Source organism: Rhipicephalus sanguineus, chromosome 11 (genome assembly GCF_013339695.2).
Source record: "Rhipicephalus sanguineus isolate Rsan-2018 chromosome 11, BIME_Rsan_1.4, whole genome shotgun sequence".
Classification (NCBI taxonomy): Eukaryota; Metazoa; Arthropoda; class Arachnida; order Ixodida; family Ixodidae; genus Rhipicephalus; species Rhipicephalus sanguineus.
This window is the reverse complement of record NC_051186.1, coordinates 83,650,589-83,722,677: the sequence shown is the minus strand read 5'-3', so window position 1 is coordinate 83,722,677 and position 72,089 is coordinate 83,650,589.

The window sequence follows — 72,089 nt, the reverse complement described above, 5'->3', positions numbered from 1 at the left end:
GGTTAAGCACTCCTGGTTATGGAGCTTTGTCAGGCATTAAAATGCCTTTTTGCCAACCCTGCCCCTTATCTTACATGTGTGATCAATGTACAGTACATTGTACTCTGTAACTAATTGATGATGATTCAATTACATGCATTATCGTCACCGCTACATTCTATTCTGTTGACATCTTTGATATGTCATGTATTTTGCATAATTTTGTGCATTGTTCAGGTTTCGTTCTATTATTTTGCGTCAAGTATTGTTTCCAATTTTGATATGTGACATGCCCCTCCCTCTGTAATGTGCGAACTCTGAGGGCAAAATTAATAAATGAATAAATAAACAAAATCAAGCGCTGTCTTCCACCGCCCTCTTATAGGTCACATATCTCAACTGCATAGGTGCCGGAATCAATTCACCCGCCTAAATCGTTTCGCAATCGAGGAAGGGCACACACAAGCCAATAGATGACGCGAACCTGGCGAGAGACTTCCATCATCTTCCCGCATTGCGGACCACGCAGAACACACGCACACTTCAAGACCAGCCGCTCGCGCTGTTTCGCAACATCCCTATATCATTACAAACAAGCTGCCCACGCGGCTTTGCCCAATGCATCCCCCACTGCGTAAGAAGTTGAAGTTTATAGCGACGACCCACGTGCTATGCATTTCACGTAGATGTGGTAACGACGCACCGGGACGCCATGCAAGGTCAGCGAGTGCGAGCCCATTGTTGGCCGCTTTCGAGCCTCCTTTGTCCCCAAGTAGCGTTAAGCTCTTACGTGACTGTGACGGAACAGCCAGCAGCGACGGTCCTCTTCCCCACCTTTTGTAACCGTCGCGAACTACTACACACGTAATTACTGGAAAGGTCTTTCAGAAGCTCGCACGCGATCTGCATGAGAAAAAAAAAAAAATGGCCGCGTATCTGCGTGCTTCGCTGCAAATGTCGTCGAAGGACGATAGTCTTCTGCCGGCCGTTTCTACGCCGTTTCAGCGCAGCCTAAGAAACACTAGCATTTTCGGCGCAGCCTAAAAATCACCAGGGTCTTCAGAATTACGTGTCTGTATTTTCTAGTAAAGGAACACACCACCTAATACTTACGTAGTGATGCTGCGCCTCAGATAGGCGTAGTATTTGCTTTTTGATCGATAATGTTCAAAAGTATTAACGCAGATACCAGTTCAAGATGGCTGGGCGTTCGGCAAGTGCTTAAACTTTGGCCGCGTGGCTGAATCGTGTGACAGACAGCCAGACAGACAGAGAGACCAAAATTTCTGCGTTTAAGTTCCCCAAGAAAGTCTTCAAAAACTCACAGGGACCATTACGCATTTGCCTCAGACGACTCGAAGGCTAAATTCGCCTTCTTCCTTTTATTCTCAGTCAATGTTTTCATCCTCCCCTGCCCCATTCCGAAAGCTTCACACACGTAACGTGGTTTTGCTCTGCCTCCAGAATGAGAGGCGTTGCAAGCTTTGCGCACGTCACCTAGTTTTACACGGCCTCCCTGACCGGCCCACCGTTGACCAAGTGACGATGTCACGTGATGACGTCACCATATTGCGTCTGGTTATCTGACGTGTTTATTGCGTAATTATGACGTCACAAGTTTTGCCGATCTGTGACGTCGCTTCATCATATGGAGGCGGCGTCCGCGGGACGCGGAGCCGCCGGCGCCGATGGTCAATTTTCGCGTTTGATGAAGCATCTAAGCCTTTCGCCTTAAAAAAAGGAAAATGTTTGTTTGTGCGCTGATTGTATGAGTTATTTAAGCGCGATTACGCAGGGTGTTTTTTTTAGACAATACAGATTTTTAATAACAATTCTATGACGGTCAGGCTCCTGTCGTTTTCACACATGAACTTTACGTCGAGGCGGAATTGCTTTCCTACAGCTAAAGTGACGTTGACGCGACGAATTAACAAAACCTCGTTAATTGGCTTTTTAATCATTGATTTCAGGGCAGGTGTTTGTATTACAAAGTTGTAGTACGTGCCAATTTATGCCATACCTATATTTTTGGAAATCACGAGAGTTGCCTGTACTTCGAGCTACTTATCATAGAATTTCAAGGTCGAAATCGACACTGATTGCGCACGGCGCGCACAAAGCGTGTCGGAGCACCGGACTGGCACGTGATAGGGAAGTGATGAACTTTGAATGAGGCCGTACCAAAGCAGAATCTGGTCAGAAACATCGGCAAGCATTCTAAAATACACAATTAGACAGTTTAACGTTTGCGTGTGGTAGGTGGTGCCTATCGTGAAAAACTATTTCTCCTGTCTGCATCACGAAGTGCCGCAGTTGCCGCCCCTGAGTTTCATGCTACCTAGACACAAGAAAGGTTGATATTGCGGTTTTATTGTGCACAGTTCGAAAGAAACAAATAAGCACAAAACACTACGCGCAAAAGTAAGGCGATGCGTGGGTACCAGTGAGATGACTTGCAGCTTTTGACGAAAATGCACTGCCGCGACGCGCCGTCATTCGAATTTCGTCCCCCCCCACCCGACCCCCAAATGTGACGGGTAGTTTTGGTCTGACGTAGCGGAACGGTCGCGATTCGTGCGCGCTTTGCACGACCAGCTTCCATTTAGCCCATGAAATTCGATGACGAATATCTCGAACTACGTGCAACTTTTGTGATTTCTAAAAAAAATAGGTATGCCATAAATTGACCTGCACTAGAACTTTGCAATATAAACACCTGCCCTCAAGTCAATTATTAAAACAAATCACAGCATATCCACGGAGTGAATGATGATGAGTGGGCGAAGCTGCGGAGGTTCATCGGTAAACCGTGAATCTTCCGTGAATTCCGCCCAGTACATCATCACCGACGTTCGATGAGTTATGACGACTTGCAGCGCACTTTAATTTTACATGTACGCTGTGAATTTTCATTGTTTAGAAAACCATTGCTTAGAAAACATCTGGCGTCTTTCGTTAAGCAGCTGGCGTCTTTTCGTTTTGCTTTAGAAACATCTGGCGTTCTTTCGTTTTGCTTTTACAAAACATCTGGCGTCTTTTGTTGGTTTATTTCATCAATCAACGGCGTTTTGAACAAAATTTTTATTGTTTAATCACGCAAAGGAGAAATCTCACCAGGCACTACCTTGGAGGTAAAGAATGGCTGCTAATGGGAATGAGAGACAGAAGAAGTCGGCTTTTAGCTAACGCTGCGAATTTTTTATTGTTCAACAACGCACAGGAAAAATCTCCCACCGGCACCACCTTGCAGGTCAAAGCGTAAGACTGGTTACATACTACGCTACGAGGGACGAACGGGTGCCGCTATAAGGAGCTTCGCCCCTAAAAGTTAATGAACTAGCTTTTCTAAATAAGTCGCAACAGTGTCATTTTACCTGTGGCAAAGTATTTCCGCCTCGACGTGCAGTTCGTGTGTGAAAACGACAGAAGCCTTACTGCCCTATGATTTTATTAAAAAGTCTGTATTGCCTTAAAAAAAACACCCTGTATAAATAACCAAAAAAGTGGGATGTCGAAAAGTTACGTTCTTCTAACAATGTTGACGCATACAACGCCTGTAATCAGTAAATCAAATAAAATTTTAAAAAATTGGGGGACACTTAGGCTTCGCCTTTAAGAGTTGAACGCGATAGCGATATCCTGCCCCTAGTGCGCACTTCGAACACTACGAGCGTTTAAGAGAATGCGTGCACTAAGGTGTGTGCCTTATGTAATGGGTAGCATGCTTTAAACCAGGAGCAATTATGCGCGAGAAACGTTTTCGAAGTTGCGATGCACCCAATACGTGGTCTTAAGGGAATACGCGCAGTAATGTGTGTGCCTTTTGTAATGGGTGTATGTCTTTACACCACCAAGTCGTTATGATATCGGCATGGTGTGACGCCCGATGGCAATGTACGCTTGTACCACGCAATATTACTGCGATATTACGTCTCCTACTGTGACACCTGTATACAAAACTCTTATTTTTGGGAAGCATGAAAGTTACTTTCAGTGCAGCTGTAACAGCTGTAAGCAGGCGCGTGGCTGTGTGGTAGAACACCTGCTTGCCACGCAGACTTCCTGGGTTTGATTCTCACTCGGACCCAACATTTTTATTATTTATTTTATTTGCAGCTTTTTCGATTTTTCGGTCACGGACAAGATGATGATTTTTCGCTCACAACCAACGGCGCCGACACCGACGCCGACGGCGGGATTTCTGCGATACGAGCTCTTTAACGCTATCGCGTCAAAATTCGGCAGATCCCACGCGTTGTGGGCATCGGCTTCATGCGAAGTAGTCAGCGAGTACTTGCATGCTTTATTTTATGTCTTTGGTCCAAGCGTTACGAGGTTTTCGAGGTGTTCTTGTAAGTGCAGTAGTGTGTGCACATCGTGGGCTTAGCAGGCACGTAGACAACACTGGCGTTTAAAGGGTAACTTATGGGGTGACGCAAAGTCAGTGCTCACGTTAGAGTACATACGTCAGTATTATCGAAACTAAGTGCACTTTACTGTGCAATCATGTGAATATGATGCGTAAATTTTGTTAATGTATTCCTCCGTGGTCCAACAACGCTTCAATATAGCTTGCTGAATCATAGGAGTCATAGGAATGTTTATTAGACGGCTATCCTTGTTTGCTTCTTGCCGCACTATATTTCACGACTACAAGACGGCTGTTATACAGCTACCCTGGATTTGTTCCCAAAGTCGAGGATTAATTTCATCCTGCGTCCCACTTCACCAACTACGGCGAACTTTCTGAAAAAGGCTCGTTACTGAAACGTGTGCGTGCCGTGACACGCCGATAGTAATACTACGGATTATTTTCGCAGGAAACGCAAATGGGTCGGAGAAAAAAGCAATGTTCTTCATACCATACTTTCCGAGAGGCGTACAGTTTTTCTTTTCTTTTTTTTGTCCTTTTTCGTTGTTCTGAAAACGAGTTAGCCATTTACACGAGTGCGAAACCGTGTCCACGCAGGCTTTCGTCAGAACCACCGCCCCATTTTTAATGAATTCTAATCCTACTACGCGACACTCGGCGCTTTCCATGTTTTTAAGCTTCAGCCGAGCAAGCCATCAACTCCGCGCTTTTCGGTCTCCTCTTCCTACGAGTTTCGTGTAAAACTAGATTTTAGTTCTCTTACTGCATTCCAGGATTAAGCCTATACTTCGCTGAAATGAAGTTCTCTTTGGCAGGGAACGCCCCAAACACGTACAGCGCGTGAACAGAACACCGGAGAACACACGGCTTTGCAAGCTGACGACGAGTACACGGCGAGTCATTAGTTCCGAAGACTTGAATTCAGGCGGCTGGTTAAGACAGCAGGCAGATCTTTACCGAAAAATACTGAATTTCAGGAATGAATAAAATGAGACTTGCGCTCCATAGGAAGTCAAAACCAGAAGATTTCGCTTCTTTCATTGTTACAGCCCCCCTCCTCCAACCTCCATGAAAAAAAAAAAAAGGGAGGAGGGGGGTTTCGATTTCCACACCAAGCCTTCCACGCGCTATTGCGGGACAAATTTTTTTGTATACAGACGAGAAGTGATGCATTTCTGTCGGCAGATCCAATCCCGCTTTGTGAACACGCTATTACTCTTCAACAACAACAAAAAGAAATACAGCTCGTAGGTCTCTTTCTTTTCTATTTTTTTTAGTTCTTGCGGTTTACATGTCTGAGCTCGCAGCTACAATGAAAGTAATTTGCGACTGGCTATTGCGCCTCAGTTGTCGTTTAAATATATTATTTTCCATTATGTGGGCCCGTTAGAAAAGGAAAACACGCTAAAGAATGCACGAAATAGACTCCACGCTTCGCTGCAGTAATCAAAAGTGATTTGTCTTGTGTTGGTCGGCCTGCAAGGGAACAGGGTGTAGGCGTCGCAGTGAGTAAGACGCCGCGCGGTGAATAATGGGCGGGAAAAAAACTCCATAACACGCTTTCTGAAAGGATTTAATGATCCGCGCGCTCTTCACAAGCAAGCGAGAGTTCTCTTCTACAAAAGGGCTCGGTTTTGCGGAGCTTGCTTAAGGCCTTCAGTTGAAAGTGACGTTCGGAGTTCGAAGCAGTAACATGATTCTCACATTCAGAGTTTCTTATGCTCTTCAAAACGGTTAGAAAGCTAAACCCTTAAAAAAAATAAAGACTTTTTCGGACTAACGCTTCTTGAGAGGAGAAAGACTGTCCCTCACTAGAGCCCGTAGAGCGAGCTCAATTGAGAATGCACGAAACCATCAAATGTTTCTGTCGCAACTTTTTGTGTCCTGTGTTTCTCCTTCCGGGTTCCCTTTTAGCGTCACGAGCACAAACGCTCCCAAGCATATCCGGTCGAGCATTTACTTCCGGTTTTAAGGGTATTCGTGTCTTCTAAAAAAATAGATGTGGAAGATTGTGGTTCCAGTTAACAGCTATGCTGGATACATACAATATCGGTGCATTTCTTCGTTCAATTAATTGTCACGATAATTATTGAAAATTAACTCATCGAGTTCACTGAATGATTGCGAGCAGATGGGACCGTTGCGGAGCCTGGCGGAACAGATCCCAACCACGGGATTCTTTCTACGTGGTCCCTGCGATCCGCTTCGTCAGCGCGCGCTAAACACAAAGTTGACCCACGATATTCACCATAGAACACGAACCCCATCCTTGACGAGCACCGACGTGTGAGAGCCACTACCAGGCATATATGTGAAGGATTAGGGACGCATCCACATTTTTTTATAAGCAGTAACAAAACAACTGGAGGTTTCACGGTGATGCATTCTATTTGCGCACAGTTAGTCAACCTTTGCGATCGTACATTCGATTTTCCCGAAGAATGCACGCGGACTTGTTTTGACGTTATCGCCGCCTCGGAGGCTCTCGTCCCTATGAGTTTCCATCTTAGCTGAAATAACCTGACCGCTTCCTAAGGACAGTTAAATTTAGCTGGCGAAAACACCCTCTCGAGCTGTTCGGTTTTTCCATCATCACGAGCAAAAAATATTGGGCAGGTCCCACACCTTCTGGGAATCGGTTTCATGCAAAGCAGTCGGCGAGTAATTCTATGCTGCATTTTTTGTCTCTGAGCCAAGCGTTACGAGGTGGATCGGCGTGTTTTTGTAAGTGCAGTAATTCTGTACAAATCGTGGTCTTACCAGACACGTCAACAACACTGGCGTGCAAAGTGTAACTTATGGTCTGAGGTAACGTCAGCGCTCACGTTACAGCACATACGTCAGTATTATCGCAACAGAGTGCACTTTACGGTGCGATGATTCGAACACCATACGTAACATTGGTTAACCTATTCCTCCGGGATCGAACATGCTTGAATATAGATTGCTGAGTCATATAGGAATACAAATGTAACGTCTATTAAACTGCTATAAAAGCAGAGCCAACACTGAACCACAAACATTGACCTGACATGACGCCTGTATCATATGAGCACGTATGTAGTGCTTATTGCTTTGCTATAAAACTAGATAGCCAGCACACAACCACAATTGACGTTGCACCGATATTATGCCTGCATAGGATGTAGTTCCATAGCAGTTTTTATACCTGGCGTGGTTCTGGGGTAGAATTCCTGACTTCCACGCAGAACACTTGGGTTCGATTCCTGCTGGGATCCTAATTTTTGTTATTTGCATTCGTGGGGTGAACGCTGACGCTGTCGGTTTTTCTTAACGCTCTCGCATTTAAACTACCAATGTCTTGTAACGACACCGAGGAATCACGAATCCAATACGGTCGCCGTTACTGTTTATTCCAGTTCTTCTTCTTTTTCGCTCTCTAAGAACTGTCCCCTTGCGTCTTCTTTTCCGTCTTCTTCCTTACACACCCCCCGTTGTTTGTCGTCACCCCTCCTGGGGTGATACCGAAGAACGTTGCTTGTAGCGGCGAATTCAAGGTGTCCGTCATTGAGGTAGCCAATGGTCTTTAGCACACCTTGCTGTACCAATATTTTTACGACTTTAAACGGTCCAAGAATTCTTGTGTCGCTACCGGGCAGACACTTCCGCACGAGCACAAGATCATTCAGTCCAATATCCGGCTTGTGTCCTTGGTGTCGCTTGTCGAATTGGAGTTTCATCGCCTTTCGGTATCTCCTTTGTTCCTGGTTGGTTTTTCGGTGTTCAAACAATTGCAGTTGATCATCGATTTTAAGTTCTTTGTCGGCTGGCAGTATTGGCACTTCGCCATAGGCAGCAAAATGCGGGCTGCAGCCAAGACTTGTAGTGTGTGTTCTGTTGTGGTGAGCCACAGCCGCTTCTAGGCATCACTTCCATCCGCCTTTAAACGTTGGGTACATGGACATGAATTGCTTGTTGTCACGTATAACACTTTCCGCCATTCCATTGGCCTGCGGGTGAAATGGAGCGCAACGGCGTAGTGTAATGCCACGGCTATCTGCCCACTGCTGAAGTTTCTTGCTTAAAAATGCGGGTCCATTGTCAGATATCACGACTTTCAGCTGTGAGAATATCGCTCGGTCAAGCAAGGCGATAACGCTGTTCGTGTCTTCTCGTCCAGGACGTGCCGCTACCATTCTGGTGCACTGATCTATGGCAATCAGGAAAGACTGTGTCTTGCGAACCCCGGAACTCTTTTTTTTCAGTTCCGCAAAGTCCACGTGGACGACTTCAAAGGGTTTGTCCGAATGGTCTGGCAAGACGAGCTCGTCGGGTCGAGGCCGGTACTTCGCTTTATTCACTTGACACAAGTGGCACGACTTGACATAGGCTTCGACATCTTTTTTCATGTTTGTTTATGTGAACCGTTTGAGAAGCTTGTTGTACGTTCGCCAGAAGCCATCATGACCACCTGATTCGGGGCTGTCGTGATATAAATGAAGCACTTTCGGAATCAGTGTGTCTGATACGACGAACTTGCCATCCTTGAAGTGCAGACTTTCATACCCTTCCCATAATCACGTCAAGTTAACTGTTCCATGCGGGATCTCGACCGCCAACCGAGACAGGGCGTCGGCGTCAGTGAGATGGCTACCTTCACGGCGGAAGACGTCAAAATCGTACTGTTGAAGTTATTGACCCATCGGGCCAATTTTCCCCTTGGCTCCGACATATTCAACAGGTGCGTTAATGCTTGGTGATCCGTATATATTGTCGCGACGTCAAGAGAGAGGTCGTAACGCCAAGATAGAGAGAATAACAGCGGGTCGGTCTTTTTAATACCGCGCGCCAGCGAGTTCTTCTTCTTTGTCCTTTCTGGCTCCTGTATAACGCGTATGAGCCTTTGCGCTGTCGTCTTCGTCTTTCTCATAGCACGCACGTGGCATTTGCCTCCCTTCGAAAGAGGCATCGTCCCGATGCACAGCCTAGGCGCTCTACTTAGAAAAGCGCGCACATATGCACTGGAACCCAACCAGAGTTAGCTGGACAGGTACGGTTTCATCCGCACGACATGCACGACTTCGGGTGAATGCTTCCGGCGACTGGAACAGCAATCACTGTCGGGAACGACCTCGTAGTTCACGTCGTTCAAGCGTCGGATGACTCTGTATGGACCAAAGTATCGTCTCAGCAGTTTTTCAGAAAGTCCGCGTCGACGTATTGGGATCCAGACCCATACCTTGTCGCCTGGTGTGTAGGTAACGAATCTGTGTCGCAGGTCGTACCGTTTCGCATCTTTATGTTGCTGATGACCAATGCGTACGCGGGCGAGCTGTCTGGCTTCCTCGGCGCGCTGAGTAAATTCTTCAGCGTCGGTATCAATGTCGTCACCCTCGTGCGGCAGCATAGCGTCCAACGTTGTCGTGACCTCGCGACCATGGATTAAACTGAACGGTGTCATTCCAGTAGTTTCCTGTCGAGCTGTATTATAGGCGAAGGTCACGTAAGGCAAGATTTCGTCCCACGTTTTATGTTCCGTGTCGATGTACATGGAGAGCATGTCTGCGAGGGTCTTATTAAGGCGCTCCGTTAGTCCGTTTGTTTGGGGATGGTACGCAGTTGTTCTCCGGTGAGCTGTACCACTAAGCCTGAGAACCGACTCCAAAAGTTCCGCCGTGAAGGCAGTTCCTCTGTCTGTGATGACCACTGTTGGGGCGCCGTGCCGAAGGACGACGTTTTCGATGAAGAAGTGAGCCGCTTCTGCTGCTGTGCACCTCTGCATAGCTTTAGTCTCCGCGTAGCGAGAGAGGTAATCAGTGGCGACAATGATCCATCGGTTCCCTGCAGTAGAAGTTGGGAATGGGCCCAGGAAATCCATTCCAATTTGGGCGAATGGCCGTGCTGGTACTTCAACAGAATGTAATAGGCCCGCTGGTTTACCGGGTGGCGCTTTGCGTCTTTGGCAGTCAGCACAAGTCTGGACGTGATGTTTCACAGCAGCAGGTAGTTTGGGCCAGTAGTATTTTCGTCGCAGTCGGGACAACGTTCGGGTGTAGCCTAGGTGACCGGAAGTGGCCTCGTCATGGCAGGCTTCTAAAATTTCTTTTCGCAGTGATGAAGGCACGACGAGCAAGTACGCGCTGCCGGTTGGAGAAAAGTTCTTCTTGTAGAGAACGTCGTTCCGTAAACAAAAAGACGGCAGTCCTCTGGCAAAAATTCGCGGCACGTCTTTACGTCGTCCTTCCAAGAAATCGATGAGCGGAAGCAGCTCTAGGTCGCTGCGCTGCTCTTGTGAAATAGTAGCCGTGTTGACGACTCCCAAGAATGCGGGCGTCCATGGATTCGTCATCAACAGCGGCAGGCTCAACGGGCGACCGCGAGAGGCAGTCGGCGTCAGTATGTCTCTTTCCGGATTTATAAGTTATGCTCATATCAAATTCTTGAAGCCGAAGGCTCCAGCGCGCCAAACGGCCAGATGGGTCTTTCAGGTTAGTGAGCCAGCAGAGCGAATGGTGATCGCTGACGACCTTGAATGAGCGCCCGTACAAATATGGTCGAAATTTGATAACTGCCCACACCACAGCGAGACATTCTTTCTCGGTAGTCGAGTAGTTCTCCTCGGTGCGAGAGAGAGCTCTGCTGGCATAGGCTATCACTTTTTCAGTGCCGTCTTGCCACTGTACCAGTACGGCGCCCAGGCCTACATTGCTGGCGTCGGTGTGCAGTGCTGTTGGCGCTTCTTGGTCAAAGTGCGCAAGAACTGGAGGCGTTTGGAGGCGTTGACGTAAGTCGGTAAATGCCATTTGTTCCTTTTCTCCCCAAAGAAAGGGAACATCCTCTCGTGTGAGTCGTGTCAAAGGTGCCGCAATAGACGAAAAGTCCGCGATGAATCGTCGGTAATAGGCACATAGTCCTAAGAAGCGCCTCACTGCTTTTTTGTCGTGTGGTGCAGGAAAGTTTGCAACAGCGTCTATTTTGGCTGGGTCAGGTCGAACACCCTCGTGACTTACGACGTGGCCGAGGAAGGAAAGCTCACTGAAGCCAAAATGACATTTTTCTGGTTTTAACGTGAGGCCAGCCGAACGTATAGCTTGGAGAACTGTGAATAACCGGCTTAGATGTTCTTCAAATGTAGCTGAAAAGACAATAACGTCGTCTAGATATACCAAGCATGTTTGCCATTTCAGGCCTGATAGCACGGTATCCATCAAACGCTGAAAAGTGGCTGGCGCTGAGCATAACCCGAATGGAAGGACTTTAAATTCATAAAGACCGTCGGGCGTCACGAAGGCAGTTTTCTCACGATCGCGCTCGTCGACCTCTATCTGCCAATAGCCGCTTCGTAGGTCCATTGATGAGAAATAGCGTGCATGCCGCAGTCTATCCAGAGAATCGTCTATACGTGGCAGCGGGTAGACGTCTTTCTTCGTGACTTGGTTTAACTTGCGGTAATCTATACAGAAGCGCAAGCTGCCGTCTTTCTTTTTAACCAATACCACGGGGGATGCCCAAGGACTTTTTGAAGGCTGTATGACGTCATCCTGGAGCATCTTCTGTACTTGCTTTTGAATCTCCTCGCGTTCTTTCGGAGCCACACGGTAGGGATTTTGTCGGATCGGTCTCGTGTTATCTTCAACAACTATTCGGTGCTTGGTCAATGGTGTTTGCCTGACCTTCGATGTACACGAAAAACAATCTTCGAACTGGTGTATCAGTTCCAGTAGGCGCTGCCTATCAGAGGGTGACAGAGTAGAGCTGACGTCGACAGACAAAGGCGTCGAGGCAGGCGTGGTCGCGTCGTGAGGTTGCAAAGCGAAACAATCCCTCGTTTGGTCGATGTCGTCGTAGTAGGCAATCGCGGTACCCTTCTGGATGTGACGCCGCTCGTTGCTGAAGTTGGTGAGGAGTACTTCTGCCTGCCCACCAGCTAGTGCCAGAACGCCTCTCGCGACGGAAACACCTTGCGTAAGCAATAGCGTAGCTATTTGCTCCGCTATCACATCCTTATGACACGGCTGCTCACATGATACGGACACAAGGCAGCAGGACCTCGGCGGGAGCGTCACATCGTCGGATACTCGCAAACGCACGTGTCGGTCGTCAGTGGTGTCCGTGGTGGTGTCGACATACGGATGTGCGGAAAACGTCACCATACGGTCCGGAATGTTGATGACAGCGTCGTACTCTCGCAGAAAATCCATACCCAAAATGAGCTCTCTACAGCATTCTGGTAGAAGGACAAAAGTGGCGACGAAGCTGGAATCGCCGATTATGAGCCGAGCGGTGCATTTACCCGTTGGAGTCATTAGCTGACCCCCAGCACTTCTTATGTGCGGCCCTGTCCACGGCGTCTTGACCTTCCGAAGGCGGTTGGCGAGCTCTTGCCGCATAATCGAGAAGTCAGCGCCTGTGTCAACCAGTGCTGTCACGTGGTGTCCGTCTATGAGAACACTGAGATCGGCCCGTACGACGTCATCGGCATTAGTATTCGTCGTCGTCGTCATATCGTCTTCTTGCGGCGGTAGGGGGGACTTTTCGGCGTCTCGACGATTGGCAACCTTGCCCCCGGAGGTCGCAGCAGTTAGTTTCCCCGGCGTGGGCTCGGGGAACGGCCTCTGGTAACGTCAGCGTAGCTCTGGCGGTTCGGGGAAGTGTGACGCACAGGTGACGGAGATTGCCAACGACGACTCGGTGAAGGTACTTGGCTGGTCGACAAGCGGTCACCATCGTGGGCGCGACGGTCTTCAAAGCGAAAAGAAGCGGGGCGTGAAAAGTTGCCAAATCCAGCATCTCGATGACGGCAGTAGCGTGAAATGTGGCCTGGTTCCCCGCAGTGGAAGCAAAGGGGTCGACGGTCAGCCGTGCGCCACAAGTCGGTTCTGCGAACTGGTGGTCTTCTCGCAGAATCCCGTTGCCACCAAGGCACGGGAGCGGGCGGTGGCTGGAAGGGCGTTGCCTCAGGTGAAGGTGGAGGACGACGGACCACATCAGCATAGCTGAACGGACGCGGCTCAGGACATGGCGCGGGCGATGTAAAGGCTTGCCGCAACTCCTGGCGCACGATTTCAGCGACAGAAGCAACTGGCGGCTCGGTAGAAGGAACGCCGAGGGCCCGAAGCTCCTCACGCAGTATTTCCCGGATCATTTGTCGCAGGGAACTTTCGCCAACGGCAGCGTTCTGAGCCGCAGCACTCATTGGCGTGTGGTTGGGCAGGCGGTCCAAGTGGCGGCATCGTTGCTGCAGTGCCCGCTCAATAACAGTCGCCTCCTTTATAAATTCGTCGACTGTTGTCGGCGGATTTCGTACAAGGCCCGCGAACAGCTGTTCCTTGACGCCCCGCATCAGATGACGCACCTTCTTCGACTCGGGCATGTCAGGGTCAGCTCGGCGAAACAGACGCGTCATGTCCTCTGCGAACATGGCAACGGTTTCGTTGGGTTTTTGCACGCGGGCTTCGATCAGCTGCTGTGCGTGATCCCGCCGATCCGAGCTCTGGAACGTTTCGAGGAGCTTGTGGCGGAAATTGGCCCAAGTTTGGAAAGTAGGCTCCCGGTTCTCGTACCATGTGCGAGCGCTATTTTCCATCGCGAAATAGGCACGGCCAAGCTTCTGTTGTTCGCTCCAGCGATTCACCACAGTGACCCGTTCGAACTGTTCGAGCCAGTCCTCGACATCCTCATACGCTTCCCCACGGAAGATTTCAGGCACGTGAGGATGCTCAAGAGTCACCTGGGAAGGAAGGAGATCCGCTGATGTTGTAGGAGCGGCCATGCTGGGAAGATGAGGAACAGTCGAGAACTCCGGACTTAGGCCTAGGAGGCGCCGGCTGAATCGGTGTACTGGAGTCGTGACGAGAGGCTGAGTCTCCGGACTGGGGGTACGTGTCCGAATAAGGCTTTCCTGCATCGGGTTGCAGGCTCCAGCACCTCCACCAGTGTCGCGACGTCAAGAGAGAGGTCGTAACGCCAAGATAGAGAGAATAACAGCGGGTCGGTCTTTTTAATACCGCGCGCCAGCGAGTTCTTCTTCTTTGTCCTTTCTGGCTCCTGTATAACGCGTATGAGCCTTTGCGCTGTCGTCTTCGTCTTTCTCATAGCACGCACGTGGCAATATGAAAACTTTCTTCCGTCGATGTATGATCGGAAGTAGCGCACAGCCATTAAAACAGCAAGAGCCTCCTTCTCAGTTGTAGAATAATTCTGCTGGGTAGGGTTGAAGGTGTAGGAGTAGTATCCTATAACCCTAAGCTGTTGAGTTGGAGGTGAACTTAAGTCTCTTTGGTACAGAACTGCCCCTGTACCATAATTGGAAGCGTCCGTATTCATCTCGAAAGGTAAACTATAGTCCGGTAGAGTAAGAATAGGGTCCGATGATATACGACGTACAAGTTCTTGATAAACCCTTTCGCAATCTTCGGTCCAAACCAAAGGCACTTGTTTCTTTGTGAGCTCCGTCAAGCACTTCGTCATCTTGGAGAAATTAATAAAACTCCTGAAGTGGCCTGCGAGTCCAAGAAAAACTCGAAGTGAGTGACTGTCATGTGGCTTCGTGAGCTTTGCGATCCTTTGAACGGACTCCTGTTTGGTGCTCTTGGTGGTTCCGCCGAACACTCTTCCAAGGAAAACCACTTTCGACTTAAAGAACTCGCTCTTCTTCTCATTGATCTTGAGATCCGCGTCACTGAGTGCTTGTAACACTTTCCCGAAATGTCCAGAGTGCTCCTCTTTTGATCTTGAGTACACTATAATGTCGTCAATATAAACGTTGCAGAAGACTCCCAAGTGTGGCTTCAAAACACTGTTCATCATCTTCTGAAACCAGGCTGGAGAGTTTTTCCAGCCAAATGGCAGCCGGTTGTACTCATACACGTCAAATGGCGTAATGAATGCCGAGAACTTCTTCGTTTCTTCTTGCAGAGGTACTTGCCAGAAGCCTTTGCAAAGGTCGAGACGAGAAAACACTTTGCAGCCTCCGGTTTTATTGATTCTTTCGTCAATATGTGGCATTGGAAAGGGAAAAAGGTCAGTCTGCTTGTTTATCTGCCTGTAATCGGTGCAGAGACGAAATGTTCCGTCCTCCTTTGGTGCAATAGTTATCGGTGAAGCAAAAGGAGACGTAGAAGGGCGTATGACACCGGCATCAAGCATTTTCTGTAGCTCTGCCTTCAGCCACAACTTCTTTTCTCTGGACATGTTGTAAGCCTTCCGCTTCACTATGGTCGTATGTCGGAGCTCAAATGGTGCTTCAAACTTAGTGGTCGCCTTCGGGTATCCGCCTACACAAAGTAACTCAGGATACATGCGAGTGACGTCTTCTGCGGCAGTGGGCTTGCGGGGGTTTTGGGCAACGGCTGTAAAGGTAGTCCGCAGGCGGTCATCATGTGTGGTAACTTGTCCATCCCAATAAAGATTCAAACGCAATTCTTGCATTACGGGGCGGGACAAAAGAAGTTGATACTTCACTCCGTGAAGGGCCAGTGCTTTTACAGTCGTACTCTTGCCCTGACACGTAATCAAGATCTCTGTCCATTCATCATACAGTTGTTTCCTGCCATCATAGCCGTACACGATGACGGGACAATCTTTTCTTATAGTTAGCTGAGGAATCGCCTCCTTGTTAATGACAGTGATTGACGCTCCACTGTCAACTAGAGCATTCACATCCTTCCCATTTACTTGCGCAGGCACGTATATTAGCTTGGCGCGGTCCGTGAGAAAATCTTTTCGTATGCTTGGGACGAAGGGTCGTCAGAACATCCTTTAGTAAATTTCCTTTTCTTCGTCTGCCTTGTGTTTTTCGTAGACGGCTCGGGTTCGCTGAATGAGTCTGGCCATCCAGGTGCTGGAAACATTTCAGCGGTGGTCACTTCTCTTGCCGAAGACTGTCGCTGTTGAACGAACAACAGCTTCATAATCTGCAGTAGCTCCTCAGGCGTTCGTGGTGTTCCAAGCTGAACATGGCGCTGCATGCATTCAGGAAGTCCCAACGTGATGAGGCACACAAGTGACGAGTCGGAGAGTGCAGAGTCCGCCGCATGCAATAGCCTCCACTTCTCAAAAAAGTAGTTCGTAACAGGACCAGAGAGGTACCTCAAGGCTATTGCACGGTCCCAACTTCGAAACTTGCTTTCACAGAATGTCGCTAGAAAGCTCTGCCTCCAGTACGCCCAAGGATGTCCTGCCTTCTCTGTTGCTCGGATGTGATGTCAGGTCTTCGCAACGCTTCCCAGGTAGAATTGCATGTGCATTATTTTGTCGTGATCGTGACTCCAAAAATTTTGATCGCATGCGTATTCGTAGAAGTCAAGCCAGGCCTGAGCACTCATTGATGATGATGATGCATCGTAGATCTCTGGCTTAGTTACTTCCAAAGGTGGTTTCCGAGATCGGTCAACTCTTGTGTGCATTATAAGCTCCAACAGATGTTGTTGCCGCTTGCTATTTTCTTCCTGCAACTTGATTATATCTTGGAAAAGGCTGTCTGTTTCAGCAATCTCCGCTTTTGTCAGTCCGGCTTCGTGTAGTCTGTCTTCACCATGGAGCCGACGAGTATGCGCGATGGCCGCTTTAAGTTCCTCGCGATTCATATCTTCTTTCGAGAATTGGCGATATGTCGCCGAACAGTCAGAGCTCACGCGAACAGATTGACTTTCCACCATAGACGCAGCATGCAACGCTCACCGTCTTGACACATCTTGCAGCGACGTCGACGCACATGGTCGTCGGAAAATCGAAGCTGTTCAGGCACGCCCAGGATCCTGCAGTAGACTGCGCCAAAATTGTAACGACACCGAGGAATCACGAATCCAATACGGTCGCCATTACTGTTTATGATGATGATGATGATTTCCTTGATGCATGGCTCACACCCACTCTGGGGGATTGACCAAGAAACGATTAATTTTAGGTAGAAGTGACCACATATGATTTCTATGACTAATGAATTATAGAGTAGTTAGAAAAAATGCATAATGCTAATTTAAAATTCCGAATTAAAACCGCCCTGATTCAATTCCAGTTCTTCTTCTTTTTCGCTCTCTAAGAACTGTCCCCTTGCGTCTTCTTTTCCGTCTTCTTCCTTACATGTCTGTTTCGCCTTTCCTGAGGAGATATAAACTGTCAATCACCTGTGGCGCATACCCGTACGGCGCGGCCCGTTGTAAACGGGTGTGCGCCACACGTGTCTGGAGCAAAGGGTTTGATGTCGTACGCGACGGGATTTTCAGGTTATTCATGTCATGACTAGACAGTCATATTCGTCGAATCCTCTTACCCGCCCATGCCAATTTCGGTATACGCCAAGTTAAGGAGGCGATCACGAGAGCATCCAAGACGTAGGCTGCTAGATAGATAGAGAGATACGTAAACAGAAACGCTCAAAGTGCCTAGGATTCGCCAAGAAATGCTTTGCATTTAAAACGCGCACGCTTCATGACGACGGACACAAAGAACGACACGTTTCTTGCTTCATTTTCTGTCGCTACAACACCTGTGGCTTGTCTTTCTTTAGTCCGCATACGTGAAATGCGCGCTGTGTTTGCTTTTAAATGGCGTTAATACGCAATTGTGCATGATGTTCAGAAATACAATATACGTAAAACGAGCCAATATTCTTTCCATATGCGAGTATATAGACAAGCTTTCTTCATGCGCGTTTTTTTAGGCGGGAAACAATGCCTGCATTCTTCTACAACCCATTCAGCACATGTGCAAGGACTCTTCGTAAGGTCCCAAAATGAGTTCCAAAGAAATAGTTGGCGATGTAGTTTGCCGACGCGTCACGTAACCAAGCGTCAAAAGCGTGCGCCTTTCTTCCAATATTACGGTTACCTTTCGACTTCAGGTATTACGTAAGTCTCGGAGAGCTAACGATACGGGAAATGCCCCAAATCTTGACACCCTGAGGAGTTTTAGAGAACCGAGAGATCAAGGCAAACGGGTTAATCAACTTCTTGTCCACGGCGCGCGCGTTAAGGAACACCTCGCCGATCATGTTCTTAAAGTGTACTTCACGTCATCACCAAGCGATTGGTATCGTTGCTAGCTTTCTTCCTCGTGGGTGTACGTCGTTACAAAAGCAGGCGAGGCACGCGTGTGCCTTCAGAAAGCACCAGCGCAATTACGAAATGCGCCTGTTTCCGTTTATAACTAAAGAACCACCGGTACTACCCGGCGAGTGTGCGTGACGCCCGGTCGAAGCGAACAGTTCCCTAAACGAAGGCACGCGGCGGGCGACAAAGCGTCAGCTGCGTGCGATGGTGTACTTACGCCCTCGACGGTGTAACGCTCGGAGCCTCTGAGGAGAGACACGCGCTGATCAGAAAAAGAAATAGAGATAGACGTCAAAGATAGAAAAAAAAAAACGACGTCTTTCGGGGGACAGTGTTTGTCGAGTAGAAGCAAGAGCTGGGGAATCAAAATAGAACACGACTCCAGCAATCGAGGACAGGGCTCGGCAACGAACGACATGGGATGCATTCGTGGCACGTCGCGATGAATACATGACTATGCGGCCGAAATGGAAATCAAGCATGGACACAGAAGCAAAAAGAGGTATATGAAAGTGAAGAACGAAACGCTGAAGTCAGAACCTTGTACGACAAGACGTTAGGCCTGGAATGTAAAATGAAATGCCTAGAATGTAATGGAGAGCGAAGCTTTAATGATGATGATGATGGATTTCGGCACAATAGGTCATCATTATCATCGTCTCAAGCGTCATCATCATCAGCATTTCGTTTTACTTCTTCTTTGTTCAGCCCGTCTGGTCACGTGACCTGCATGATGATGACTACTACTACTACTACTACTACTACTACTACTACTACTACTACTACTACTACTACTACTACTACTACTACTACTACTACTACTACGAAGACGACGACGACGGTACAAGGTAGACTAAGACAGCTGCGTTGTAAAGGAAAAGAAACAGAAGGAACAAAAACCAACGCAGATATGCCGAGGCAAGAATGACAATTCTTCAGCCCGGGCAATGCAAGACTGCGCCACAGTAGGGACACGAACCAAAAATAGGGACAAAGCAAAAGGTGTCGTGTCAAAGGGAGGATTGTGTGTGTAGAGACGGGGAGAGGGGGGAGGAGGGAGGGGAAGGAACGTCGGCCACATATTCCTTGCGGTGTCGGCTGGTGTTCCCGCCGCGGACATGAATGCCCGCTTGCGCGCCACTGCCGTTTGTTCCAACGGGGAGAAAAAATAAGGGGGGGGGGGAAAGCGAGGCGAAGGCAAGGGCGTCGTCCTGGAAACGCGTCGGCAATGGAATTACGCGCACGCCGGACCCGTTTACCCACTACGCGGCTCACTTGCTCACTTGCCGCGGCGAAGCCTCCTGGGGGAGGGAGAGGAGAACGAAAGGGGAAGTAGGGAAGAAGGAGGAGGGAAGTGATGGCGTCGACGCGCAGAGCAAACGAGTGACACCTCGCGCTGTGCCTTTGTGCTTCGCATTCTCTTTTCCTGCTTTACCGCATTAGGGAAGCGATAGGCGGGAAATGGGGAAGGATAGCGACGAAATGCGGGATGGTGCGAGGTGGCTTGCGGTTGACACAAAAAAAAGAAATTAAAGCGAGGCAAGGAAGGTGGGTGAAACAGAATGTACGAGAAGTACTGTTCTGTTCATCTCTCTTGTAGTATTTCTGCAGAAAGAGGAGTGGGAAGGATACCTTGGGGGAAATTAGGCAAATAAAATACCGACCAATGTTTCTGTCTCGGCTTAAGAACTAGTGGACAGTTGGGGAAATGGGGCTCAAACTTCGATGCGAATGGAGAAAACGGATCTTCTGCCCGCAGAGAAATAGAATGTTGTCCCAGAAGCTAAGGTTTTCATGGAGAAAGCCAAAACTAAAAGATGTTCAACAAGCAAAACAAAAAAAGGGACTGCGATTGAAGGTACTGTGACGTAAAGTGGAAGCTTCTTTCAGCTCGCGAATAGCCGTTTCTGATTAGATCGTGGAACATACGATGGCAGGACTGGAGCTGTACTATAAGTATTCCATAATGCGCATGCGCCTGTGTCGTTGATGATGATGGTGACGATTATTATGATGCACGATATAAACCTCGCCAGTTCACTCACAAGAATATTTCCGAAGGTTATCCTTGCACTTCGCACCTACCGAAAGTTATGCCACTATTATCGAATCTGTCCGTCCAAACGCCGCCATATTTGCCAAGTAGATAATTAGCAGAATTAAGAACCTCAATTGTGAAAAGAATACATTGACACAGAAGTGAAACGCTGCTCGAAAAGGGATGGCCGGTAAGAATACCCCAATATTACATCAACTGACGCGAACTTGCTCAAACATTCATGATTAGAGAGATTCCATAGCGCTCACATGTGCACGAGAGGTAACCTCGATTCGAAGGAAGGGCAATTTTCATGGCTCGTCTTTCTTTGCTAGACGCAATATTAAATCGACGACGTAAGGGACAAAAAAGCCAAAAGTTTACGTCGTTTGTCTACAAAATATCATCCCTTATACTTTCCTTAGATTTCCTGCCTGTTAGTTCTAGTTAACCTCGATTCGAGTAATAAAACAATATAAAATGCCAGGTATATAAGGTCACGTCGCTCTGCTAATAAAATTCGTTGACAGTGCGCGCTTCGTGTGTGTCTTTTTGTGTTCCCCCGTCTACGTCTTTCACGCGCAACAGTTTACGAGAATGACAAACCAACGAGCCCAAGTCGACACCCTTCTCAAATATGTGGGGTTTTACAGTGCAAAGTCCACGATATGATTATGAGGCGCGCCGTGGTCCATGGAGGTCTCCGGAAATTTCGACCGTTCGGTGCTCTTCAACGTGCATTGACAACTGCCTCTGCACATAATGCCTCTTGTAATTCGCTTCCATCGAAATGCGACCGCCACAGCCGGGATCGAACCCACGCCCTTCGAGTCGGTAGTCGAGCACCGTAATCAGTGTACCGCCGAGCTGAACTCCTCCAATCTGCCGTCTATTATCGAGGCCTCGTCTTACCCGCCACGGTGGTTTAATGGTTATGGTGCTCGACTGCTGACCCGCAGGTCGCGATATCGAAACCCGAGCCGCAGCAGCCGCATTTTCGACTGGAGGCGAAAATGCTTGAGGCCCGTGTGCTTAGGTTTAGATGCAAGTTAAAGAAGCCCATGCGGTCGGAATTTCCGGAGACCTCCACTAAGGCGTCTCTCATAATCATATCGTGGTTTTGGGACGGTAAACCCTAACAATTAATTATTAATTAGGTCTCGTCTTCTTCGTATAACTTTTGAGAGCGACCATAAGGGGTGTCTTATCCCTTACTCAGTATTCATTATAATAAAAATCTTCAGTTTTCTTTCCGTTTTTTTTTCGTTATTTATTATTTCATATTTTCTAGGCCCCGTCTTAGGAGCTGTACCTCTAAACATGCGCCTCTGCGGCAACGCACTCGAAAGCCCACCCGTTATTCTACTGTGAATAGTGGAGGGAGAGTTAAAGAACACCGAAAACAAAGATAAAGGAATATAAATCCTCGCGTTTGCCCGATCACTGCAGGGAAGCCGATTTATTTGGCCCCGGGATTTTCGCGACTCTGCTTTCTCGCTATCGCATTCTGAGCAGGAGGAGAATTTCTTGCACTTTCATCTTAGTGTCTCCACACTTCTCTTGTCGACATTTTTTTTTCCTTTCTTCTTTTTTTCCGCGGCACGCCTTATAGTGCGACACTCACCCTATACATGGCACATTCGTTTCTTTTTTTTTTTTATTGTATTTTTTGCCCTCGCGGGTCAGTCGTTCACGCGCCGACTTTGCGCCTTCCTACTTCCCCGACCTCCCCATAACGCTGCGAATGGAAGCTCTCTTTTTCCCGTCCTATATCGGATTGCTTGCCAGAGATGGAGAAGTAGCTTATCGCACTTTGGCCGGCACTGATTTTGCGTCTTGGCAACCTTGTGCACGTGCTTGCCACCCCTACTGAACTTCGTTGCTTTCTTTCGTGCCTTCCAAAAAGACGCTGAGATGGCATATTTTTCTACGAGGTGAACCTGACAGTGAAAACCTGTCTTTCCGGCAATCGTCGCCTTCTCATTCGTTGACACAACGTCGTTTCTTTCCTCTGCATTCTTTGGTTCAGCCTGGCCATTCTCGTGCGCGTTAAACACTGTGCACAGAGATAGAGAGAGGTGAGAGAGAGAATGAGATGGAGAGTTAAGAAGATGTCGAGTCACTCTAGCTTAGAATGTTTCCAGTGCAGAAACCATGGCTGCTTATCGACGAAGTATAAGAATACCTTACAATGAAATATCCTTGATACGATCTGCACAGGAACCGGAACATCAAAATTGTATCAACCGATGAGAAGAGAGAAGAAATAATAGAAAAGGAAAGGTAGGGAGGTTAACCAGTGTAGGACAACCGGTTTGCTTCCCTACACATGGGGACAGGGTGGGGGAGATTTAAAGATGGAGAGGAAAGAGAGAGAGATAGATAGAAGAGGGCACATGACACCGCACACACAGAATCAGTCGATCACTCTTTCGTGTCGTCAACAGAAGACGTCACAGCTGAAGGCGACGAAGGCACTGTTGAGGTTTTTAAGAGAGACGAACTTGGACAAGCGGCTGTGATGTATCAACCGAAAATATCATTATCTAAAGCAAGCCCAGAAAATTGCCAACATAATTGTAGTCAGTGACAGTGACGCTATAGGAAAGGTTCGTGTGACGTCGAAACTCGATTGACACTGCTCAGCATACCAGTAAGTAAATCGCCACCACTCTCTCCCTTTAGCGGTTTTCTCCTCGCTGTGGTCTCAAAATTTGCATGGCTGCGAATGTATGACACGTTATATGTGTGTCACTAAGGTTTTATGAAATACGAGTGACTCCTAAACTTCCAGTAGAAGTCTGTTTATGCACTCGTGTTATTCAAGTTCAGTTTAAAATGTGATCGCATTGACCGTGTTAAACTTCGTTGCTCCATTAGGATGTTCGACGAGGAAATTATAAACAAAAGACTATATTATCCAGAAGATCATACTACGCGGAAGCGTATCAACGAGATTAAGTCGCACACTACGCTTATCTTCAGATATCCGAGCGTTTTTTTTTTTTTCTTGTCAGTGTGATAAGCGAGAAGGGGGAAATAGCCATACACCAGTTTCCTTACCCAGAGCTATGACGTGCAAGAAGCCCCAGGCCTGACCCGCCACCCGACCTTGATAGTGGTTTCGCGGACCGTTCCGCCGCTCAAAGGGAACAAATTTTCATGTTTATCTATGACACCGCGTTGCTTTATGCATAAGGGCAGGCTTTCGAAATTAAGAAAAAAATGACGACGTTGCGCTAGAACCTCGTGTAAGTTCATGTATTTACTTCATTGCCGTGATTTTTGCGCTTACCTATTTTCCTCAAGTACCGAACCAACTAGCTCAGCAAGAAGCGCTGTCGAATTGTCTTACTCAAGACTGTGTCTTTACATTGTTGCTCCCTTTTTGCTCTCCCACGCTATATTGCAGGAGAGGCCAATGGGCAAAACATTTCGAAAACTTGAACTCCGGGCTACGCCCACGTGTTCCAGACTTAATAAAAGAAGCGCACCCGTTTTTAGCGGGAAAGGAAAGGGGGAGAAGGGAACATTTAAAGAAGGAACAGAGAACATACAGCCAATTTAAAAACACACACAAATCGAAGCAAACTACCCGTAATTTCCATTCTGCCGTTGTAGCCTTCGACAGCAGGGCGAAATGGAGGTTCATCAAGGCAATCTGTCGGCCATAGTGGGGAAACGTCTCCCTTCTTTCCCTTACGATCTTTAGGCTTTTTCCCTATTTATTTTTCGCTCGATTTGCCGCTCGATTCCTTCCCTTACATACCCAATTGAAACAAGGCAAATCCCGCTGGACCTAGTGGCCTCGCTTCAGTTTTTCTTATTTCAACTTAGGAATATTTTTTAAAGAATTTTCTTTACCTTACCCTCGTTTGTATTTCTTCAGATTCCCAAGAACGACTTCTCGCGCCGGTTGCGGACCTCGGTACGTTGGGGAGAAGTAAGGAGATAGTTTGGTACGAATAGGGATAAGGAGAGGGAAAAGAGGAAGGGGCGTACAAGAATAGGGACGGAGGAGAGGGAAGAAGCGAGCGAGCACGGGGATAAGAGGAAGAGGGAGGAAAATGGCGGGCCGGTTTGGGGATCGGAAAAGATCACTGATGACCGCCGGCCGCCAGCGGTCATCCGGGTACTCGTTCCGGCAGCCGATCTCATTTCTCGGCAGGCTTTTGTGTTGTACGTTTGTACTGCCGGAAAAGAGAGGAACTGAAAGAGAGTGTCCCCGAGGGCGTTTCGTTGCAAGCGTTACGGTGATCCCTCTTTTTCTTTTTTTTTCTTTTCTGTCCTTATTTCTTCCATGATTTCTAATCGCACATCATTGACCGGCCTTTCTTTGTTCGCGCACTTGTCACTTGTTTTCTTTATTTTGTTTTCTTTATTTTGCTATCTTTTTTTGACAGCTGCTGGAAGTCCTGATACGGTTGAAGCCTGACAAGATATATATATATAAACGAACACATTGTGGCTGCGGTTGTGATACGAAAATCTCTTTGTACTGTGGGACTCATTATTTTTTCTACTCCTACCCTTCAGTGTAATGTCTGTGTTGTTTTGACTGGGATTTCATTGTTTAATTCTTTCCACTTCTTCTTCTTCTTGCTACGCAGCGACCGATTGCACGGTTTGTAATTGTGGCGCGCGCCGTGGTGACCCGCTTCAGTTGTGGTTTTGCGGAAAAGATGAACAAAAGGGGCAGGAGACAACGCTTCAGCTTTAGAATGTCGACCTCACTTATTGCGTTATCGGGCTATTATGTAGCCAATACACCCTACGGTCTGCAAAGATGGGAAATCGCGCCTTGCTTTAAGTTTTATCGGATGTCCTTTTGTACAAGATAGCTCTCCTTCCTTACAGGCGGTGCCTTCCTGATGCGTCGTAAATGAAAAATGAAACATCCATTTGCAATGGCTTGGTTGCAACGATGAGTAGGGTTGCATGCGTAGTGAGCTGTCAGCATATCTCGTCGTGTAGGGATTCAAAGACTGTGGTACATGCGCCTTTTCTTGCACCGTTTTTAGCTTGACTAAAGAGAAGCAAACACATTTTTGTGAATAACTGGATAAACAAATATATATAACAAAACAGAAATGATGTTAAGTATGGACGGAAGGACGGACAGATAGTTAGACTGATGGACGGACGGATAGTTGGATTGCTGGATTGCTGGATGGATGGATGGATGGATGGATGGATGAATAGTTTACGCTCGGTTGTTCTCTTTTATGCCGCATGTAAAAGCGGCAGGTAACGGGAAAGACCATCAAACACATAAACACATGCCGCCAAATTACGTGTCGGCAAATTATGACTACGTTACAGGAAGGCACAACAACGAAACATCAAAGCATTTTAGTTTCGCAGAATTAAGAAAAGTTTCGATGCTGTTGTCGTATAAGAATCGGTTTCATTACGCCTTTTGTCAGCCGACACATCATTTGTCAATCAGCTAATCTTTTTAATACTTCTCTGGGGCAATAAAATCGAGCAATATTTCTTTACTCTTGCTGGATAAACAGGAGACCGCTGAACTAATGAGTTACTCACTCTAAGTTATATTGTGTAATTTTGTGTAATTACTCTTTTAATGGCATAAATGGCAAACTATAAATGACACATTTTGTTCTGTTTGTCAGTGACAGCAGAAAACGAATTTCGGAAGGATACACAACTGGACTGGTCGTTGCATAATGAAAGGGAACAAAACAAGGAAACTACGGTGTGTAGAAAAGCGCGAACTCACAGCGATGATCAAGTTGGCTAACCAGTAAAATATCGCTACGCCGCCCAACAGAGAAGGCAAACGCACATGGGGGAGACAGAAAGCTAGGTGTTAGATGAGGTTGAGAAGTCTGCCGGGGTAACGTTGCCGCAGCAAGCAGAGTACCGGGGTTTGGGCGAACGATGGCCGGCGGGCGTTTAGCCCACAGAGCTACCGCTAAACAAATAACGGAGGCTATATGAACGCGCGTTTTATCTTTCGCACATTCCTCTCACAGTGCTCTTGGATGAACGGATGGATGCTATGAGCTTCCCCTTTATAACGGGGCGGTCACATGTCTGCCACCAGGCTCAAAAAAAAAATCACAGCATATCCACGGAGTGAATGATGATGAGTGGGCGAAGCTGCGGAGGTTCATCGGTAAACCGTGAATCTTCCGTGAATTCTGCCCAGTACATCGTGAGATCGGGCGCGTTTATACTAAAGGTTCGATGAGAGTTATGACGACTTGCAGCTCACTTTAATTTTACATGTACGCTGTGAATTTTCATTGTTTAGAGAACCATTGCTTTAGAAAACATCTGGCGTCTTTCGTTTTGCTTTTAGAAAACATCTGGCGTCTTTCGTTGGTTTATTTCATCAATCAACGTCGTTTTGAACAAAATTTTTATTGTTTAATCACGCACAGGAGAAATCTCACCAGGCACTACCTTAGAGGTAAACAATGGCTGCTAATGGGGAATTAGAGACAGAAGAAGTCGGCTTTTAGCTAACACTTACACTTCTACTTCTACTAACGTTTCCTACTGGAACATGCCAATGGCTGCTAATGGGGAATGAGAGAAAGAAGAATTCGGCTTTTACTTAACGCGCACGCTGCGAATTTTTTATTGTTCAACAACGCACAGGAAAAATCTCCCACCGGCACCACCTTGGAGGTCAAAGCGTAAGACTGGTTACGCACTACGACTACTACGACTACGACTACGAGGGACGAACGGGTGCCGCCTTAAGGAGCTTCGCCCCTAAAAGGCAAGGCTTAGCCATCAGACAAGCCTAAAAGTTTTAAATGTCCGAGTAGTGCCTTCATGATGTCTGGGGAAGAGTCCGCCAGCCACTCCTCCAGGGTCGCAGGTCTTAGATTGATAGGTATGTGTTTAAGGCTCTCGCCCATGGCTGCACGGCCCCCCGGACAATCCCACAGAACGTGAGCGTTATCCGGGTAGCCACCGCATGCCACACAGGCAGGAGACCCGTCCTTGCCTTGTATGTAGTGTTGAATGTGGGGTGTCATCAAAGTGTGAGGTTGGGCACGCCTCACCAGGGCTGCCTCGCGTCTCGTCATGGAGTGAGGTGGATCGGGATAAACCCTGCGGTTGTTGCGCATCTCGTCTAATCGTTCGCGCCTGTCTAAACGCGCCATAGCAAGTAATTCGGTTCGCTTCAGGGAATCCGGCCACCACAGGGGAGGGCCCGGGAGACTTACACGGGACATGGCGTGTGCCACTTCATTCCCTCTGATCCCCGAGTCACCAGGTATCCACTGTATTCGAACACGTAACGAAGGGTGGGCATCTAAATGCTTCGTTAATGTGCTGTAATGCGCGTCTGGAATGTCACCTGTCGTGAAGGCTCGACAGGCTGCTTGGCTATCTGTGCGTATCAGTAAACAACGGGCATTTGGGTTGGGTATGGTGACTGCCTCTACTATGGCCGTGATTTCTGCCATGCATTGCGTACTAATGTTATGATGAAAGCCCCATGACAGTCGTAGTCCCTCGTAAGCTATTCCCGTTCGAAAGCCCTCGCCGGTCTGAGACGGAGATGCGCCCGTGTACAAGATCCACTCTCCTGTGGTTTCTTGGAGATGTTGGACTCGTGCTTCGCGTCGTCCTGTTTGTGTTTCTCGGTCCATGTGCCGCGGTACAGGTTCGACGGTGATCTGGTCAAACGTCGCCCATGGGGGCCGGGTTGCTTCAAATGCGACAGGCGACGATATATCGTAGCCTAATTCCCGAAGCAGAGCGTATCCTTGTGCGGATAGTTTGAGGCGCGTGAATTGCGCTTCCCGGTGAATTTGAGCCAACTCTTCGAGGTTTGGAAGGATAGCCGTTCCCCGGACCCTATCAGACTTGGCGTATTGAGGGGTACCCAATATAGTGCGACAAATCTGACGAAGTAGGGTCTCGAGCTTGGAGTTTTGGGTCTTAGTAATTTCAATATATGGATATTGATACATGATGCGGGGAATGGCCAGGACCAGGGTCATGCGCCTGAGTTGGTGTTCTTTGATGCCTCTAAGCTTGCGCGTTGTGCGTTTCATGAGATGGTGAACTTGCTGCAACTGTTGTGTTGTGTGTAGAAACCACTCCTTTGACTTGCCGTCGTCTTGCAACCAGAAGCCTAGAACCTTTATGCAGGGCTTCCTCGGAATGGGGACATTCTTTATGGAGAGAGTAACGAGTTGCCGGTCCTCTTGGGCGCTTGGAAGTTTCCTGTTTGTGACGACGATATACTCGGATTTGGCACTAGATAGAGTGAGCCCTCTTTCTTCAAGGTATTGAGCGGTTATGTCAATGGCCGACTGTAGCGTGTGTTGTATTTCTGATGGGGGACCTTTTTTGGCCCAGAGGGTGATGTCATCCGCATATATTGTAAAATGAAGGTCTGGTACAGATCTGAGATCACGCGCCAGACCGTTGAGAGCGAGGGAAAAGAGTGTCGGTGACAAAATTGACCCTTGCGGCATACCTCGTTGGAGGTACCGCGTGCGTGCTTTGACTTCGTTTACCTGCACGGCAACCGTGCGGTCGGTAAGAAAATTTTTGACGTAGTTGTATAGCTTCTGTCCCGGTCGAATCGCTCTGAGTCCCTCAAGAACCGCTGCGTGAGTTACGTGATCAAAAGCCCCCTTGATATCAAGGCCAACTATGGTGCGCAGTTGAGAGGTGCTGTATTCGGTGTACACATCCTGCAAAGCAAGCATCGCATCTTGCGTAGACATGTGTTTTCGGAAACTGATGACGCGTAGGTCAACCGGACAAGTTCTGTCCTGCTGCCAGAGTAGTCGCGTTAGCGCCATGCGCTCCATTAGTTTACCTGGACACGACGTCAGCGAAATCGGGCGAAGATTCGCAATTTCATTTAGTGCCTTATTGGGCTTGGGAATAGGAATGACCGTGGCCATTTTCCACTCTGTGGGTATATTGCCTGTTTCCCAAACTTGGTTGATGGTGTCCAGGAGAAATAGCAGTTGACTTTCGGGCAAATTTCTTAACATCTTATTGCTTATCCCGTCCCGGCCTGGCGCTGTCTTCCGTTTGCAGGCGTCGATGGCCATTCGTAGCTCCCCCATTGAGAAGGGGCGGTCGAGATCGGAAGGAGTGTGGTCTGCTAATATCGGAAGAGGATGAGTGCCACGGATGGTCGTAGCTGTTGGAAAGAAGTGCTCAGCGATTTGTTCAGCCAAGGTTTCCGAGTCAAACCCTTTCTTGAGTTGCATTACTTCTAAGTGGTTCTTTCGTTTCGGTTGCCCAAGCAAGGTCCGAAAAAGGGACCACGCTCTGCTTGTGTGTAAGTTGTTGCCTGCGTGCTCACAGATATCCAGCCAATTGTCGGTGGCCAACTTGTCCGCATACTCTTGCGCTTCTCGCGTGATCCCTTCTATGCGGGATTTGAGACGTTTGTTTAGTTTGTTCCGTTTCCATCTCCTAATTAACGCATGCCTTTTGTCCCAGAGCGCTACAAGGTGTCGGTCGATTTGTGGGTTGCCATCGAGCTGTACCACGTCTGTGCGTATTTGCTGCGTTTCTGAGGAGCTCAAGCGATTGCGCGACCGATGCTAGTTGCTTGAGGATCTCTAAACTTGTTGCGTCTGTATCTCATCTTGTTGCTTCTGCAGAAGGTTAAGCTGTCTTTCTATGGTTTCTAGCCGCGTATCTGTCACGGCCTTATATGCGAGAGAATAATGCGGTGGTGCTGGCAGCTGTGGGCCAGCGTAAGAAGGAGTCGAGGTGGGTGAAAGTGTAGGGGTGTTATGTTTGCTGGCACTGCGACCCAGTGGAGTGAAGGACGGACTGACCTTGTCCGATGGAGACTGCCTTGGCTGCTTGTGCGGGGGTTCTTCGGAAGACGCAGGCGGCTTCTGGGAGAGGAGTGCCCGAACATAACTTGGTGTTTTCGGCTTGGGTAGCGGTGGCGGTGGCGCCGGTCGTTTCGTTGTGTAGCCTGGCAGACTGCCAGACCGGGGTCGGGGTTCCGGTTGTGGGTCCGGTGTGGTATCTTGTAAAGCTGAAAACTGGTTCTGGAGTGGCAGAAAGGGATAGTTTTGGTCGTTCTTCTTTGTTGGTTTGGTTGGTCGACTCTGGCTTGTTTGGCTTATCTGAGGCTCAGTAGAGTCCGTTGGTGTACTCCTGAGTCGTCTTTTTTCCGCGGCGATGCGGGCGAGCTTGTCGGCTTGCTGTTTCTTGGGGCACCGTGGGTCGCGAGCCCCATGCGGTCCTTCGCAGTTGAAGCACTTAAGTTCACATTCGTGCGCTGTACGTTCGGGTTGTTGGCCGGCAGGGAACTGTTGACCACATGTCTCGCAACGAGTGAATTCATGTGCCGTGGGACATACATCGGCGCGGTGGCCTATGATTAAACAATTGCTGCATTGTACCGCGCGAGGGCGAAAAGGTTGTGTTTTTGTGAGCCACAGGCCCATCTTGACTTCCTTGGGCACCGTGGCGCCCTTCACTGTGAGGAGTATAGTCTCTGACTGGCCTATTCGACGTGCTGCCAGAATCTGCCGGTCTTCGATGCTGATGATGCTGAGAAGCTCGTCGTCAGGAATATCCTTGGGAAGGCCATGAACAACGCAGCGTGTGTGGTGTGCTTCGGCTGCCACATAGGCGGTCACATCATGGCGTTTTCCGTTAAGTGTCAGTGAGCGCAAGCCAGCGAGTTTCTGCGTCGCTGATTCTCGCCCGCTTGTCGCCGCGACAAGGTTCTGTAGCGTTCTTACTTGTATGGTGACGTCGCGCAACTCAGACGCCGTGAGTCCAGCAGCGACGCCGATGGCGTTGGTGACTTGATAGGTCGGATACTTCGCAAGGTTGAGCTGTGTGCCCAGTCTCAGGATGATGGTCTGGGGCTAACGTGGCGTCTCACAACATGCACAGGAATGGCTTGATGATCGTCTAGCTGGTGTTCCATACTTGTTTCGTCTTCCATCACGTCGGAACGCAGGGTCGCGTTTCCCCCTGCCGCCGGTGAGGCTCCGGTGATGAGGGTTAGCGAGGCTGCCGTGTCGCAGGTGCGGGAAAAAGAATCCAAAACAAGAGTATACTGCTCCGACGTACCCTACATGATGTCCATGTGGTGCCGGAACACTGGTCGTATCCTTGAGAAAATTAGAACGTCGTAAACCCAGTAACTCGGGTATTTCGGGCGAAAATCGCAGAGCCGTAGCGAGGTGTCTTGTCGCCTCAAGCCCCCTAGCGGCCAGCCTTACACTTTACTATGGTATTCAAACAAAATAAAAGAGGAGCCGTTGTGTGTACCCACTCGCGATGTGGAATGCCGCGTAAACAATTCGTCGAACGCCATCGCGCAGCAGTAGACGCGGATGGGTGACTCCACGCGCCGCAGTTTTCAAGAAAAAAAAATCACAGCATATCCACGGAGTGAATGATGATGAGTGGGCGAAGCTGCGGAGGTTCATCGGTAAACCGTGAATCTTCCGTGAATTCTGCCCAGTACATCATCACCGACGTGAGATCGGGCGCGTTTATACTAAAGGTTCGATGAGTTATGACGACTTGCAGCTCACATTAATTTTACATGTACGCTGTGAATTTTCATTGTTTAGAAAACCATTGCTTTAGAAAACATTTGGCGTCTTTCGTTAAGCAGCTGGCGTCTTTTCGTTTTGCTTTAGAAACATCTGGCGTTCTTTCGTTTTGCTTTTACAAATTATCTGGCGTCTTTCGTTGGTTTATTTCATCAATCAACGGCTTTTTGAACAAAATTTTTATTGTTTAATCACGCACAGGAGAAATCTCACCAGGCACTACCTTGGAGGTAAACAATGGCTGCTAATGGGAATGAGAGACAGAAGAAGTCGGCTTTTAGCTAACACTTACACTTCTACTTCTACTAACGTTTCCTATTGGAACATGCCAATGGCTGCTAATAGGGAATGAGAGACAGAAGAATTCGGCTTTTAGTTAACGCGCACGCTGCGAATTTTTTATTGTTCAACAACGCACAGGAAAAAAATCCCACCGGCACCACCTTGGAGGTCAAAGCGTAAGACTGGTTACGCACTACGACTACTACGACTACGACTACGAGGGACGAACGGGTGCCGCCTTAAGGAGCTTCGCCCCTAAATATCACAGCATATCCACGGAGTGAATGATGATGAGTGGGCGAAGCTGCGCAGGTTGATCGGTAAACCGTGAATCTTCCCTGAATTCTGCCCAGTACATCATCACCGACGTGAGATCGGGCGCGTTTATACTAAAGGCTCGATGAGTTATGACGACTTGCAGCTCACTTTAATTGTACATGTACGCTGTGAATTTTCATTGTTTAGAAAACCATTGCTTTAGAAAACATCTGGCGTCTTTCGTTAAGCAGCTGGCGTCTTTTCGTTTTGCTTTAGAAACATCTGGCGTTCTTTCGTTTTGCTTTTAGAAAACATCTGGCGTCTTTCGTTGGTTTATTTCATCAATCAACGACGTTTTGAACAAAATTTTTATTGTTTATTCACGCACAGGAGAAATCTCACCAGGCACTTCCTTGGAGGTAAACAATGGCTGCTAATGGGAATTAGAGACAGAAGAAGTCGGCTTTTAGCTAACACTTACACTTCTACTTCTACTAACGTTTCCTACTGGAACATGCCAATGGCTGCTAATGGGGAATGAGAGACAGAAGAATTCGGCTTTTAGTTAACGCGCGCGCTGCGAATTTTTTATTGTTCAACAACGCACAGGAAAAATCTCCCACCGGCACCACTTTGGAGGTCAAGATCTGGTACTAGCGTTACGACTGGTTACGCACTACTACGACTACGAGGGACGAACGGGTGCCGCCTTAAGGAGCTTCGCCCCTAAAAGAAGGGTACCTAAGAGCATTGGGTTGTAGCGCGCTGCTTAAACCCAAACAAGTAACAACTGCGACCGTTGTTAGTTCACGCTCGTCCGGTGTGTGTTCTTTTCGTGCGTCCTTTCCGCTTCGGCGGCGCGCTGCAAGTATCGAGCTGCTTGCGTTCTTCATGTGGCGTTTTGATTTGTTGCTTTTGCTTTCAGTGCTTCGCTCTTGCGGCAAAACTGTGACTGTTTTATATCGTGACCGCAATGAAGCGCTCTGCGGACACAACTCGCACAGCGCAAGTAAATATCTTTGAAGACCTTTCTTATGGGGTGAATTGGTGCATATCTACGTTGGGAACCGTTACGCTTGCAGACGGACGAGTGCAGTAAACACTTAGTGGAGAGAAAGAGCGTTCTGAATTGCGTTCTTTCTGTCCACTTCGTTTTTCCTTGCGTTCTTCGGTCTGTATGCGCAACGATTCGCAACAAATAAATATACTTCACGCATATAATATTAACGCGATAGCGTTAAAGAGCTCGTATCGCAGGAATTCCGGCGTCGGTGTCGGCACCGTTGGTTGTGAGCGAAAAATCATCATCTTGTCCGTGACCGAAAAATCGAAAAAGCTGCAAATAAAATAAAAATGTTGGGTTCGAGTGAGAATCGAACCCAGGCCGTCTGCGTGGCAAGCAGGTGTTCTACCACACAGCCACGCACCTGCTTACAGCTGTTACAGCTGCACTGAAAGTAACTTTCATGCTTCCCAAAAATAAGCGTTTTGTATACAAGTGTCACAGTACGAGATGTAATAGCGCAGTAATATTGCGTGGTTCAAGCGTACATTGCCATCGGGCGTCACACCATGTCAATATCATAACGACTTGGTGGTTTAAAGACAGCCACCCATTACAAAAGGCACACACATTACCGCGCGTATTCCGTTACGACCACGTAGTGGGTGCATCGCAACTTCGAATCGCGCATAATTGCTCCTGGTTTAAAGCATGCTACCCATTACATAAGGCACACACCTTAGTGCGCGCATTCTCTTAAACACTCGTAGTGTTCGATGTGCGCACTAGGGGCAGGATATCGCTGCCGCGTTCAACTCTTAAAGGCGAAGCTTAAGTGTCCCCCAATTTTTTTTATTTTATTTGATTTACTGATTACGTGCGTTGTACGCGTCAACATTGTTAGAAGCACGTAACTTTTCGACCGCCCACTTTTTTGGTTATTTATATAGGGTGTTTTTTTTTTAAGGCAATACAGAGTTTTTAATAAAATAATAGGGCAGTAAGGCTTCTGTCGTTTTCACACACGAACTGCACGTCGAGGCGGAAATACTTTGCCACAGGTAAAATGACACTGTTGCGACTTACTTAGAAAAGCTAGTTCATTACCTTTTTAATAATTGACTTGAATAATTGAATTGACTTAATAATTGACAATCTATCTATCTATCTATCTATCTATCTATCTATCTATCTATCTATCTATCTATCTATCTATCTATCTATCTATCTATCTATCTATCTATCTATCTATCTATCTATCTATCTATCTATCTATCTATCTATCTATCTATCTATCTATCTATCTATCTATTTCTGCAGTGTTACGTGCCGCAATCATCGTATCATGCGGGCGCAAGCTCGCGAAACCTGCGACATCGAGCATTGCAGCGCTACACCTCTGCCACTGATATGGTGATGCTTTATATCGCGCTTGTGTGAAGTCACGACATAGAAATCTTAACAGTCATTCGTACCAAAGGCCAATAACGTGGTCTCTATGAAACAAAATTACTGTCGTCTCATATGTGGTTTCACTTTTGGACGTGACATTCTAAAATGCATCTGTTGCTCACAGGCTTCTTACGTGTTTACTGCGTCTGACTTTCCCTTAAACAAAGCCATAACAAATACATATGTCACAAATCACTGCACCAGAGATAAATGCCTTGTCGAGAAAGAAGCAACGTCGGCTGAGCGAAGCAGGCGCAACAAGCAAATACTGGGCGTTCTGTTTGTTTCTTTCATCGCAGGATATCAACCAGTAATGCGAGATGGAGAACTGGCGCTAACGTCCACATTCAAGTAAGAAATAAAGAAAGGAGGGGGGAGAGGAGGAAGCTTTAGCGATACTCAGGCACTACGAAAAACGCCGCTAGCTCCCCATTAATCGCAGCCCACGCTATAAGGGCGGAGTGTATACAAACATCTACACAGCGAGCCTCTCGGGAAAAAAAAATATAAGCAAGAAACTCTGGAAAAACTAGAGTCTCAGGAAAAAAAGACGGAAAGAGGAAGAAACTGTCTATGTGACGAGAAATGAACGAGGCTGAAGGGTGATTGGCAATGTTGGGGATTGCGAGGGAGGACACATTTGAAGCGAGAAAAAAAAAATAAAAAGAAGAACGCTTCCGGGGAAAAAAAATGAATATAGATATATCGATTCTTCGAGAAGCTCCTTCGCGTTAGCTCGATCTTCACTCGCCTCGTTCGGTAATTTTCTGTTTCGTCTTTTTTTTTATTGTTTTGCTTTCTTGACGTTTACGAACGCAACTTTCTCCCCATCTCGCGACGTTTCATTTTTTGTTTATTTTATTTCTTTCGCGCCTGGTCGCACTCCCCTCTCCGCGTATTTCGCTTATAGCTGCTAACGTAGCACGACTATCTTCTCGTCGTGGTCGTTTTTTTTCTTTTTTTGTTCCGTTTGTGATGCGTAGAAAGATTCCGCATTTGTTTCTTTCTTTTACGTTTATTACTTTTTTTGGCCACGGCGATGTGGCAATCTTCGATTTTGCGCGCGAGTTTGCGCACTGCTCGCTAACGTGACGCTCCGCTGAGTTCGCGCCAGCGCCGAGATATTGGGAAAGTAAAAGAAAATAACAACCATCAGACAAAGAAAATCTTAATAATAACGCGAAAGAGGTACCCGCATCGTCATCACCACAGCAGCCCGTCGCTTGATATCGATTATTTGTACATATATGTTAGTTGTTTTTTTAACGGAACTCTTTCTTTTTGTTTTGCGCCTATTACTCGAAGAGTTATGAGCACCACGAAATAAAAATAAGCAAGTGAGCCCACTGCCGACTAGTGGTATCGTTTCTGTTCTGCTGTCTTTGTTTTCTTTTTTTTCCCCCTTCATTTATAGACGTCTAAGAACTCAATCGAGTGGATATTGGACAGTATCACAGAGCCGTAACGCTTCCTTTTTAGCTGTGATTTTGTACTTACTCTTTTCGCTTCATCGATTGCCTGTAACCTTGGCCGAAAGAAGGGATTCCTACGATTGTTACCGTTAATGTTAATACAATATTAGCAGTAGCACTTGTAGTAGTGGTGGTGGTAGTTGTCGTAGCACTAAATGACGTATGCGCGTTCAATAAAAACGTTCGAGGCTCACACACAAATGACAAGAAGGAGGAATAAATTTGATTAAGAACCAGCAATTTAAGTGCCTTGGCCTAGGCCACCCGCGTGGGGACGTCGAGGTCTTGCCTCTTCGCCGCCTCGCGGGCTTCCTAGATGGCCGATAGCTGATCGTCGAAGTGGGAGATGCGCAGGGCAGCGCACCATCTCGACAAGAGGGTCTGAGTATTAACATTCTGGTTCCTTGACGTGGCATTCGCACAACATGTGAGGGAGTGTTTTTTTTTTTTTTCTCCAAATCTCCATTCTCTGCACCCTGTTAAAAGTTTTGTCCCTGGAACCACACACTGTCATTTAACACATCTATGGAGTGTTTTCGCGCGCACTACAGTATAATTCGCAGCGATCGTCATTACTCTTTCTCAAACCATGAAGAAAGTGACATCATATCACTGTTATTGTTCTATACATTATATCCGTCGCAACGTCATAATCAGCTGAAGATTGACTTGGAGATCCTGTAATATATTCTCCAAAGTGATCACGAAACTGCTTGTATGGACATGTGCAGTGTCGGACGTAACAAACGCAGCATTTCGTCACATCCATGGCATCGAATGAACCAGCATGCTTTGCTTTATGATAAACAGAAAGTGTTCATAATCGGCAGCCTAATTGCACCAGACGTCTAGAGTATATGTGGGAGACGACGGTTAGAAGCGCATTGTTCTATAGAGGTTGCGTGAGCTGGAGTAATGCGCCTCAGACGAGGTTAACCGACTTGTTGATAGGTGCACAAATATCGTTGTCAAAGGCGTCCACGTCGTCAAGGTAGCAACGTGAGCGAGTTGGTTATGCACCTTCAAATAGCATTGCGGAAATGACGACACGGACGCAGAAAAACTCGCAGGACCCATTATGCATTCATTTAAGACGACTCGAAGGCGGAAGCCAACTTCTATTTCCTCTCAGTAGACGTATTCAAGTTGCTCCTACACCCTTCGAAGGCTTTCTCCACCCAACGTGGTTTTGCACTGCCTCCAAGATCGGAGGCACCGCACCTGGTTTTGCATTGCATCCGTGATCGGACCACCTTTGAACAAGCTACGACGTCATGTGATCACGTCATCATGTGATGATACGCCGCATGACTTCACAGTGACGTCATGATGAGGTCGCAATTTTTCCGATCTGTGACGTCATATGGTGGCCCCACCAAGCGCTTATGGTTTTCTGCATCACTCGTCCCCGACACCGCGGAACGCCGACGCCGACGGTCAAATTTCTTGTTTGATGAGGTATCCGAGGTTTTCCACTTAACAAGAGACCAGGACACCAGCGCATTGTGCGTCCTAGTCTCTTATTCTGGGTCTGTGCCGTCATTTGCAAAATACTGTTTCCGCAATGCGTTTTAAGTCGCCGCCTCACAAGTGTTGAGGATGTGTCCGTCACAAGTGGTACCGTTTCTTTGGTGGAGCCACGAGACATGTTACGCCCTACTTTTATCTGTGCGCTGAGTTCTGGTAGCACACGAAAATGCGCATCATTCGGCTCCACCGATTAGACGAAGCTACGGAGCAGTAACCTTTCCATAAGAGAATACGTAGGATCGTACCATTTTCTAAAGAAGGTGGACCGGTCATTCGCGGACGGGAAAGCAGGTGCAGATGAAGAGGTGATAATATTTATTGGGGTTTTACGCGCCAGACCCACGATATGCTCATGAGGCACGCCGCAGTGAAGGGCTCCGGAAATTTAGACCAGCTGGGATTCTTTAACGAGCACCTAAATCTAAGTGCACGGGCCTCTAGCATTTCCGCCTCCATTGGAAAAGCGACCGCCGCGGCTGGGGTCGAACTCCGTGGGTCGAACCCGCGGCCTTTTTTGCCACGAGGTTACGTAAGCCTCCCGCTTACGACACGAATGGTGGTCGTACGTGCTAGCCTAGACCGATTACATGAGGCGAAAATCTTTCCACTTGCTGAGGCCGCCACTACTGAGCAGGGCCTTCGTAATGGTACACCCTCCTACATACAATAAAGATTTCCAAAACATGATCAGATAAGTAGATCCAGCGCTATCTGATGCTGGCACTGCAGCAATAAACTAGCGATATTGCTATATTTCATCAATCTGCTAAACTTATCAGCAACCAATTGGTTTAGAGCTGTCTACCTTAGTACCCTGTTCCAACAGCTTACGTTAGCCCGTGCACTTACTCACTATTACTCGGGTACTTAATCAACACGAATCCAATTACTCATACAACTTGATTGGCTAGCCGTCTCTTGCCGATCGCGAAATCATTCGTTTTTGTAGTTTTAGCTGTGCCGCTTCTAATACGGCGATCAACTTTTGACCTCAACCAATAAAACAGTGGATGCAATCTGCTCCGTTTTAAGCAAGTTCAGAGCCATCGGTCGATAAGAACGGGGAAGCTGCCTTGAAATTTGGCCATCAAAACGGTGTTGCTGGAGCTTCAGTACACGACTGAGTTGTTGCTGCATAGGGTCAATCCCCAGGTTCTGATGCAACGTGCCTTTACATATGAGGCTACGCGAGCTAACACAAATTCTCAAAGCTCGGTGATGTACCCGATCGATCTCTGTTTGTCTGCGCGGTAGCTGGTGACGCACTGAAGCAGTTTATCCTCATTATACGCCACGGGCTATAGGGATGTCGTATAGACGCGAGCGCCATGGGCTGTGCGAAGGAAAGCCCGCAGAATGGGTATACGTGCATGAACAGGTCTAAATGAGAAGTGATGATCTTCGGATCTTGCCCACATGGGGCGACGGCGATGAATGCGAGGGGAGGTTATTAGCTGTGTGTGGTTTGTGACGTTTGCGGCTGCTAGGCTGCATTGTAGAGTTACATACATACATACATACATACATACATACATACATACATACATACATACATACATACATACATACACACACACACACACACACACACACACACACATATATATATATATATATTATAGGCTCTTGTTTAGTGTAAACTACGTTTGTTTATAAGTCCATGTGGTGCTACTATTACTGAATATTATATAAATTATGGGGTAGCCTTATCGTTGGGTGAACCTAACTGGTTATCTGTCACAGTTTATTGTTAAATAATAATGGACACTTGCCAGGTGCAGCACTAAGAAAGCAACAAAAAGGTAACCAGGAATTATCGGACTGCTTATCTTTTAGGGACCGGGTTAACAATGCTCATCTTTCAATAGTGTCCTTTAACATTGGCCGGCAGCATTCCCAAATATCCCGCCCATTATTAGTGAATTTGGGCCTAACACTGACATAAATTCATTAACAATCGCGACCTGTGTTTGTTTCGTAGATTCTTTATTGACTAATGCGTACCATCCTTAGAAAACGCGCGTTAAGGACATCTTAGACGAAATCGAGAAGGCAAGAAAATCGTTAGTCATTAAGAGTCCCAGAATGGATTCCAGGACAAGGCAAGATCACCAAGAGGGGACAGGAAGTTAGGTGGGCAGATGAGATTATGAAGTTTGCAGGTATCGTGTGGCCACAGCATGCACAGGACCGGGTTTATTGGCGGAACATGGCAAAGGCCTTCGCCTCGCTGTGATCGTAGACAGGCTTACAATGAGTAAGATCCACAGATTTTTTTTCATCTGCGACCCTCATGCGCCAAAACTAGCTTCTGTGTTCTTGTTTTTGTTTGCATCTTTGAGCTGATAGCTGCTTATCGTTTCTTAGTGTGTTGTTATACACGCATCCGTTTCACTGTTGCCTTTGCCTTTTTTGGTGTACGATGAACTGTGGCAGTTTTCTGAAAATATACGTTAGTTTAAAGTGAACGCTCGTCTTGTCTAGTCCTCCTTTTCTCGTGTACCTCGCGTGTTTTGCGCTTCCAAGTACCATCATGGATCTTTACAAACCGGCCAAGTATCTCTTCTTATAAAACGTACGCCCAAACATTTCTTTTCTGTGAAGTCGATGCTGCCCGTGAAAGTGATCTTGCTATAAGGATCAATTTCGTGATTGATTTTACTTTGAACAGTACAGTAAATAAATTCAAATCGAGTGCCTGTGTTCCTACAGCACCTGTCGTTGTTGTTGTTGTTGTTGTTGTTGTTGTTGTTTTCGTTCTTGAAATGCGTTCGATCAAGTAAGTTCTCTTGTTTCTTGTCTTGATTTTCTTTCTTTCTTGCAGAAGCGATGTTGGCAAAATCGACAAATATTGTAGACAATGTTTGTTTGAATAAATTGAAGTTGAAATTGATAAAAGAAATGAGCAGCAACTCAGAGTTTCTGCACTTTGTCTTGTCGTCTAGATCGGTCTCAACTTTCCTGGGATACGGTCCCGTAACTATACGAGACGACAAAGACGATTCGCCCTGCATTGCGCTCCTCTCGGTTTCGATTCTCCCTGACTACCAGGATTATTTTTTTCCCTTAAACTTAAAACCGGACTCCCCGAGGAAGCGGCACAGGAAGGAAGTTTCCTTCGGATGATGCAGCTTTGGGTAGAATTGTAAGGGTGGACAAAAAACTCGTCCCTCGATGCCTCTCCTTTTCTTTTTTTTTTTTTTTGCGAAACTGGAACTATCATTCTGCAAAGTGGGTCCGCTTTTTTTTTCTTTTTATCAGCTTCCTCTTCTCAGTTTCCTGATAGCAAATCAAACGCTCAACGTGAGAGGAACGAGTGCTTTCTGTTCATCAATCGGTCAACGTGAGCAAAAAATGATCAATTTCGATTTGTTTGTATTTCTTTTTTTTTGCACAACGAATGGTTAAGAAGACACCTCATTCTTCGAGTCAAGGATAACAGATGGCACGCGCGGGAAAAAGAATGAGGACGGATGCCCGCACAGGATAAATAGAACAAGCCTTCGCGAAGACGTGTACCCAGAAAAAAAGAAAAGAAAATAAAGCAAAGAACACAAGGAAGAGGGTCCCTCTGAAACCACGCCGCAGACGCCTCAGGGGAAATAGGACACCGCGACGATATTTGTGAGTACGCTGTGAAAAAAAAATAAAAAGTTTGTCAGAATTTTAGGTTATCCTTTCAACACGGGTCCGATATTTCTCTCTAGGCCAACAAAGGAGCTTATGCTGCGCCCCCTGGGTGCACTCCTCTCCATTCTTTTAGCCTTCGTTGTTTGACTCCAATGGTAATTTTGTTTGTCCTTCTTCTCTTTCTCATCACAAGTCTTTACGAAGATGCGCCAGCTGCAGTCGATCCGGGTCGCCTTGGGCGTTTCCAGCGCAATGTTGAAACGCTGACAAAGCAATTTCTTTTGTGCCACAGCCAGACCAAATGTGTTTTCCAGCGTGTATTTCCGCTACTCCCGGCAACGTTTTGCTTTTCCAAGGCTCAGCGATACCTTTAGCTCCAGTACAGCCTATATATTCCGAACAAGGAGGAAAACTATAGCCTTTATTAAGGCAAAAGCTAAACGCGCCTCTTGCGAACGCGGCACAGAACGAAAAGCCGGCGTTGGATCATACAAAAAAGTCACAGTTTCGCCGCAAGGGCGAAGCAATGAATGCGATAGCAAGGAACTAATGCTATACGAAGTGAGGCTCGCCAATGGATACTCTCAGTTTGAACAGCGCTTCTGTTGCAAAGGCGGCCGAAGCAGCGAAGGAAACTAGCGTGCTTCAAGTGTCGAGCTGTGACACTTGATAGTTCGCGCTCATCTTCTGTTTGTTCGTTTGGCGGCGTCCTGAGCTCGAGTGACATTCGTACGCGCCGTAACATGAGCGCGGACATCACGGTGAAAGCGTGAAACATTCCTCTACCCCTCGCCACGAGAAAACCGTGCGAGCAGACAGCGGAAGGGCAAGCTTCTCCCATGCGCAAATATAAGAAGAAGCGAGCGAGCTCGCCGACGACTTTTAAATGCGCCCGTCGGGCTCCTAGCGCCACCTCGCTGGTAATGAAGAAACGCTTATTATCGCCTGCTGTCTCTGAGTCCGTCCAGCGCTAAATGGTGTGTATATAACGCTCGCCGTTAGCTACGTGGAGGATCTGCGTTTCGTGGCGTAGTGGATAGCGCCGCTCGCTGCGGAGCAACAGGTCCCTGGTTCGATTCCGCGCTTCGGAAGCACTTTTCTGAGTTATTTTTCTTTGGGGCCTTTATATATATATATATACATACTAATACATATACGGTGCATGACGGCGGCGACGGCGACGGCAAAATCCAGCCGAGACTGTCCATATAATTGCTATCGCAATAAAAGTCGCATGACCACCAACCGCGCGTCTCGCGGATCGAGACGCCATCACTTCGTCGTAATTGTGAGGGTTTTACGTCCCAAAAACACGAAACGCCGTAGAGGAGGGCTCTGGAAATTTTGACCATCTGCGTCCTTTGACGTGCACCCAAAATCTATACTCCGTTTCATACGTCAGGTGCGACGCTGTGGATGTTAGCCAGACTTCTTGCAGTATTTGCGTTCGCACCAAGAAATAGTTCAAGGATTTAAGCAGCCATAACAAGATTGGTTTGTTTTTATAGGCTGAGTAATAAAGAAAGATACTTTTTGCCTTAGAAGCAAAACGAGCCTATACCTGGCGACAACTTCCTGTGGCAGCACAGCCAAAGCTACGTGGGCGGAGCTTCTGCGCTTGTGTTACTACGCCAAGTAAGTCCGTTTGCGGGTGATTTCGGTTTTGGTTTCGCAAGCGCATCCAACATGCGCGTTTTCATACGAATATTCACGGCTTATGATAGTATTTGGGAATTCATGCAGATAGTTTATACACAGATGTAATCCGAATCTACCACAAGCCTTGATATACTAAGGGATGCAGCACAAATACCTGGAACCATTGGTGAGCTCTTCTGCAAATGAAATTATATAACGCTAATGTGCTAGCTGTTCAAGCCCGCTTGCAAAACGAGCACCATTTAGTATTGTTTACACTTTTATTGAGGAAAGCGACAAAATATTTTGTATTGCAAGGAACGCAGGAATCAGCTTTATTGAAGAAGTAGGTTTTACTTTTTAAAGAAGAAAAAAGGACACGGCCCAGCAATAACTGCGAAATTAGAAATGTTACGCAAAGGCAACAAGCCATTTCAATTTCGGTGCATACAGGGTCGACATCGTCGCTTTCCTACATTTGGTGACGCAATAAATTTCTGGAGACGCTCACATTATTTTGTCAGGGGATGCGGATGCATCGAGAGGCAGCATATATCTTGGCCACGACAGGTCAGGGGCGGCCGTCTCGCGTTTGCAATTACCAGCGGGTGAAACGCGCTCCTTACTTCCGTGGTCGAGAATGCTTTTTTTTGCACATTGAAAATCACACTGTCAGTCACGTAATAGACATGAACGCGTCTGTTGTCGCGGCGAAGCTGTGCACGCGTGTTATCACCGTAAATCGCTCTCATCGCAAAGCGCCAGTACACCTCCCGCCGTAGACGCCGACGGGCACGGTGTTACAGTACGCAATCTACAGCGTTATTGTATCGGAAATGGGAGCCAACCGAAATACCGACCATATATCCAACGCAATTTATGAAATGGGCCAGTTATTTTACGTACTGTTTCCAATCGCAGTTTTGCTTTCAAGCGGCTGTTCTTGCTGAAGATTTGCATGTCGCCGGCGTCAACGTCAAGGTAGCTATCGCGGTGAGAGACCCACTTGCGACGGTGGTATCACTTGGACACTTCTTTCTCGGTGATAGTAAGGGCAAATCAACCAAATATTTCACAACGCATTGCTGTCTTCGTTTCTTTCTGGTCCACGAACACAGATCACCTAACGAACACGCGCTTATGCTCACTTGCAAGCTTCGACGTGTACCTGTCGCAACCGAGCGACGCCATAGTTGTTTAGTGGGGTCGGAAAACGTGAAATGGACACCACAAAACCTCACAACTCGAAAGAGCAATAATCGCAAATTCTTTGCAGGATAATCATTCTTACTCTCCATGCGAGCAATCTAGAACGTAATGCTTATTTCCTTTCCTTTTATGTTTTCTGTTATGCTACGTAGTCTAGGAAAGCCAGCGTTCGCGGACTACATGCAGAAGCGGAGTAAAAAAGTGCGTGATTCGGTTGCGTAGCCTTGGCTGCGCTGCCAGAGAAAGTTGTCGCCAGGTATAGTTACATGGTTGCCAATACGTTGTTCTGGATCGCTTAGCGTCTCTTTGTTCTGGTTTTCTGTTGCTTGATTTGCAGCCCGTCGCGACGCCTCACGCGCACGCTCTTTCTCGGCTCGCACGAGCGTTTACAACGACAAAAGTCAAGCGCTAAACACGCGGACTGAGACATTTCCTGGGCCGAACTTCTCGCATAGCTTTAACAGCATTGCACCTGATGCATGAAACGGAGTGCAAGTACACGGGCGTCTAGCATTTTACTTCCAATGAAATGCGGCCGCCGCGGCCGGCATTCCATCCCGCGACCTTCGGTTGAGCAGTCGAGCACTGTAACCACTTGACCACCGTGGCGGTTCGCGTTCATTTCGTCCTTGCGGCGTTCCCGTGATTAAAATAGACAGCCGGCGTTAGCGTGATTCAGCCTATAGTCACGTGACCACCCACGCGCCTCGAGGCGCTCGAGGGATGTCGTGTGGGGACGTCACAAGATGACGTCAGCACACGGCATCGTCACTATATCAAAGGTGGGCCGATCCCGAAGGCATTGCAAAACGCCCAGAAAGCTTTCGGGAGGAGGGGGGCGGGGGTCGAGGGGGATTGCTACATCGACTAAGAAAAAGAGGATGAATTTCGCCTTCGAGTCGTCCTAAACGAATTCATAAAGCCCTTTGTGAGGTTTTGATGCAGGGTGCTGTCTCCGGTCGTTCCGAGTTCAAATATAGATGAAGCATACTAATTCAAAAGATCAACGTAGCGAACCGCGTGGAAGATTGGACGAAGAGATGTGCGACCGAACAGGTGCGTTTTAATACATCCTTTCTTCGCAGTGTTGTGTGAGAGCGCTCGTGTCCATCTGATTTGATTTGTCCCGATGATGTGCACAGAACAAATATAACAAGAAATATCACTGAACACATTCTATTCAACCTTTGCGCAGCTACATCAAGATGTTCAACGTAATTTTGCTTTCTTTATATGGCATGTTCGCGCTGCCAGGAACTGGACTTATTGACGCAGAAAAAGACAAACACGGGGTGAAGCGCGTACTAACAACTGTTTATTCTTGTGCCACACACTTCCTTATGTATGACCCGGGGAAAGAAAAGAAAGTGAGCCACACGAACAGTGAAAAACAAAAATGCACACGTTGTGCATAAGTGAAAACGTCACCGTCCATTAAAAGCACTTCCAAAGCATCATATCTAAGTTTCATACCTGTTTGTAAGAACTCTGTTTCTTGTTGAGATAGAATGACCGATGGTGCGCTATCGGAACCTTCACTTGTGTGAATAAAAAAGCCTCGATGATTTCTGTTTATGTTCTTTTTTCTTCGAAAGTCTGCCCTTAGGCATATTAATTATTCATTAAAAAGACACATGCAAATTTCGCTTCGTGTATGAAGTCAAGTAATGAGTGGTGGTGAAGTCCACGAATCCAGTGGTCAAGGTCCGGTGGTCGGCCAGGCATGAGTCCTGTTGCACGGAGGTGACGACGACGCCTTAATTGTAGACCCGTGCAAGTCCACAATAAGTGTGTGGCAGGTATGCACGTCGCGGACCGGGGCGCCGCAAAATGGGCACGATTGATCGGATGGTCGCTTCAACACTTTTGTGCCGGAAAAAGATGGCTTACATTTGCACACAGCGCAGTGCGCGGCCTGGTTACCAAGATACGCTATGTGAGCGAGCATCTGATCAAACAGAAAGAGAAACCATCCAGGTTTTTTTTTTATTCACACAATTGAAGTTTGCGTTCGATCATCCTATCTCAAAAAGAAATAGATTTCTTAAAAACAGGTATGATAACTTAGATATGATGCCTTGCCAGTGGTTTTCGTGGACGGTGACGTTTTCACTTATGCACAGCGTGTGCTTTTTTAGTTTTTCACTGTTCCGTGTGGCTTGCTTTCTTTTCTTTCTCTGGGTCATACATAAGGAAGTGTGTGGACCGAAAATACACGGTTGTTAGTACGCTCATCTACTTGTGTGTGTTCTTTTCGCGTGTCAATTCGTCCAGTTCCTGGCAGCGCAAGCAAGCCATGAATTCGCACCAACTAGCCCCCGTAGCAGCTTTACTTGTTTCTTTAGAATGTTCTTGCAAACGAGTGCGGTCTGGCAACCACACCGCAGCCACCAGTGGAAGCAAATCTCTTTTGGCAAAATGTTTGTTCAAGGTTGAGGTCTTTCACTGTTAGGCCAGTGTTCCCTACTTTGGCCTGCCTGGTACACTTCGCGCACTGTGGGCTCGTCACTCCTCCTTTATTCGGTTGACTTGTGTATTCGTTTGTTTTGTATGCGTTATCATGACCCCAAGGAAAATATTTGTTGGGGCTTTTATACGTCCAAAAACAACGTTGTGCCGCAAGAGACGCCATAGTGGAGGGCTCCGGAAATTTTTGACCATCTGGTGTTCTTTAACGTGCACCTAAATCTCAGTACACGGGCCTCAAGCGTTTTGCTTCCACCGTAATGTGGCCATCGCCGTCGGGATTCGATCCTGTGACCTTCGGGTTAGCAGTCGAGCGCCATAACCACTACAGCACCGCGGCGGCTGTGGCCACAAGGAAGCACAACCTCCGATATACATGTCCGTCCTTCACACACAAGCACGCACGCGCGCACGTCAGTTTTCTTAGTTCCGTGCGTAGCTTCCCGCGCGCATGAGCTTTTGTCTCGCAATAATCACGAAACCAACTATTTTCTTTCTCTGCGAAGGTCGTGGGAATTGAATTCCGGCCGCGGTGATCGCATTTCGAAGCAAGGGGGCCCGTGTGCTTAGATTTAGGTGCACGTTAAAGAACCCCAGGTGGTCGAAATTTCCGAAATTTCTTCGCTACACTAATAATCAGGTCCTGGTTAAATGCTGGCTATATCCAGGAAAGCAGACGAAAAATGTCCGGTTTCCTGGCAATATCTAGCACTTTACGCGGGAGACCTCGGCGTCCCTCATAATCATATTGTGGTTTTGGCACGTAAAACCCAAACAGTCATTATTTATTTATTTATTTTGCCCTCCCTCTCTTATCCCCTCATAAAAACAGACGAATCCCGTTGTTTTCTTCTCTTTATGTTTCTTCTTGCTTTCACTGGAAGACAGTGATGAAAGATTTAAAGACTACGGAGAGCGAGAGATAATAGAAGGAGAGGAAGGCAGGGAGGTCAGCCAGAATTGTAGCATCCGGTTTGCTACCCTACACTAAGGGGAGGGGGAAAAGGAAAGCAGAGAGAAGAGCAGGCGCGCGATAAAAACTACGGAGTTGCGCAAGCGGCTCCAGCCTAATTGTGTTTATCGCCACTGACGAGTGACGTCGGATACCGACGTCAACGTCGCATGCTCAGTCACACGAATGACTGACCATGACGTTGTGTGCTTTATCTCTCGTACTCTCTCTCTCTCTCTCTGCATCTTTACATTTCGAGCTCCCCCACCCATTTCTCCATTCTAGTGTAGCATGCTTGTTACTTTGAAGTGGCTAGCATCCCTTCCTTTTCACCTTCTCCTTTTTCCTATAATGGTTTTCTTTGCATTTCTGTATAGCTTCAGCTCTGAAGACTTGAGCGACGTTAACCAGAAGCAAGTCTTCTGTTAACCCGAAGCAAGACTTCTGGTTAACCTCGCCATCTTTCTGCTCCCCCTTCCCACCTCTCTATGACAATACTGCCGAAACCCTCAAAAAACGGAGACGTTCACATGAAGCACTAGCACTCAACGCAAAAAAAAAGGAAATCAATATAGTGTATTTCTTGCGTAAGTAGAGGAAGCTTTCACTCACGCGAATGTCTCGTTCTTTCTCCTTTATCTTTTTTTTTCGCTGTTTTCGAATGAAGTACTTCTAAAGGTTCTCGCACCTTTGCACTTTCTGCAGGCCGCCGGCGTCCTTTAACACCGGGCACATTCTTGCAACGGCGCCGGCGATCAATCTGTTTCCTTGCTTTTCCATCACGCTTTTCCATTAACGCTTTTCCATCAAAGCCTCCCCGCCAAGTCTACGTCTTACGATCTTTGCCGTTTCGTTATTTTTATCACTGCCGTGCCTGCTTGAAAAACTCTACTTAAAGAACTTGGTCAAACGCTCTGCTTTTCATGCCGCGAGGAAATATTTTAAAAAAAGCCTCTTTTTAATGTGTCCTGCTATTATTCGGGGCACGTTTTTTCGTACGCCATTAAATCTTGACTCTCTATCTATCGCCCACGCTCAAAATTTCTTCCATTTTCTCGTATTCCTCCTCATTGAAAATTGTGGAAAACTTCTACTGGTAGGCACATTAAACAGCATAGGCTACACATAAGTAGAACCACTTGCTAACGGTCAGTCGGGTCCCCTGTCGTCGTAGTTTTGCAGTTCTTTCTCGGCCTCTCCTCTATAACCTGAAGGCACCCGGTGATGCTTGCCACTTCTTCTTGTTCTTATTTGTTATTTTTTTTATTATGAGCGTTAGCCCGCGGTAAATTTCTCTCCTTTGAAACACGCTCACGTCCTTAACTCCAGAGGGACATTTCTAGCGCTTCTGTCTCACTTCTTTACTGATTTTGCTCTCACCCACCGCATCAATCACAGCCACCGTCATTGTTATAAGCTCTCAAAGGTAGCAACGAAGGTTTCTTTGTGTGACGCCCCCTCGCTTTCCTCAATTTGACGCTTAACATTCTATTCTATATATCCTTATTGGGCTGGAAACGTCGAGCGGGACTGTCAAAGGGAGTTGATCGACAACACGATGGCGTCCGAAACGCTGGTAATCACTCAGTAAAAGATTTCAGTCTTTGACAAATTTCACTGCAGATTTTTTTTTTTGTTTCTTAGCTTTTTTTTCATTTCATCGTTTCACCGCTGTGCATGCTTTTGTCACTGAACCACTTCAGATTTTCACATTGCGATAGTTTTCTCGCAATTATCTGTTGTATCGTTTAGAAAAACCCACTGGTAGTGCCAGATCGCGTATTTTTACAACGAAGGTGTATACGGCACACCTCCTTAATTTCTTGGTGTCCTCCGTATGCAGAAACCCCTGGTGCCCTCTAGGTAGCAGTGGACGAACTAAGTTTAATCCATTAGTTATTGGACCACTCTCTAGAGGGCACAAGATGTTTTATCACTGTAATGCTTCAGATGTGCATCTGAAGCATAGTTGTTATTGTGAAGTGCACTAGAGGGACAAAGGAATCCGAGAGAGATGGGACAAGTGACACCATCAGCAAATGGCCCAAAAATCCTACTCTTTTAAAGTGTTCTCGAAGCATCAATCTGATACAAGCCCTAGTGCCCTGTAGGGAGCGGTGGAAGAACTAACGCATTAACGTCATAAAAAAATGTTGCAGTGGCCTAGCTCGGCTATGCCAGGATATACGTAGCGTTAGCAAATGCTCAGCTGATAATTCTTAGCTTTCCTGATTGTCTAGGATTAGCTTGACTATCATGCTTACCGCTGCTCCAATGACACACACACGGAATACGTATTATGGGGCGCATGTATATTTATTTTGTCAGGCAACTACTTCGGGATCCGATGAGTTAAGCTTCTCCGCTCTTCTGCGCCGTTGAGCAGCATTTGCGCTCTCTCTCTTCATGGCTATACCGCAATGGCAAACGCCAGTCAGAGGCGCTATCAAGCGGCTCCAGCGCAGTGTCAGACGGCGACTGCACAGCGAAGGCGAGTAGCTGCGCGCGCGCCGGCGCCACCCTTACAGAAATGTTGTGGACCGTCTATAGGCTGTCTAAACCCATTTTTAGAAAGTATATAGACTGTCTACACATATTTTTGTAAGGGCAGTGCGTCTGCCACAGCTACGACGTCACTCCTCTGCAATGCGCAGACCATTGGCGGCGAATCGCGCGCGGCGGCGGCGGAGTGCGCGGGAGGTACCGGCTCCGGTGCGCCAGCTGTGTAACATCACTGATCCTCGAGCATGCGTAGCACGGCTCTTGAGGAGGCGCGCGAAACGGGCTCGGCTAGGCCAGTGTCGGTAACGCTACCGAATCAGTCAGTGTGTGTTTCCCCACGTATGTCGAGTTGGGGCACTGCGTTGTCACGGTCGTGCCTAACAACAAGTATGAGGCGGCTGCGCATTGTTACAAAGCCTGAGGATCAGCGCGCCTATGGAGAACGGCAACGAGAGTATACAGGTGGGAGTGCGCTCGTCAGCTGCGCTGGTCGCACAACTTCACCGAGTTGAATGGTCTCGATTGGAATAGTGTCAAGACATACCAGCTTTGACTACTAGGGATACAACTGAGTCACTTCCGCTCTGAACTCCACTTCCGGTCAAATCTGAGGCGGTGCATAACATTTCTCCCAATGCCCCTTTAATCGAAACAGCCCACTTTAACCCGTTCGGCTCTGGTAGTGTCAATTGAAACGATCAGAAACATTTACCCCAGCAATTCGTAAACGAAACCAAAACTGCTAGTTCTTGGGGAGTATTTGTTCAATGATCCCTACTGCGATCGACACCACCATTGTAGCATTTTTGTGGAGCTTGGAGTCAAGAAGTAGATCACTGACCGAAGTTATGGGTGATGCCGAGGCCCGTAAGCCGAGGCGGGTGAACAGCATTTTCGGGATGAAGTCCCGAATTTGTTTCAAGGACTTCTACACTGCTGAATAAGACGTTGGTTCAGATTTTGTGTACTTTAGGGATTAGCAGGAATAAAGAAGCCATTTTTCTCATTTTACAACCACTGCGCAATGATGAACTAATTTGACACCATGTCCGTAAATCCACAAATAAGTGCTGCACTGGCACATTCTCTTGTTTGTGGTCTCCCGAGGTCCTAAACCTTAGGTAAACACACACACACAAAATATTCTCCTGCCAAAATTTAAAAAATCCAGAGCTGAAAGGGTTAAATGTTTGGAAATTACGGTTCAGTTAACTCCGGGGACAGATCTTTGACACTTAATAACTCCTGCAATTCGCATTATATTACTGTCACGGCCGCTTGATTTAAAAAAATCTGCGGCCCGTTGCGTGCCCACAGAACCGCGGGAGCTGCCTAGTTGAACTTATTGCCGCTGTAGCGCCTGTGGACAGGTCGCACCAGGGTGGTTTAAAGAACGCACGGGAGTCTGTGTTGCGCGTTTATTTGAGGAGCCTCGAACTTTTGCCAAATATTATTTCGGATCATGCCATCAATACTCCTTTGGAAGAACTATTTTCTTCGGAAACAACGATGTCTTCTATCATAAGCACTTTCAACGCCATTCAGTGTCACATGAAAATCCGTGGTATCCGATGTTGAAATCATTTATTGTCGTTCAAGCGCGCCATGAAGCGCCGCGACTCCTCGGCATGCCCATATATGGCGCGATAAAACGTATCGCGCACGCCACAACCCTGTTTTAAGTGCGGAGCACTTTAGGGGGCCGGGCTGTCGTTGGCTGTGGTCGTTTGCTGCCGTCGTAGCTTCTAGTAACGCAGGCAGAACCGCATGCATATAGCATAGCCATCTTATCGCGCGCTCGCGCCAAAGAGAAGTATTCTTCCTCTTGTTCTTCGAGCGTCTTGTTGATGATATTAACGCAGGCAAAACCACATATAGCATAGCCAACTGTAGCCTATTCAGTGCGCTCACACGCTACATTGAAGTCTTCTTGCTCTTGTTCTTGACTCTGCTGAGTCAGAATGTCTGTAGTGCGCGCGCACACACACACACACACACACACACACACACACACACACACACACACACACACGTGTGTGTGTGTGTGTGTGTGTGTGTGTGTGTGTGTGTGTGTGTGTGTGTGTGTGTGTGTGTGTGTGTGTGTGTGTGTGTGTGTCAACCCTACAGGTCAGCTAATCGCGGCCTCCGTTTCTATTCACCACTTTCAAGTGTCCTGTACAGATTGTAATTTTTCAAACTCGGACCGCGAATTTTCGTCTGAAGTTTCTTTATCCGTTCAAATTTTCGAATTAGTAGAATAGGCGTCTGCGGTGAGATTGTGGCATAGTAGCGGTAGCGGCTCTTGCTTTGGAGTTCTGCTCTTGTGTAAGGGTAAAATAATTACGCAAATTCTCTGCATCGACCAGAGGAGAGTTTAAGGTTTTGTAGCATAAATGTTACCTAGTGTTTGTTGTCGAAGTTCGGCTCCTGTGACGATTAATACGCCAAGATGGCGTAGAGTCATTCGTGTTGATGCGAGACCAAACTCGCCAGCAGCATACAGCTCCCTCACGATAGAGTACTCAGCACTCTGTATTGTTGACCTTTTAAGCGAAGCTTCTGTGAGTTACAGATTCCGGTGGCGGCGGCATAGTTTCGCTAAAAACCCGGTGGCGACAAGTGTATAGACACGGCAGCTCGACAAAAAAAAAAGAACAGGTGCGGCCTGTTGCGCCGTGCTGAAACACAGGGGCACAAGTAGGAACGCTGTGTCGACAGCTCCGTCCACGTTGGCGCTGGTAGACGTACAGCCACGTGCGTTTAGAATAAAAATAGACAATAGAGGAAAAAAAGGGTTATGGCGTGCGGGAGACGTTGTATACCCCCATATATGGACATGCCGAGGAGTCACGGCGTTTCATGGTGTTCTTGAACGACAAAAAAGATGTCAACATCGGGTACCACGAATTTTCATGTGACGCTGAATGGCGTTAAATGTGCTTATGATAATAAGAAGACATGGTTGTTTCCGAGGAAAATGGTGCATCCAGAGGAGTGTTGATGAATGATCCCAAATAATATTTTCCAAGAGTTCGAGGCTCCTCAAGAAAACCCGCAACACAAAGACACTCGTGCGTTCTTTAAACCACTTTGGCGCGACCTGTCTTGTGGCGCCACAGCGGCAATTAGTTCAACTAGGTAGCTCCCGCGGATTTCTGGATACGCAATGGGCCGCACATTTTTTTTTTTTTTTTTTGATCGAGCGGCCTTGGTACAGAAATGAGGCCCTCGAAGATGCACCGATAACGTGCGTATTTGTGTGCGCCGTTTTCGAATAATCGATAATCTCTCGATCGTGGACATGACGGCGAGCAGTGGTTCCTGATACGGTAGTCTGATCTTTCATTGAGGTCGCTTGTCATTTCACGTGGCAGCACATCGTGGTTGCATGTCATTGTTTCCGGCATGACCGTCCTTATTAAATGTAGCAAAAGAAGTGTCGGGCTTCTAAGAACGTGGGTGAAGGTCCAATTACCGGAATAGAGGAGGGAAACAGTCAGGGAAAGAGCATTGCGAAATGCGATAGAAAGAAACAAAAGGAAAAAAAATAGTAGGTCATGCCGACACGCGCCAAGCTTTGCTCGCCCAATTAAGAGCCCTTCCGCCACATGGGAAGGGCTCCTAATTTCTTAACAGCGAAGCTGTTCTTAGTCGAGGCTTGCCCGTCCGACGGCGTAACGCTGATCACGTGGCATCGCAGTGGCGAGGGTGAAGCTTAACGGGTGAACCAATGAGTGGCGCGCCAGGAAGGCGGAGAGTGAGGCCTTGCGGAAAAAGTGAACCAATGAAAGGCGCCTCAAGAGGAGCGAGAGTGAGGCTCAGCGGAGGAATGCAATCGTTTTGCGAGAAGTAAATGAGTGAGTGTCTCGGAGGGCGTCGGTTCTTTGCGAGTTTGCACATTCATAAAGGCCCACACTGCTCTCGAGGAAGAAGCTGGCGGACGTGAGCCTCAGCGAGGACTGACGCAGTTACGGGCATGTCACCGCCGAGCCAACCGCGATTTTCGCGCACGAGAGGCCGAAGCTATAGCGCCAACGAAGGGAAGACTTGAAAAAACATATAAGTTCGATATAGCCGGATGAAGGAGGAGGGGCTTCAGCTGGACTGTTTCGGCAGTGTTCCCGAAGTGGAGCTGGTTGGATTGTTTTCTTTTCTAAACGCACATTACGTAGTAATCAGAAATGTTTAGCTCTTTTTTAACACCATTTTGTTTGATGATATGCTATCCTAATTAGTGCAGGAGAGCCTTCTTGGAGCATCCAGTGGGGTAACGCATTTATCGTAACGCTGACGCATTTATCTTGCATTTGCGCCTAAATCGATACCAAAAATTTTCCCACCTTCCCATACTGCATACCATCTTCCGCAAGATTCGTTTAGGACGGGCACACAAACAGTAATAATCCGTATTTAGGACTACGTTATAAAACAGCCATCCCTGTGAATGAGGCTATTGAATACATTGAGTTACTTCATCAGGTCTGTACGCTTTGCACGCGTCCATGAACCGGCTCTTTATGTTATGGCTTAACGCGGGCATTTCTTATCGTGAGTGACGTACCATATCACTGTTCACTGCGGCCGTCATTACTGTGAAGCGATAAGCCGTAGGGTTGGTGTATCGTCCACTTACTCGCCAGCGCATGCGCTATAGAGTAGATAACGGCCCTCGACTCGTGGCGCACCCCCTTTATGGCAGTAAGCCAGGCTGGAGAAGGGCCCGCTTGTGCTCATAACATCTGTAGCGTATAGAAGGCGTTACAATGTACACACTCTCAGTAGTGGCAAAACAGAAAAGAAAAGAAAAGAAGTGACAGCCCGGCTTTCAAATTTTACGACACTGCCTCCAGGCACAGGATTCATGCTACTCCATAAAAGGCAGCCATTGATGAAAATGGCAGCTGGCTCTTTCAATCAACAGCCAGATGCCGCTCACGTACTCGCGATAGCGTGGGTAGGGACGTCCACTGTTAAAAGAACGCACACGCCCGTGAAGGTATTCGCAAAAAAAACCTCTTACACTTAAGTTATTTGTGAGATGAAATTCTAGATAGTCTCGATGCTTCGCATGTTATTAGCTAAAGAGGATGGTCAATTACAAAGAGGTCACTTACGAAAGATATGTTTTGTAAATATCGGGGCTTATTATAAAGGCGAAAGCCTTAGATGCCTCATGAAACGCGACACTCGACAGGCGTCCCGTGTCGGCACCCCCCGTCGGTGACGTCAGCACGAGTAGTGCAAAAAAAATCATCGCGTGATGACGTCACTGTGACTTCACACAACCTGACGCCATCGCACGGCATCCTTGCTTGGTCAAAGGTGGGCCGATCACAGAGGCAGTGCGAAACTAGCCGAGGCGCCTCTGATCCTGGAGTCAGTGCAAAACCACGTTAGGTGGAGAAACGTGTCGGAGGGTAACGGCGGGGCAGGAATCGGCGGAGAAGAAAAACAAGATGGTTTTCGCCTTCGAGTCGTCTTAAGTCGGCGAATAAGGTACCCTGTGAGTTTTTATCAAGGCTAAAGCCTCATATGCCTCGTCAAACGGGGATAGTAACCGTCTGCGTAGTCATTGACGTCAACACGAATGGTACCAAAATCATCTTCAATCTCGATGCAGATTGTTTATATTGTAGTATTCCCGAACGGGATGCTGGAACCACAAGAGTGCTCGCAGGATACCTTTCAATTTGTGTTCCACACACACGGGTGCTCTCTGTTTAAAGTAAAACGTACACATAGAGGGTTCTGCTTGGAGTTGTTCCTGCTGCGTCTGTACATATCTTTCGGTCAACTTCGACTGCGACGATACATTAGACTGTTAATCGCTTTTGATTGAGCAGCCCCAACTAATCTAGATTGAAAATGCTTTAACGCTCATAAGGTTAGAATTAGCAGTTAACAAATAAGAAAGGTTCGTGTTGTAGAAATTTATTCGATTTGAGTTTCTCTTCGACGAGGTGAAATTAAAGCGGAACAAATCTCAAAGTCCCATCGCAAAAAAAAAAAAAAAGCAATATTATCTCAACAGCGTGAGCTTCCCATTCGGGGCGGATACAAAAAAAAAAAACAACAACAAACATTTCATATGTCGGCTGAAAAACAGGAGTCTTTTCTATTACAATTCCGTGGACTCAGCACAAAAGTCGGGCCGTGTGCCTCACCGGTCTTCTGTGCTTTTTTTTCTTGTTTTTTTTTCTCCTTCGGACATATAATCTGCCAACCCAACGTTTCGTTAAAACGACCGTTATTTAATTCCTCCCTCTCTATTTTTTTTTTCTGTGAATGTTGTTCGAGGAAGCGAACCAGCACTCTGTACCGTCTTAAAAAAAAGACGTTTCCATTTCCGAAAACGTCAGCGCTTTCTGCAGTAGTTCGAATGACCACGAATCTCTTTTGTGTTTTGATTTACTTTCTTCAAAAAAAAAAAAGAAATTAGATACCCTTTTTTCGGGTCTAGTGAAAAACAATAAACAAAGATTTAATTCCCGCATAGCGAGTTTCCTTACATTCTTTTTGCTCTGTCTACTTCCTCATGCTGGTAGCCCCGAGAATCATTCAGAACGTCACACGGTCCCTTAAGCATTCGCCAAAGACGACTCGAAGGCAAAAACAATCTTCTTCTTGTTCTTTGTAATCTTCATTTTTACTAGTCTAGTGGTTGAATATCCTCCTTCCCCCACACCGAAGATTTCTGCACCTCAGGTGCTGTTGCATTGCCTATGGAATCGGTCCACGTTTCACCAAGCGACGACGTATACGCGTGCGTCATGACACCACGTCATGTCATCAGATGACGTCATGACAACAGCACAAATTTTGTCGATTTACGTCATCATTGATGACATCATGGGGCAATGAGATGAAGTGACCTTTGCCACGTCGACGGGCACACACGCATTCACTTGGGGGTACGCTTCCACAGTGGGGGTATGCTGACCATGGGGTATGCTTCAAGAAAGTTCATATATATATATATGATGATTACTGTCTTTTATTGCGATAGCAATTATATGGACAGTCTCGGCTGATTCTTGCCGTCGCCGTCGCCGCCGTCATGCACCGTATATGTATATGTCTATATATATATATATATATATATATATATATATATATATATATATAGATATATAGATATATATATATATATATGAAAGCCACAAAGAAAAATAATTCAGAAAAACTTCGCGACGCGCGGAATCGAACGGGTGACCTCCCGCATTCCAGCGCGCGGCGTTGACGGTTAGGCCACGAACAGCTCCGTTTTTCAGCCTGCTAACGGCGAGCTATTTATAACACCACTTACATCAGCATGCTTTCTGAGTTACCACATAGATGGCGCGATGTCCACGCGTGGCGCGCTTTAAAGATCGTCGCCCCGTTCCTGCGAACGCCGTTGCTCTTCGCCTACAGGGCGTGGTCGCCTTCGTGCGCTTATCTCGAGGAAAGAAGGGGGCGCCTCGCGGGGGGGGGGGGGGGGACAAGGGGTTGTATGTCTTGTGCTTTCCCCGCGATGTCTGCGCTGAAGTCAAAGAGCGTACGAAGGTCGCTTGGACGCTGCAGCGGCCGCGTTTGCGAAAGGGGCGCGTTTCAAACATAAATAAGTAACGACTGGGACAGTTCGCGCTCGTCCTGTATGTACATACCTGTTCGTTCTTTTCGTGCGTCCTGCTTTATGTTTGAGCAGTGCGCTTCCAATGTCGAGCTGTGACGCATAATAGTTCGCGCTGGTGCTGCGTGCGTTTTTTTCGTGCGTCCTTTGGGCTCGAGCAACGCGCTGGCAATTTCGAGCTGCTTTCCGTTCTTCGCGTTACATTCCAATTTATTGCTATCGCATTCATTGCTTCGCCGTTGCGGCGAAACTGTGACTTTTTTTTGTGAATAGCCTCTAAAAGCGCGAAAGCCTTCTGCTCAATCGTGTCACATGGTTAAACACAACCATGTTTCCACTCTGCATTTCCTAACTATAGCCCAATCACAGTGTCTGGTCTGCGCAACCAGATGCTAATATCTGGTTAACCTCCCGGTCTTCATTTTTCATCTCTCTCTCTCTGGTCTGCGCAACTAACTTGTCATTATATTTGAACGTGTAAGCAAACAAACTACGCAGTGCTAACCCGCGTCAACCAAGACATACCGCAGTGACGTGGACTTTGCGACAGCACCTTACAGAGACACTTGAGTTGCTGTCACGTTCACACCCTACGTTAGTCGCCGTATTGAGTTAGGCCTAACACACAGAACGACGAAATGTCCTCAGGCGGTCGACCTACGCATGAGCCATCAGCAAACTAATTGCCAACCCCAATACGACCTTCGTCCCAGCAAGTACAACGGCTTCACTGTCCTGAAGGAGACGCGGCCATCTATGGCGTTGAGAGCTGGGGCTAACGCAATATCTACTCTTGTCCTTTCTCTTATACTGCTACAGTTCGGTTCTTACGCTACCTGAAGTTGGGCAGGAGCTTGGGAGCGAGGGCAAACACTCAAGCTGCCAACAAGGGGGCGAAGATGCATTAAGGCCTCTTGGGAGCGCAACAAAAAACACCTTGCCGAGGCGTCCCTCAAGAACGCCTCGGCTCGCTAAAGACGTGCAGCGGCGTGCAAGGAATAGATTGCAGCGTCATCTTGAGTAAGCGACGCTTCGCTAACCAGCGCGCTACCTTATAAACCTGGTCCGGGCGTCGTCTGCCGTCAGTACAGGTAAAGCAGACGAGCCACAAACCAAAAGGGCGAACGAGGCACGGCCCTGTACGCTGGCGCGCCCGCTCGCGCGTACATCACACACCGCCGAACATAACGAGGCCTGACGGGCCTCGGAAACTTGGCGCAGTTTTTTGTTCTTTTTCGTTTTATGAGTACTGAACAACAAACAACGCCGCCACGGTAAAGATCAGAGCGTGCGTGCCTCCATATTAATGCATGGTGGAATGCCGGTGAAGCGAATATGCATCCCTTACTTTCACAGGCCGGAAAGGATGTTACGCGTCTGCGGTAGACGTGCCACGCAGGCGTGATATGATGGTCCGCGTCGTCTCTGCCACACACATAAAAAAGCGCTACTGATAAACACGGTAAAAGATGAAAACAGCGTGGTTTTTTAGGCTGCCTGCATCAAGTTTGGGCGAGGAAAATTTCATCGCAGGAAATTGCGAGGAAATTAACAGCCAACGAGCTATACGGAAGGAAACAATGCGGGGCAGTTGAACGTTATAATCGCCCACGTTTTTAGGGGCGAAGCTCCTTAAAGCGGCACCCGTTCGTCCCTCGTAGTCGTAGTGCGTAACCAGTCGTAACGCTAGTACCAGATCTTGACCTCCAAGGTGGTGCCGGTGGGAGATTTTTCCTGTGCGTTGTTGAACAATAAAAAATTGGCAGCGTGCGCGTAACTAAAAGCCGAATTCTTCTGTCTCTCATTCCCCATTAGCAGCCATTGGCATGTTCCAGTAGGAAATGTTAGTAGAAGTAGAAGTGTAAGTGTTAGCTAAAAGCCGACTTCTTCTGTCTCTCATTCCTATTAGCAGCCATTGTTTACCTCCAAGGTAGTGCCTGGTGAGATTTCTCCTGTGCGTGATTAACCAATAAAAATTTTGTTCAAAACGCCGTTGATTGATGAAATAAACCAACGAAAGACGCCAGATGTTTTCAAAAAGCAAAACGAAAGAAGGCCAGATGTTTCTAAAGCAAAACGAAAAGACGCCAGCTGCTTAACAAAAGACACCAGATGTTTTCGAAAGCAATGGTTTCCTAAACAATGAAAATTCACAGCGTACATGTAAAATTAAAGTGAGCTGCAAGTCGTCATAACTCTCATCGAACCTTTAGTATAAACGCGCCCGATCTCACGTCGGTGATGATGTACTGGGCAGAATTCACGGAAGATTCACGGTTTACCGATGAACCTCCGCAGCTTCGCCCACTCATCATCATTCACTCCGTGGATATGCTGTGATTTTTTTCAAGGACTATATGAACTTACACAGTTTACGTAGGCTATTTACTTGGAGGAACCGGAGGGGTGGAGTAAATGGCCACTTCACCGCTTTTCCGTCCACCCCACACACAAGCTGGGAAAAGTAGGAGGGCAAGGAACTACGCCTAGTATATAAATTCGTAGTCATTTATAAACTTACAGCTATACACAACCAGCTCAATGCGCCTTGCTTAAGTATTCATCGACTAAACTTGGTCTTCTTCTTAAGAAGGACTTTATATTAGAGGGCTCTAACAGTAAAGAAATTGGCACTCGTCTTATCTTGAAGACTTCTGCGAGGTACCTTGCTTTGTCAGCCACATGTTTCGTTCAATAAGTGAAAATTTAAGGTACTAGAGTGCATAGCAGGTTCTTCATACTCATCCTATCTACAACGCCAAACTAAGACTGGGAAGTTTGCTGATGGAATGCTCAGATGATCAGGTTACATTTGGGTGTACTTTTTAAACTTCACGGTAATACTTCCAAAATGTTATTAAACACTGCTGTCTTGTCGCGGTATAGGGCGGCACAGCCTGCATAATGTGTTCGTGAAGATTCTTCCTTATTTAAAAAAAAAATTTTTCAAAAGCAAGTCATCTGATCGGCTCTATGAATATAAAAAAACGCCTCAAATCTAACACATATATATATATATATATATATATATATATATATATATATATATATATATATATATATATATATATATATATATATATATATATATATATATATATACAGCCGACAGAGTGAGTGACGCCAGTCCCCCCACTCGCGAACGAGTTGGTAGGCCACTGTCTAATCGTTTCTGTCATTGCCGGTTACACCGGTCTCGTAACTTTGTCAAATACTGAAGCTAACAGCTAAACCTTTCAGCGTTTGAGAAATCTTTCCAAATATCTACGTGACTAGAATGTTTTTCCGGATAGGTAGTGGGACAGAAGGTTCTATTTTTAACACCATACTCAAAAGTGTTTGCACATTCCAAGGAGCAGACAAATGTTTGCACACATCTCCCGTGATTGCATGAGTGCAAGAGCAGAAAATTTCGGCGGCATGTAACACCCTGTAACACTTGAAGGCGAAAGCCTGCTACACGCTTGGTAATAAATTAAATTTTATAAGTGTGGCCAAGACTTCTTTCAAGGCATAAGCAGCATTGGGAGAGACACGCGTTAAATTACTTGCGCGCTCCACACCTGAAGCTTACTGCTACTCACGTGGTGTATATAGCACGACCTCCGGGATCGGCACATCTTTGACCGAGCCACGTAATGACGTTATCAGGTGACGTCAGGATGACGTTATGATGAAGTGACACATTTATACGGACTGTGACGTCATTATTAAGTCACAGATATACATTTGCATGACGTAACGAGACATTTTGCATGACATTATGCATTTGCATGAAGTCACTATAAATTTGTGACGTCGTTATGACGTGACATGGTGACGTTGTATCATGACGTCATCAGTAACGTAGGTCATGTGGGTTTTATTACCACTTCATTCGCCTGTCGTATATCGGGCTCAACGGGCTGCTAAATAAGACAAGGCTTCCTCCCTAATAACGACGCCATCTACACGCAGCACTATATGGGAATACAATTTAAATACTTTATGTTGTTAGTGGGTCTAATCTACAGCGAAGGAGTAGCAGCGACAACAAAAACGGAGTAGAAAGAAAGCTGATATTGTTGAAGAACTTCTACCTCTGTGTGCCTCAAGCCTGCGACATTCAACGCTCTATCAGCCTCAGAACAATGGCTTGACTGAGCGCACGAATAGACCTCTTGTGAACATGATGTCCATGTACGTTAGCTCGAACCACAAGAACCGGGACGAAGTGCTGCCGTTCGTCACGTACACATATAATACTTCGCAGCATGAGACCACTGGATACATCTCTTTCTTCCTCCTTTACGGTCGTCCACCGAGGTACACTTTAGACACTATCTTTGCTTTCTGTAGTCACAACAACGCTTGTATCGCGGAAACTAGAGGTGTGCACGGGCTCCGGGTAGCCCGAAAGCCCGAGCCCGACCCGGCCCGCGGGCCGGGCTCGGGCGGGCCGACGTACTTTCACCTCGGGCCCGGGCCGGGCTCGGGCTCCTTGGAGCTTTATCGGGCCGGGCTCGGGCTCGGCGCAAAGCCTGACTCAAGCCCGAAATATAGAGAATGAGCGGGAATGGTTTTCCAGCACGCATACAGTGCCTCTTCCGCGACCGCCCTTTACCGCTTTTCCTTTCCATTCGCCACTTTAAACAAAAGGGGAGCAGGTAAAGCACTGCCTCTGTTGCACTCCGACAAACAGAGAAATAGCACCGCCTGAGCTAGTGACGGCGCCACGCGACTGTTCCACGTTAGATTTAAGGCCAAATCCCATATGAGTGATAATGCCCGCGACAGCGACGAGCGACCCGACATAGATCGCCTTCGTGCAAGCTTACGCTTGCACTGGCATACCCCATACACGTGACGGCTTTGGCGAGCGAACTCCATTGTTGCTGGAATGATGCCGTCTACTTGTATAGCAAAAGTGCCGCGAACAGTCTCTATTAGAGACTGTTCGTCGTGTGTCGTTTGATCATATTCGATATGCTCAATAAAATGCCAAATTACCGGAAAACGATGTTTTGTTTTCGCAGCGAACCTTCAAAAAGCCGGGCCGGGCCGGGCCCGGGATTGTGTTTTCGTACGTCGGGCCGGGCCGGGCGGGCTCGAAGCCCTTTGCCGTCGGGCTCGGGCGGGCCTTCGACAAAGTCAGCGGGCCCGGGCCGGGCTCGGGCTTGGAAATACGGCCCGTGCACAGCTCTAGCGGAAACCCTCTGCCGGGCGGAGGAGGCTCGGCGCCTCGCCCGATTGCGTACTCTAGCCCCACAGGAGCACTATAAATCCCGGTATCATAGTCGACACCGTCATGTCACCTACAATCCCGGTGACCTGGTGTGGTTATGGACTCCAGTGCGGAAACGTGGACTGTGTCAAAAACTCCTCGCTCAATATATGTTGGACCGTTTGTTGTGATAGAGCGCCTTAGTGACTTGAATTATAGGATTGCACGCCTAACTGACAGTGGAAGACGGTCATCTAAGACCGAAGTCACGCATATAGCACGCCTGAAACCCTTTACTCAGCGACCCTCCAACTGACTTCTCGCCCGGAGGGCTTCGTCTGCAAGAGGAGCAATGTTAGCGGGTCTAATCTGCAGCGAAGGAGTAGCGGCGACAACAGCAACGGAGTAGAAAGAAAAATAAGAACGACGTGCAGTACTGGATGACACTCGCCGTCCAGTTCCTTACGAATGAAGCTCTCTTACAAACCTCGTAACAATATTAACTTACATATATGGTATTCAAATCCAGCATGAAGGAGGTGTCATACATAACGTGCGTTAGAAGGTGGTTCCGATCAACAAAATAGAGCGGGCATGTGCATAGACTGTACCATAAGTTCACCTGCAGCAGTTCAGCCGGCTGCTCTTTGGGTAACACCAAATGTCGACGTAGCACAACACCTTATTCAACGCAGTCAGATAGGTACAACGTAGACTAATCGAAGTGAGGCACAACGCTGTCATCCTAATCATAATCGCTAGGTTGGTGGCTTCTCAGTTTATATTCGTAACTATAAATCTCACTGACTGTGGTGGTCCTATATTTGAATCAAGCGTCACAATACAGAAGCGGGCACGCTGACTATAGACTGTGATTCCCAATTGCTTGTTTGCTGCGTGACGCAACTTTAATCTCTCAGACGATCATGGTACTATATATATTCTTCGAGAACTATAATCGAGGAAGAAAAAAGCTAAACTAAGGAATATTGGAATAACGAATATAACGCAAAATTATTGCAAAAGGAAAACATAATCGCAGCAAAATTTTCACGATAAGCGCTTGGGTAGTACGAGCTCTTCTATCTATTCACTATCTCACTGCTTTCCGCAATGATTAATATCGTAGGCAAGCGGCGCTTGAATAGCGGAAGGAGCGCAAAATTCAATTAGCCCCTGAAAGGACGGCAAGCGAAGATCAGCGCGAGAACGCACATTCATGGCCGGAATATTGCGAAACAGCCGCGCACGAACGAATGAAAAGAAGTGAGCGGTCTGTTAGGGTGATGAAATGCAGAAGACGTTCTTTAGTTTGTGCTGCAGACGACGCGTGATTAAATGACCGAAGTGCCGACAAGTATTAAGCGTTTAGAAACTATCCACGGTCAGCGTGAGTTTCTTGTAAGAAAACTTTTTTTGCCTACATTTAGAACCATCGATTCGAAAGCAGCAATTAAAGGGGCTTTAAGAAATGAAACAGGTCACTGAAGATGCGCATGAGCTAATGCATAAACATGTTCGAGAATGAGTGAGTGAGTGAGTGAGTGAGTGAGTGAGTGAGTGAGTGAGTGAGTGAGTGAGTGAGTGAGTGAGTGAGTGAGTGAGTGAGTGAGTGAGTGAGTGAGTGAGTGAGTGAGTGAGCGAGCGAAAACATTGGTCGAAATAAAAATATTAGAAGAAGGAGCGAGCTGGCCGACGACTTTTAATGCGCCTGTTGCGCTCCTCGCGCCATCTCGCTGGTAATGAAGAAACGCTTACAAGCGCCTGCCGTCTCTCAGTCATACCAACGGTAAAAGGTGTGTATATAACGCTCGCTGTCAGCTACCTGAGTGATCTCCGTTTTGTGGTGCAGTGGTTAGCCACGCGCTGCGGAGAGAGAGGTCGCTGGTTCGATTCCGCGCCTCGGAAGCATTTTTCTGAATTACTTTTCTTTGGGACTTATATATATATATATATATATATATATATATATATATATATATATATATATATATATATATATATATATATATATATATATATATATATACGGTGCATGACGGCGGCGGCAAAAAGCAGCCGAGGCTGTTCATATAATTGCTATCGCAATACAAAAACAGCAAGGTCGTTAGACTGGACCTGTGATTGGGATGGTTTATTTATTACCAATCGTTAAGAAAAGCTTGCACACATGTCGTGCTTAATTTCGGGCTTAATTCCCGGCTACAGCACGAGTTATTACCAACACCAGTCGATGTTAGCGGGCGTATTGGATGCCAGCCACGCTTCTAGTTTGGGCATTAACTAGGGAAGAAAATGGCAAGCGTGACTACAACTAAGGCCAGATATTCCAGAAATCATAGATATGAAAAGCACAATCACTAGACTAACGATATTATTGTTAGCATGAAATGAGAACGAACCTTCTCATAAGAGTGGAATGATTGAAAAAAAAATGCGAGACACATAAAAAACAAAAATAGAAATCTGTAGTTCACAGACCAAGGAAATAATTAATGTCATCCTAGATAAAAGTCGCAATCGATAAAATCCAGTTCAAAGAACACAAGCTCAAACAATATAGACACGGAGCTAGAGAGAGGTCCTTAAATTGGTGCTGGAGAGTTTTGTTTCACGTTACCCAAGCATTCTACTCCAAATGGGGCAGACTTGTCACTAATAAGAGTACAGTAATTATATTAACTTTCGCTGTAATGAGTAATGTAAGGAAGTACAGTCGTAGGCAGTTAATTAGCAAATGTGAAGAGTTGCTTCAAGCGAGTAATTTAAAAAAAGTAATACTAGCTTATGCGTCTCGCATTCTCATTTAGTCGTTTCGTAGTTGTAAGAAGATGGTTCTGATTTCGTTCTAATAATATCTCTCCCCAGTTAATACAGCCAATTTTTAAAAAAAAAAATTACTCGTTACCTTCCCAATACTTTTCACTAAGATATAACGTGTCCGTTTCCTTTATGGCAAAGCAATTTGTAGAAAAAATGAAAGAAGAATAACTTAATCTAAGTGGCAAATCCCAGGCGTGAAAGCTAGGCAGTCCCACGGAAAATTCCGCGAGCTATTGCATGAATCACGGAGTTTTGTTAATTTAATTTAGGAGTAACTTCGTGGATTTTTTAAAAGTAATTGTTATGCAGTGTCATTATTCACGACCACCTGTAAATTGTAACGCAATTTGATTACATTTAGTATATTCTAGAAAAGTAATAAGTAATACCATTGAATTACTGTTAAGGAGTAATATTGCACCAATGAAACGGGCACGATGAACAATTATAAAGGAGCACATTTGTAAAGCGACACAGTGAAGGCGGTTAACGCAATTAAATAAAGTCTCATTACGCTTGTATGCACACGCATAATGTTGATGTGGAGCCGCGACAATAGAAAAAAGAAGTAAGGTAGTGCTTAGAAAATGTGATGCGCGCGTTCGGTAGAAACACTGCGCACACTCGCAACACACTGCCCTCAATATCTTTATCCAAGAGTGTACTAATACCTCCGTGAATAATTTGCAGTTGCTCTTGCATTTTTTTTTTGGACGAAGCCGACAAATTACTCGTGCCATCTGCATCTGCAAGAGTACTTCATTGTTTAAAGCTTCCTGGTGATCTTGGTTGTTATAGTCGGTGCGCGCACTTTATAGGCGTACGTGCCGACTCATTCACAACTTTTTTGGAGCAGAGGTTCGCCGTCCAATCCTCGAAGTCGCTTGTACAAACTAGAATGACAGCCGAATGTCGGGTAGTCGCGGGGAGAGGCGAATAACAGGAAAGAAGGATGGAAAGAGGTGGGCACTTCTCATGGACTCGAGAAAATGCAAGAAGAAAACGGGGAAATCCGGTAGTTTCGGTCAGTGTCACCCTCGAACAATATCGATCGAACGGAGGAGCGGTCTCATTCAACGCTGCCTTTCGCCTTGCAAGCGGGTCATCCCATCGGTGAGCACTAGAGCACGCAGGCATACGCACACACGCACGAGAGTTCTCGAAGTACCGTACCCACTAATCAGACAAAGGCTTCGTTCGTCCCGTGGTGCCTTGCGAAACTTTCAATGAACGAAACCCGAAGAAGCTGCGGCGTGCGGCAGCAGCGGCCCTACTCCGGGCAGAGGCTGCACCAAGAAGGACTGCTTCGGAAGAATAGGCTCACTTCCCAGACTACAGTCTGGGAGATATAGATAGATAAAGTGAGAAAGAAAGAGATGAGGCGATTGAAGCCACGTTGGCAGAGGGAGGATAGGAAGAACAAAGGCAGCACTTCGCCATAATGGGGCAACTTTGGCCCATCTTCTCAGCATTTCCACCTCAACCTCCGCCTTTTCCCGACCCAGACCCTGTACTTCACATCTTTCGTCGCTCCATTCATTCATCCATCCATCGGGCTCCCTGCCCCACCTCGAGGAGGAGACGACTCAAGCATTCTTCTATGAGCCGCGTAGACGCAGGGACAGCACGGAAGAATCTGTCGCCTCTTATGCCTGTCCCTCTGCTAACTAAACTTCGATCACTTGTGCAACGTTACAGCGGACACGGGGCTATGGCAGTCTCTAAGGGCTATATCTCCAATTCAATGCAGACTCGTCCGTTGACATGCAGTGAGCTTTCTATGTATATATATGTATAGGGGTGTCTGTGCGGGGTGAAAGGCGTATAAGTTCAGGAGTTTCAACTTTTCGATCACCCCGTTTTCGACACACATTCACATTTCACTTCTAGACACGGTCACTGGCATTCCTCGCTCGGGGCTGCTAAGACGCACATGTCAAAGGACAATCAAAGGGATGGGCGGCGATCCAGCGCGGTGCGCGGTGAAGCGGAGCGGCAGGCGGCATTTCCACTGCCACCCATCGGGAGGGGGGGGGGGGGGCGAACCCTCATAATCCTTTTTTTTTATCGCAGCGTCAACGCGGCAATAGTTATGTATCTAAATATTTAGTAGAACTGGGAATTGGGCTAGTTGGTAAGGATGCCTAATTACGAAAACGGCCCACGAAGTAAGACCAAATCACGACGAAGCACACTCGGCGCTTGTGTGTCGTGTGCTCTTTCATCATTTTATTTTACTTCGCAGCGCCGTTTTCGTAATTATGTATCTTAATATCCTCAATAACCATGTCCTTTCACGGTCCTTTGCAGCAGGTGCTCTATCTCTTCGTTTCAGAAGTCAGTGCACACGACAGGTCCAGCAGCTCATCTAATGAACAACTTTAGAACAGGAACTCTTTCGTTAATACGCAATCCAGAAGCCGAATATACGTAGTTTGTCGATGGTTAGCACTCTTCATGACTCATAAGAGCAAACAGTTCAGGGAGTTTCTACGTATACCTTATGGAAAGTTTCCTCTATATTTTTCTTCAGCGCTCCTCTTTCTTTACTCTTCATCTCCTGTGTCTGCGTTAAAATTGCGCTATTTAATCTTCTCTCTACTAGTGAGCAGCCGTCTTTACTAATGACATGTCCCGCGTAGTGATTGGCTGAAGTTATCTCTCAATAAAAATTCCGACGAATGACGTTCTCTTGCAACTACAGGCCCAGGGATGCAGCGATAAAGAATTTGATCGAAAATCCAGCCAGTGACATCCGTGGACAATAAACCCTTTTCATAAATGTAGCACTAGTATTCCTGGTATGCGCTTTGCCCAACTAACGGCTGCGTATTCACATCTGCAAACAGGGCGTGCAAGCGTACTTCGATTGCACTATGACCCGGAAATAAACGTGCTTCTGTAAAAGACAAGACCCAGGCGTATACAACTGAAACGTTGTCATCACCCGAAGCATGATAGGCGCCTCCATGACTTGGGTGAAGGTGCAGCGCGCAGAAGTGAACTGTTAAACTACGTACAGGGTCTACTCTATAGGGTGTTTCAGATAAAAAGCACCAAGTATTAAAAAATTAAGCATAGGTACTGCGCTTTTCCAATTAGCGCAGTATAGTTGTGAGCCATATAGAGCACGTCAGAATATGTTTTTCCAATCTGCAAAGCTCGGCAATTAAAAAATATTGCCTAATGAACTTTTTTTTAAATAGTGACTCTAGAGAAAAATCTTTAATACAAAAGTCGTGGCTCTTGTTCAGAAACATCGAATTTTTCAATCTGTGGTGAGATAACCCCGCTGCTTAGTTTTTTCCGACCTTTCTTTAAAGCTCGCGATTTAGAAAAATATATATATATATATAACACGTGACTGCCGCCTAACGCGCGGCGCTTTTAGTGCCCCCAAATGTAAGTTGAACGAATTATCAGAGGCTGCTCCACGCACGAACGTCGTTTGAGCAGGCTATCAGTGACTGCGATGGACGCTAAATGAGGGTAGGCACATAGCGTCTCAAAAAAAAAACCAGCAAAAAAGAAAAAAAACTACCAAAGAGCGGCCACCACGTGTGAGTGTATCTTTTATCTCGGTCCTTCATCACGTTGTCACTCTCGACCATTCCAATGTGTTTCTTCATTGGTGCGAAAAGTAAAGAAAAATGCCTACGCTACATCAAATGCTGCCTACGGTCTCATGTGGCACTTGCTCCGTGGTTGCCGCTTTTTCGTTGAAGAAATTTTTTTTAAAGGCTATGTTCCTTTTGTCGCTTAACGCCTATCGCAGTAACTAGTAGCCGGTTCAATCGACGTCCGTGCGCTAAGCAGCCTTTGATAATTCCTTCAACTTACATTTGAGGACACAACAAGCGCCGCGCGTTAGGCGGCAGTCACGAGGTGTTTTTTTTTTTAAATTCGCACGCTTTAAAGAAAGGCCCGAACAAATTAAGGAGGGGAGTTATCTTACTACAGATTAAAAAACTCGATGTTTCCGAACAAGCGCCACAACTTTTGCATTGAAGATTTTTCTCTAGAGTTGCCACTTAAAAAGTTCATTTAGCAATCTTTGTTAATTACCGAGATTTGCGTATAGGAAAAAAAAATATTCTGACGTGCTCTATATGGCTCAGAACAATACTGCTCTAATTGGAGACGCGTAGCGCCGATGCTTAATTTTTTAATTCTTGGTGCTTTTTATATGAAACACCCTGTATAAACGATAAACACACATGGCCTAGAAGCGGTTCCACCTTGCACGACGCTGCACGCTATTCCCGAGACCTACCACATCCTGGACCTCCCGCAGCTGCATGGCTCCACGGGGACGGGGTATTTGCGCAGCAGACCGAAGCAGCAGCCCTCCACCCAGCCCTTACAAATGGTCGATAGAGTCAACACTGGTCCCTACCATTCTCTTATGGGGCCCTTGCCTGAAGCAAGTCTCCCCTTGCACCCGAGGCCGACGCCGTAGGAAGCGGAACAAGAAAGACATTCACTTCCCTCGAACCCTCTAAGAAAGGCAAGAACTTTCTACCACCCCTCGACAACTTTTCCGTCGTTCCTTGCTCGTCGTACTAATACTTCTTTCATTACTCCAGACTAAAAAGCTAGGTCGTTAGTTTTCTTATACTCCCGTACTTGTCCCTACATTCCGGCCTCGATTCGTTTTCGGGCTCGGCGCCTGCTTCGATTCGGCTACGACTTGGCTGCTGGCTTATACGAACGAGGAGACTTGCTTTCTTTGTCCCTACCAACTTCGACATCCTGACGTAGTCGGACACGCCTGGGAGGATAGCTGCTAACTATGTATGTATTCAGCTCGCCGGTGCGCCGCGTCCTATCTGCGGCTTATTTGGCCGACAACTCTGTATTGCCTTAGGCTGGCAGTCTTTCCTTTCTTTCCCTGTTTCTGACGAGTACGCTACGCACCAGCGGGAGCACACGTACGCAAGGAGAAACTGCAGAGATTCTTTTGTCTAACAAATAACGTTCGCACACGAATTACACGTATCTTCTTTTTATTTTGTATCTCTCTTTTGAGTTTCTATTTTCAGCTTAGCGCCACAGCATAGCTTTGCTATGCATTAGATTGAGAATTTAATTTCCGGACATGGCAGCCACGTTTCGATGGAAACGATCTACAAAGGACCACTGGGGCGCGATCCTTAGGATCATGTTGTGATTATGGCACGTAAAATTACCTAACTTAAGTTTGTGTTTTCGACTGTTTCTGCTACTAAGCTGCGCACGTGGGAATCTAGGTCATTAAATTTTCTGACATTTCTCATAAACTTTATTTTTTTTGTGTGTAAATCTTTGAATGCGTTTCTACGTGTCCGTGACATGCCAATTTCTGCGCAACTGATCATTTTGACTGCACTTCACAATGTTCAAGTTACGCAGCTATTATGTTAATAAGGCCTTTTGATTTCAGCATCGCTACATTGCCCTAAACCAGGGTTCGGCAACCTGCGGCCCGCGGTGCTGTATTATGAGGCCCCCGGCACGACGTCACAGCACCTCTCCTGCTCACTTATTATCATCTGGAGGCCGGCGTGGCAGTTTACACCTCAAATGGGGTTCGACAGGAATAAGGAAGAATCGCGTCCAGTTAACATTACCACATATGTTGGGAAATTGCAACCTTGTGGCATGCCTGCTGGAAATAAACTTGATTTCTATTGCACTATTGCGCATCATTATTGTGAGTTCGCCCAATCTTTTTTCTCTTTGGCTGCAATGCCTCCCCCCCCCCCCCCCCACCCCGCTCTGCGATTTGCCGTGCGGCCCCCGCCGTGTAGGCTTCATGCAACTCGGCCCTCCGCCTCAAAAGGTTGCCGACCCCTGCCCTAAGCGATCCCGAAAGGCACCTATGATTTGCTGCGCGCCGGAGGCTTTACTCTCGTGCTTGAGGCATCTGCGCACATTCCCCTAAAGTGATATTGTCAAACATATTCTCATTTAGGAAGACACCACAAATGGGATACTTGCAATGCGGTGCCAGCTGTAATGCAAAGTACGAAGCAAAAAAAAAGTATTCCTTGCACCATGCCTCGATAGAACACTATAGTCTACAACGAAAACTGAATCACTGGCCAGAAAGGGGAAAGGGG